Source organism: Oncorhynchus mykiss, chromosome 8 (assembly GCF_057628025.1).
Source record: "Oncorhynchus mykiss isolate SJ-2025 chromosome 8, ASM5762802v1, whole genome shotgun sequence".
Classification (NCBI taxonomy): Eukaryota; Metazoa; Chordata; class Actinopteri; order Salmoniformes; family Salmonidae; genus Oncorhynchus; species Oncorhynchus mykiss.
The window spans coordinates 87,172,870-87,233,817 of record NC_143029.1 but is presented as its reverse complement, the minus strand read 5'-3'; the positions used below and the strand labels follow the sequence as shown (position 1 = coordinate 87,233,817).

Genomic DNA, 60,948 nt, shown 5'->3' with positions numbered 1-60,948 from the left:
AGTGAAGAAAGTAGAGGAAGATGGATCAAGGGGCAGAGATCCTGAGAGGAGTGGTGTGAGTAGATGTGTACCAGTGCAGAGGGATAAACCAACAACTGATATATGTTTCAGAAAGATTGGATTTTTAGCATTTAGAGCAATGGTTATCAACTGTAGCTGCAGAGAGGTATTTGGGTGTGCGAGACTTGACGTCAGAAGAGTCACTGTTGCAGTGGTGAATATGTGTATGTGACTAATAAACATTTGATTTGAAGAGTTACAGGGTGTGTTAAGTGGTGGTGTCCCATCCTTTCAGGCTGTTTGACCTGAAGTATTATTATATATTTTTTGTATTTATTTAACTTTTATTTAACTAGACAAGTCAGTTAAGAACATATTCTTATTTACAAAATGCCTCCTGCGGGGACCGGGTCAGCGATTAAAAAATTAATAAAAATAAAATAGGACAAAACACACATCACAACAACAACAGAGACTCTACATAAAGAGAGACCTAAGACAACAACACAACATGGCAGCAACACATGACAACACAATATAGCAGCAGCACAACATGGTATAAACATTATTGGTCACAGACAACAGCACAAAGGGCAAGAAGGTAGAGACAACAATACATCACGCAAAGCACCCACAACTATCAGTAAATGTCCTGTAGGACTAAATATATTTAAATAGCGGGGTATGATATATTTTTTAGTTTTTAAAATTATTATTATTATTTTTGTGCGTGTAGTGTTAGATGGTAGGGTATTTGTTTTATTTCTTTCTAATTTTGTTCCAGTAAAGTGTAGGGGAGTTATACTCCGGTCTAGCAGGTGGCAGGATCGTTGCTCTACATACTGCGTGGTGCTCGGTGTCACCAGTGTGCGACTAGTCTGGTCTGATATAGGAGATCGCCAATGACAAGATGGCCACGGAGCATTAGAGGAATCTGTCAACTCTTTCAGCTACAGTGATATAACATTTGGTGCTTTCTATAATAATGGGTTTATCACAAAGCACCGGTGCGTCGGAAGGAGGAACAGATGGATACCACGTCCACGGGGTAATAATGAGTCTTTATTTTATTGCACTTTTTTTCTGACGCTGCGTGTAGTTGTTGACAAGGAGAATTGACGGTAATATACAGGAGGCATACAGTGGTGTAGGAGCCGGATAAGGCCTACCGAAAGCTGATGAGGTGGCACTTAACTAGCTACCCGTTTTGGCGCACCGATAACACAACGACCTCACATTGATTTACGAGCTGAAACAGTCGAGCATAATAACTGTGTGAATAGTCTGTATACGATATACACTTTGTCTTCTGTGTGAATGAGCACCCAATGTAACAAAACTTAAACCAAGTCGATGTTGCTACTGTAGATATACTTCGGCCTAGCAGTGACCAAATGACAACAACATTTTAACGTTGACACATTTTCATGCATGCATTTATATTATAAATGTGTATATAGCTACACGAGTTAACTATATAGTAACTTAGTAAAAGTCAACTCCATATGAAGTTGACTTTACTCAACTAACTAACGTTAACTAGATGGCTGTTTTTAGTTGTGCCATTACATTCACCTGAGAGGAACATTGTGATTAAACGGTCTAAATTCGGTTCCATAAATAACACGGTTGCCAACAGATAACGCATACAAAGTTGTATAGCGGCAGAATAAGATCCCTAGTAGGGAGCGGGCAATTTAGTTACCACGTTTATTCCCCCCCCAAAAAAATGTCTATCCTCACTCCGGTAACCTATGGACAAATATTAAGAATAAGCTATATGATGATTTGATACCTATTCGGCAGCTAATAAGCTAGGTGAATGAATCATTCTACTTTTTGTTCGTTGTTTGTTGGCATCCTTGTACTTTACGAGGTTTCTGGAACAGTATCCTGTTGGAAAGTTCCACCAATTATACCCACCCTTGCTGCTATCTGCAGAAGCCACATGTTGCACAACAGCATAGCTGAAATGCATACAATACTGCACAACACAGTTTACTTAAACCACTATATGATCTACTATTTGTTGGTTAACGGTACTTGTTGTGGAATTGTTAGATATTGCTGAACTGTCGGAACTAGAAGCACAAGCATTGGATTAAATGGTTGCCTTTGTCTTCCCATGTCCACGTGGTGATCTGATAGGTGCAGGAGAATTCCCCTGCAGAGAAAGCTGGGCTGGAGCCGTTCTTTGACTTCATCCTCTCTCTGGGAGACCACAGACTGGTGAGTTAGTCAGATTCATCCTCTCCTCTCTCTGGGAGTCCACAGACTGGTGAGTTAGTCAGATTCATCCTCTCTCTCTCTGGGAGACCACAGACTGGTGAGTTAGTCAGATTCATCCTCTCTCTCTCTGGGAGACCACAGACTGGTGAGTTAGTCAGATTCATCCTCTCCTCTCTCTGGGAGTCCACAGACTGGTGAGTTAGTCAGATTCATCCTCTCTCTCTCTCTGGGAGACCACAGACTGGTGAGTTAGTCAGATTCATCCTCTCTCTCTCTCTCTCTCTCTGGGAGACCACAGACTGGTGAGTTAGTCAGATTCATCCTCTCTCTCTCTGGGAGACCACAGACTGGTGAGTTAGTCAGATTCACCCTCTCTCTCTCTGGGAGACCACAGACTGGTGAGTTAGTCAGATTCATCCTCTCTCTCTCTGGGAGACCACAGACTGGTGAGTTAGTCAGATTCATCCTCTCTCTCTCTCTGGGAGACCACAGACTGGTGAGTTAGTCAGATTCATCCTCTCTCTCTCTCTCTCTGGGAGACCACAGACTGGTGAGTTAGTCAGATTCATCCTCTCTCTCTGGGAGACCACAGACTGGTGAGTTAGTCAGATTCATCCTCTCTCTCTCTGGGAGACCACAGACTGGTGAGTTAGTCAGATTCATCCTCTCTCTCTCTCTGGGAGACCACAGACTGGTGAGTTAGTCAGATTCATCCTCTCTCTCTCTCTCTGGGAGACCACAGACTGGTGAGTTAGTCAGATTCATCCTTTCTCTCTCTCTCTGGGAGACCACAGACTGGTGAGTTAGTCAGATTCATCCTTTCTCTCTCTCTCTGGGAGACCACAGACTGGTGAGTTAGTCAGATTCATCCTCTCTCTCTCTCTGGGAGACCACAGACTGGTGAGTTAGTCAGATTCATCCTCTCTCTCTCTCTGGGAGACCACAGACTGGTGAGTTAGTCAGATTCATCCTCTCTCTCTCTCTCTCTGGGAGACCACAGACTGGTGAGTTAGTCAGATTCATCCTCTCTCTCTGGGAGACCACAGACTGGTGAGTTAGTCAGATTCATCCTCTCTCTCTCTGGGAGACCACAGACTGGTGAGTTAGTCAGATTCATCCTCTCTCTCTCTCTCTGGGAGACCACAGACTGGTGAGTTAGTCAGATTCATCCTCTCTCTCTCTCTGGGAGACCACAGACTGGTGAGTTAGTCAGATTCATCCTCTCTCTCTCTCTGGGAGACCACAGACTGGTGAGTTAGTCAGAGCATTGTGATACCATCTTATTGATTTCTACTATAGACCTTCGATTAATATAAAATACATCTTAGATACTCTGTTCAGTTCCTCTATCTAATCTATCACACACAACAGCCACCCATGTATTGCACATTTCCAACTGACAAACTAACTTGTGTCCAGAACCAGGAGAATGACATGCTGAAGGACCTTCTGAAGGCTAACGTGGAGAAGGCAGTGATCATGGAGGTGTACAGCACTAAGACCATGAGGCTGAGGGAGGTGGAGGTGGTGCCCAGTAACATGTGGGGAGGACAGGGCCTGCTGGGGGCGTCTGTCAGGTTCTGTAGCTACCAAGGAGCCAACGAGAACGTCTGGCATGTACTGGTGAGGACTCACCTGGCTGTCGATGAGGCTATGATTAGGTAGTAGTAGATCAACGTACACACGGCTACAATTTCAAACAACTAGGTATTGTTTTATCTGTGGTGTGATCAGTTGTCTGTCTAGTCTGGGGTTTGGGTGGGGGGTCCTACATGTTGTTTCACATCATGCTATTCTGTGTGTTATTTTCTGTAGGATGTGGATGTGAACTCACCAGCTGCGTTGGCCAGCCTTCAGGCCCACAGTGACTTCATCGTTGGAGCAGACCAGGTGTTGCAGGATGTAAGCGTAATTATTATCATTCACATTCTTAACGTTTTTCAAAGTTGTTATCTCCGTTGACTAGGTCGTTGCCTTTTTAATTTAGTGGGAAAATAACCCATTGCAATAAACAATTGGCACTGTGATCTCGGTGTCTGTCCTCAGTCGGAGGACTTCTTCTCGCTGATCGAGGCCCACGAGGGGAAACCTCTGAAACTGCTGATCTACAACACAGAGACAAACGCCTGCAGAGAGGTGGTGGTCACACCCAACGGGGCCTGGGGAGGAGAGGGAAGGTGAGTGGGCTGAGCCTTACCCGGGGAGGTGAGTGAGCCACTAGGTCTTACCTGGGGTTTACCTTGACCTTACCCGGGGAGGTGAGTGAGCCACTAGGTCTTACCTGGGCTCTCTCTCTCTGAGGTTATTCTGTACTGCCTAAATGCCAAGGCTCTGAAACATCAGCAGTCTAACTGATATCTGTTTTTTTAGTTTGGGCTGCGGTATCGGATACGGCTACTTGCACAGGATCCCATCCATGGTTCCCTCTCTTCCTGAAGATGACTCCACGCCAGAGATACACGCCAATGGACACCAAGAGGTGTGGATGGGCTCCTTGTGTTTCACTACAACTACATGTATGGGAATAAGACCGGGGGAATGCCACTATGCCCGTCACTTGTACAGTAATGACACATGAATCTACAGGCCTGCTAGTGACGAGGCTGACCGTTACCCCCATTACAAGGCTATCACACATGCTTATGACATCATAATGCATTATACCGATCGGCAGTATTAAACTTGGAACTACAGATGACAACAGCAAACATGTTGTCCCTCCCCCCTCCATAGGGCACATTTCCAGAATGTTCATTGATGTGCATTGTCCCTGTGAAATAAATGAATCAACTGTTATGGGTTGTGGGCTGTGTGATCCACAGGCGTCTCTGATGGTGGGTCAGTCCGGCCCACGCCTGGGACAGGGAACAGAGATGACAGACCAAGATAACAGACTGGAACAGATCACTCTGCAGAAAGAGGACAGTCCTCCACCTCTACCCATACAGGGAATCATGGATCCAGGTGGGTTGGCTGATTGGTTGGTTACAGGGAAGTCATGGATCCAGGTGGGTTGACTGATTGGTTGGTTACAGGGAAGTCATGGATCCAGTTGGGTTGACTGACTGGTTGGTTACAGGGAATCATGGATCCAGGTGGGTTGACTGATTGGTTGGTTACAGGGCGTCATGGATCCAGGTGGGTTGACTGATTGGTTGGTTACAGGGAAGTCATGGATCCAGGTGGGTTGACTGACTGGTTGGTTACAGGGAAGTCATGGATCCAGGTGGGTTAACTGAATGCTCGGATCAACCCTCCTCCTCTGCCAGAGCATCCATTGTGTGCTCTGAAAGCTAAGAGGGCGAAACACTCTGAATTTACCAACAGACAATCTGACGAACGCCCAGGGCGCACTCCAGAGTGAATATACAAACGCACCCTAGATCATTATAAAACACATTCAGCCAACACGCATAAAGCCATTAATGAAATAGGAGTCGTCCTTTGGTCCACACAACGCAATTATACACCGAAACCAAGACTGATAACTATGTCTGTCTTTACTGTTCATCTTCCATGACCCTCTGTGTTGTTGTTTTGTTTGGCCGTTCAGTTAATACATCTGTCTTTCTGTGTTCCTCTGGGTGTCTGAGGTTAGGTTCTGAATCTGTGAAACTGTTATATTGATGCAGTCTCTGTCGTTGTCTGTTTTATTTTATCTTGAACTACCTCTGTGCTCTGCCTTGGCTTTGTCTTTTTTGTCTGATAAGGAAGTGGACCTTTTCTTTAGGTTCTGAATCTGTGACTCTGTGTTCCTCCAGGCTTCTCTGAGTCTGAGGTGGCTATGATGACCCCTGACCCATCAGAAGACATGGCTGATCGACTGGACCTGTCCGTCTCGTCCATCGACATGACCGGCACCTCTCTGGCCGTGCACGAGGAAAAGGACAGCAACAACATCTCCGGCAAGTTAACTATAACTTGGAGCTTATTGAAAGGGCAACGAGCTGTTGTTTTGGTAGTGTTTGTATTTTCAATTGGTTGCCGTGTCATAACAAGACAAGCAACCTGTTGTTGTTATTTATTATCACAATGTGAAACGGTATACCCTTATCTGTCAAACACTTTATTTTATACCACTGCAACCAATTTGTCCAACAATGAATCTCCGTAGTCCCGACGTTGACGGTGTCTCTCTTCTCTGTTTGTACAAAAGAGCTGGGTGAGCTTCCTGAGACGCCACCAGAGAACTGGATGGAGACTGAACATCGTGAGTCCCTTATCACCGAATCACAAGACCAAGCGTCCGAATCCGCTGGATCCCCTGACACAGTTGTGGAGGCTCCATTCGCCCCTCCTCCTGACGTTGAGTCCCTCGCCCCTCTTGTTGATGCTGAAGCTTCTCTCCCGGACCCAGACATCACCTCTTTCTCCCCCTCCCCTCCCCTGGACCTCCTGCCCCAGGACCAGCTCCTGCTTCAGCCCCAGGTAAGTGACATCTTGGTGGGGGACTCACTCACTGAGGACGACGTCACATTGGATGGAACACCACCAGAGCCAATGGTAGAGCCTGACGTCATCAGCTCCCTGGAGCAACTCTCTGTGGAGCAGTCTGAAACCGCCGCGGCGGAACACCACCATGACGACCACGAGTGTTGCCATGACCACCACCACGAGCATGAGGTCAGCAACCAGGAAGTGGAGGAAGAGTAGGTTTGTGTGTTTTCTTTCCGGGTCTGGTCACTGCCTGAAGAAACACTAGCAGAGATACTGAGCAGTCAAACAACATGGGAAATGTTCAGGACACTGGTGAAAAGACCTGGGGTGATGTATTGAGATGACACACTAATAGAACCAGATAGAAATGTAATGAATTTAACTGACACGCTTCCCCAATTTTATATGATGACAATGGATGTCTGTTCTATCTGAACGTGCTGAACAGGCCTCTGGTATATGAGTGATGGCGAGCGTACATTCTATGGTATGGTCCAAGAGAACGTTGTACAGTTTTTTTTTTTAACGACTGGTTGGATGGGTCACGAGAGAGATCATGGTAGAAATGCATAACAATAGCTCTCTTGTATTTTTGGGGTGTAGGATCCTATGTTACAAGTTCAGCTTCATGTTCTGATTAGCCGTAAGGGTTGCAATGTTATGAACATTTTGTAGTTTGTTTTCGTGTAAAAAAAAAAGAATATTTTTTTATTATGGTTTTGGATTTCTTAAAAAAACAAATCAATTAATGGAATGGCCGTGTGAAAGATCCAAAGATAATTACACACACACACACAAATACATTCGTTATATATTGTTGAACTACTTTATAGAATTCACTACGACAAACCAGTGATGTATAAACTTAAAGCATAGTTGCACCTTTTTAATATTTGATTTGTGACGACGACAACTTTTTTTTTTTAGTCCTGTAATTTGACTATTCCAGTTGAAATACACTACTTGACATACGAGTGGACCTCCATAGGCCTGGGTCTAATACAGTCAAATACTTGAGCCGCGCTTGATTTAGTTTGCCAGTAGGCTTGCCTGGCCCTCCTTCCAAATCCCGTCGACTCGAACGTGAGAAGCCTGGGCTTCCGAGGTTAGTTTGCCAGTAGGCTTGCCTGGCCCTCCTTCCAAATCCCGTCGACTCGAACGTGAGAAGCCTGGGCTTCCGAGGTTAGTTTGCCAGTAGGCTTGCATGGCCCTCCTTCCAAATCCCGTCTCGTTGACTCGAACGTGAGAAGCCTGGGCTTCCGAGGTTAGTTTGCCAGTAGGCTTGCCTGGCCCTCCTTCCAAATCCCGTCTCATTGACTCGAACGTGAGAAGCCTGTGCTTCCGAGGTTAGTTTGCCAGTAGGCTTGCATGGCCCTCCTTCCAAATCCCGTCTCGTTGACTCGAACGTGAGAAGCCTGGGCTTCCGAGGTTAGTTTGCCAGTAGGCTTGCATGGCCCTCCTTCCAAATCCCGTCTCGTTGACTCGAACGTGAGAAGCCTGGGCTTCCGAGGTTAGTTTGCCAGTAGGCTTGCATGGCCCTCCTTCCAAATCCCGTCTCGTTGACTCGAACGTGAGAAGCCTGGGCTTCCGAGGTTAGTTTGCCAGTAGGCTTGCCTGGCCCTCCTTCCAAATCCCGTCTCGTTGACTCGAACGTGAGAAGCCTGGGCTTCCGAGCTTACTTTGCCAGTAGGCTTGCATGGCCCTCCTTCCAAATCCCGTCTCGTTGACTCGAACGTGAGAAGCCTGGGCTTCCGAGCTTACTTTGCCAGTAGGCTTGCATGGCCCTCCTTCCAAATCCCGTCTCGTTGACTCGAACGTGAGAAGCCTGGGCTTCCGAGCTTACTTTGCCAGTAGACTTGCATGGCCCTCCTTCCAAATCCCGTCTCGTTGACTCGAACGTGAGAAGCCTGGGCTTCCGAGCTTACTTTGCCAGTAGGCTTGCATGGCCCTCCTTCCAAATCCCGTCTCGTTGACTCGAACGTGAGAAGCCTGGGCTTCAGAGCTTACTTTGCCAGTAGGCTTGCATGGCCCTCCTTCCAAATCCTGTCTCGTTGAATCGAACGTGAGAAGCCTGGGCTTCCGAGGTTAGTTTGCCAGGTACCATGGAATAGTCTCAAAAGTACAAACTTCAAGCTAAATTAAGCGCATCTCAAATGTATTTTTGGACATTTTTACATACATACTTGACCCAGGTTCAGTACCTGAACAGTACCATTTATATAATCAATCGGGCACAGCTTTTTTAAAATTTTTGCTCTTTTTTTAAAACGCCTATCATTTGGAAGGGTTCAAGGGTGAACCTTGAAAAGGTCGTCGTTGTAAAATAAGAATTTGTTCTTAACTGACTTGCCTCGTTTAAATAAAGTTTTAATAAATAACCTTCGCACTTCAGCAAACAAAATGATTAGAAACCATGTGTAGGACTTACCAAGACAGATGGACTAGGGAGAAAGGAGTTGGGAGCACTCCACACAAAAGGCTGAATTTTAAATGATTTTAATTTAGGTCACTTTAATCCATTGTACAGGATGAGAACAGGTGACTGTCTTCCTTGGTTACTGTTATAGAAATCCATGTTTAAATTAAGTTTTTTTTTTATATTTGAAACGGTCGTTGTTTTTAATGCATCAAATATAGCAATTGTTGTTAGTTCTGTGTTCACAAAACACACATTTTTAATGTGGGATCAGGTTGTAGTTTTAGTTCTTAAACTCAAGAAAGTTGAATCTGTACTTTCTGTAGAGGTAGACCTGTTTTCAATAAGTTACAGTGCATTTATTTGTTAGACAATAATATTTCCTGGATTTCTGTAGCGTAAGGGCCAGATTCAATCTCGATCACGTTTGGTCGGCTACGCACTTTGTTTATAAAGTCAATGTTCCTGTGTTCGCAGAGACCGCATTCACCAACGCGGCATATGTTGGCTCAATAGTAAATTTACCGTTGAATGTAAAGCGTGCTAAATCTCAAATCTACCGAATGATCGGATTGGTTTTGTTGCAGGGCATTTATTTTTAAAGTGTCATTTTATGGGTTTCTGTACACCTTAGGTGAAAGGTCATTATTTTGTAAACATACAGTAGGGAAAGTCTCATTCCTCCATGTTACCTCTTATCTGTGTCATATTTGATCTATGCAATTGTCAGCCATGTTTGTAGTTTTTGACTTTTTTTTTTTTTTAAGCTGTAGGCAACATACTGTAGCCATCATGGAAGTTATCTGTAAGCTGGAACCACAGACAATACAGTATCAGGGTTGTTAATTTAAATTCCATTTAAATTAGTCAGTTCAGGAAGTACACTCAAATTTCCAATTCTCTTAAATTCTTTCTGAATTGACTTGACCACAACCCTGTGCAGTAGCTTCTGATTTAAATAGTGACACTACTGTTAGTTTTAATATAAATGTTTGGAGCAAATGCTTTTCTGTAAGAGAAGGTTCCGTTGGTCTTCTTTTTTGATTTAGGCTAGGCACTTAGTTGTGAGAAATGAGGGAAGGGGAAATATTTTATCAATGGATGGAGAGTTTATTGTTAATGAGTGCAAATGAAATTCTGATTGTGAAAAATTGATTAATATTCTCTGTAAAGCTTCTGATGCAAAAATGGAGTCGCTTCTAGTCACTGGAACAAAAAAATAAAAATGGTCACAATTTTATTTTAGCCTTTTGTTTTTCTCAACCTTTAAGCATTGTGTCATGACGCTGGACGGGGGGTAGGTTTATGACAGTCATAAATACTTCCCCCCCCCCCCCCCCCCCCCCCCTCTTTTTTCCCCCTCTCTCTACCCTACTGATGTGACTATTGAAAATCCCTTGGTTAACATAGGGATTCTGGGAACATCAGAAGGTGGGGGGAAATGAAACATTTTGGTAATCCAACCAATTGAACATATGCAGTGGTACTTAATGAATATGATGTCAGTTCGGTTGTCATCTGAGACATTCTCAATGATAGGATGACAAACTGTACAGTGGAAAGTCTACACATTATAGTTGTGCAATTTAAATGTTTGAATATGAAATGTGATTATTTATTTTTTTTAGCTCCTAAAATGTGAGAATTGGGTTTTCATGAGTGAATTAGGCCTGACTCAGTGGCCCGCCCACGTGAAGAGACATTGGTTTTAACCAATGAAACTCTCCCTTCCAATAGAAAGCCTTGACAATAGAACGACAATCCGATATCAGAAGGGTTCAGATAACTACAGAACGAAGCCAACCTCAGCGTGAGCTTTGGTTGCGATTGGTATGAACTTTGAACTCTTATTCACTACAGAAGTGATACCTCCTAGCCGTTGAGTTAGCAGCGGCCGCTGTAAACGTGGGCTAGGAAAGGACGAACAGAGTATCCCGTCTACCACACGACGACACTACAACGTTTCCCGTTCACCACCAGAGACACTCTTCAAAAGACAACGGACTGTTGGGCAACACGGCCATCAATCTACCACCAACCTATTGAAGCGCAGCTCAGTAAATATTTATTGCATTTTCCTTTTCCAAATGGGCGGTAATTTAGAATGCATAAGATCCTGTATTTACGATAGAGACATCGCTTCTCCCTTTGTTCTTCAGTCTTCCCGCTCTATCACTCAAACCCAGCCCCCTTTGTGTAACAAGCTGTCATATCTGTTCCCTCCGCAAGGGACGTTTTCCTTTATGACATTTGTAATTGTGTGATTAGTTAGGTATTTAGTACTTTCAGATGAGACTGAAATAAGGTGACGATTAATATTGCCTGCTATTGATGTAAAATATTACTAGGTCTTTAAGAGTTTATTCGGAAGATAACAGCTCTATAAACACTCTTTCGTGGTGCCCCGCGACTTTCTAGTTAATTACATTTACATGATTAGCTCAATCAGTTAATATTAATTACAGAGAAATTATTTTATAGAATAGCATGTCATATCACTTAATCCGGCATAGCCAAAGACACAATAGCATAACTACGTTAAGCTGTTATAGCGTGATATTAATGCATTCTAAGATGATATAGCATAAACTGGCAAGTGTCTTCACTGACATTTTCAACCTCTCCCTGACCCCGAGTCTGTAATACCTACATGTTCCAAGCAGACCACCATAGTCCATGTGCCCAAGAAAGCAACCTGCTTAAACGAAAGGCTGGTCATGGCTCACATCAACACCATCATGCCGGGAAACCCTAGACGCACTCCAATTCACATACCGCGCCAACAGATCCACAGATGACACAATCACACTCCACACTACCCTTTACCACCTGAACAAAAGGAACACCTACGTGTGAATGCTGTTCATTGACTACAGCTCAGCCCACAAAGCTCAGTACCCTGGGACTAACCTCCCTCTGCAAATGGATCCTGGACTTTCTGATGAGCCGCCCCTAGGCGGTGAGGGTCGGCAACAACTGTACCGGTACCCCCTGTATATAGCCTCCACATTGACTCTGTACCGGTACCCCCTGCATATAGCCTCGTTATTATGTCATTTTTTTATTTAGTAAATATTTTAACTTTCTTGAACTGCATTAAGCATTTCACGGTATGGTATACACCTGTTGTATTCAGCATTTCACGGTATGGTATACACCTGTTGTGGCATGACAATGTTAAAATTATATTCATACATTATTGCATATTAATGTTGTAGCATGAGAAATATGGTAAAACGTTAAGATGTCATAGCATGACAGTAATACGTTCTAAAATTATATTCATACATTATTGCATGATATTAATAACGATATTGATACGTAGAGAATCTGAATGATCGGCTATGAAAAGCCAACTGACATTTACTCCTGAGGTGCTGACTTGTTGCACCCTCTACAACCACTGTGATTATTATTATTCGACCATGCTGGTCATTTATGAACATTTGAACATCTTGGCCATGTTCTGTTATAATCTCCACCCGGCACAGCCAGAAGAGGACTGGTCACCCCTCAGAGCCTGGTTCCTCTCTAGGTTTCGGCCTTTCTAAGGAGTTTTTCCTAGCCACCGTGCTTCTACACCTGCATTGCTTGCCGTTTGGGGTTTTAGGCTGGGTTTCTGTACAGCACTTTGAGATATCAGCTGATGTCAAAAGAAAGGCTTTATAAATACATTTGATTGATTGATGTTATTAATATGACATAAGCAGGAGAATGGTGAAATGTGAGAGAGACGGTTAACAAATACAATACATTTCAGTATATTAAAACCATTCAAATTTAATATGCTTTTGAAAGCCCAAAATACACTTCGTCATCCAACAATAAATATTGTAAGACTGAGGATACGGCGTCTTGCTGTCTACACCATAGAAAGTCATATTTCTATGACGTGGCCCCTATACTGGAGCTTCCTCTTAACTCATCACCATAGTAATGGGGTGGGGGGGGGGAGAAGACAAGTCAATAACAACCTAAAAATAAAGACAATTTACTCAAACTAGTTATTTCACTCGTCACAAGTAAGTGTGCATCCCATCCAATCTATATATTTTACATATTCAATTTGGATACGCAGTTAAGTTATATGTATAAACCCTGTAGTTTGAGATTTTTTAAAATTTGTTTTAAACTAACATCCTAGACCCAATTACTGTCTAGCTATATGAAACATTATACGGTACAATAGCCCTCTTGGAAGATGTGAATATTGGTTCATGATTATAAAACAAGTCTGTAGGAGGAGATTTCACTTGAAAACGTGTAAACGTTGTCCACCAGATGCCCAATGTTACAATGTGTGATTTAAGAAATACCTTTTTTTTTTTAAAATCCTGATTGCTTAAGACAACTACAAACATACTTGAAAATCTGTAGCCTGGTCCCAGATCATTGGCTCCGGCAATGACAGTTATGAGTTGGGCTAGACAGCACAAACAGAACTGGGACCAGGCTTGATATCGTGTGTGCTTTTCTCGGGATTCTGAAGAAGAAAAACAAAACATTGAATCAAAGTGAATGTCTCTGACTTGTTGAAACTGTACAAAATAATAATAATTAAACATAGCATCCTGAAAAATAAAGAGAACATGAATTCACATAAAGCATGTTATTTACAAAACAATTATTCAAATCTCTCAAGTCAGTCAGTCCTAATTCGGGTTGACAGAATTAAGCCACGAACAACAATATAGTACATTGATCGGCTTGAATAGTTGGTCAGGCTGTCCAGGTATACTGTAGGTGGAGTTAGGGCCAGGAGTTGCTCCTGGTCAAGTCACATGGTAAGGAAGAACTCCAGGTCCTTGGAGAATCGGGATGTACCATTCTCTTTCCCAAGAAATATACACTTGCATAGTCCCTATCCTGGATCTAAAAGCATAGGATTAGGGAAAGGCAATGGCTGGAAGAGGTTTCCTCCCATTGTAAAAACACATGCGAGAAAGTGTACAAGTCCAGAAGGGTTGAGAACTGGGACTAAGTCATAGTACTGGTGAAGGAAGGAGCAACGGGCTGTCTCTGGAATGTACAAGAACAAACAGCGCATATACATGAAGACACACTACCATTGCACCGGAACTATTCCTTTTAACTATGACATCACAAAGCAAAAGGACAACAACAAAATGTTTTTTTTTTAAATAAAAAAAACCTACATAGTGCGAGATAAAATATTTGATTCATTTTTCCCCCATTCCGTTATAGCACAGTCTGAAGAAAGAACCGCATTCATCATGAATCTCTTGACTAGCCTCCGGGCTTCACCGGTCTGTCCGGTTGAGTTTCCTATTAATACGAAGTCACCCACATCCCTCAAATTGGCCAGAGAAAACATCTCTTAACGTCTGGGTTGTGTTTTTATTCATACACAACGTAGCAAAACATTCTTCAACGGCAAATGGAAGAAAAATAAAGAAAATAAAAGTGATTCTTATTGAATAAATTCAGATTCAGTCCATGGTTTCTCCCATATGGTGTCTAATGACTACGACCCTGATAAACATAGTGGGCGGGGTGATAAGCCTACCCTCTCTCGGCCAGCCAATCATCGGAGCTGAAGATGGAGGATGGTAGTGTGTGAAGAAACTGTCTCTTTATGCCTTAAAATTAGGTGTCTGCCTCACGTAGATTTCTGCCTATAGTGAAGCGTCAAGTCCCCTCCACTTTTCCAGATAAAATGCTTGACAGTTCGCAGGTCCATGTTTGGGTCCAGGACCTGTGTGAGAACAGAGAAGACCGACCAAGGATGTGAATCAGGTGGATATGCATTTCAGTCATCGCTGTCATTATTACGCTGTAATATGACTTAACTAAACCAAAATCAGCATCGCGGCAATCTGTAATATGACATGGTATACTAAACCAAAATAACTTTTAAAAAAATCAACATCGAAGCAACAAACCTCATTGCCCAAACCACCATCAAAAGTGAAGCTGTCAAGTAGTGGACTTTTTTTCAAAAAAGACTTATGAATCACAACAGATACACACTCTCCTTCAACCATCAACAACTGAGGTCCATAATCTTTACTATAAAAAAAAAAAAGCAAAGATTGTTCCTCATTCCTCCCGAAACTACAGGAGAATGAGGAGTAGGGAGGGTTCCCACCTGGTCTTGACATATCAGTTCAATCTTCTCCTCGGCCATGAGGGCCATGTCCTCGTCCTTCTCCGTCTCTCCTGGCTTGTCATTGGCTGCCAAGGAGGAAGCAGTGGTCTGGGACTCAGTGTCCAGGTTAATGATCTTCTCATAGACGTGTTCCATCACCTTCCTCACCTGCAGCATGTCACTGGCAGACAGACGGTCCCTACAGAGAGAGAGAGAGAAACACACACACACACACACACACACACACACACACACACACAGTGGAATAAAAGGATGTGTCAAGGGAAGTGGGATCTTGATCTCCGACGGGAAATGTCGACGGTGCATTTATATGTAGAGGTCAAATCGTGTGTGTGTGTGTGTGTGTGTGTGTGTAGGATTTATTCAGGTAAGAACATCAAAGTCGAATATTAATAAAAGGGACTTGGAAGTGTGGAATGTAGTGATTTCTCATGAAGAAACCTGAAACGGAGAAAATCAAAAAATCTAAATGTTACTTCTTCAGTGTCTTGGCTCCAGAAGAAGAGTGGGGTTGGAGGTAGAACGGGATCTTGTTGAATTTCGGCATGTTCTTCTGGAGGACATAGAAAAAGAGGGCAAAAATGTTTTTAAAAAATGAAGTGAAGTCCGAGGCAAGAAGAGTAAAAGCAAAGGAAGACTGAAGAGGTCCTTACGTCCACGGTGATGTCTATGACCCACTGTGGGACTGTCTCATTCAGTAACATAGACTCCGTCTCCCCACCCGAGTCCCTACACAACAGTCTGAAACAGGAGACTCAGCATTAGAACAGCTAGAAGAACAGTGCAGGGAAGTAAACAAATGTTGCAAACAGGACTGGGTTTTTTTTTTTGTGTCCAACTGGTGATGCAAGGCAAGTAGTGATTCATTCTCAGATTCATGAATGATCGCATGCATGATATAGCCTCGACAAAAATGTTTTGCTCCCAAAATTCTCTATAATCCCTCAATCAAATGTATTTATATAACAGTAGTGTTATGATTGGGGAGGGGGGGGGGTAGTGTTAGGTCATAGACAAACACACTACCCAGGTTACACTTCACTCCCTTCCTCCAGGGGGCAGCAGCAACCTTGTCCAGATGCTGAGCCTGGTTGATAAGCACATCAGGTGATTGTCAGTCAGTGTCCCAGCTGGCAGAGCTGCGAGGCAGCTGGTCGGTTTGGTGGTCATGAGGCTTTCCATTTGGATTCTTTAGTTTAGACATGCCTGTCTGTAGTTTTCCTTTCTGTATAGATCTGTTTCTGTGACCACATGATAATCCACTTGGGCTCACTGACCCAAAGGGGTCAAGACAGAGCCCTGGACCTAAGGTAAGGTTGTCGTCTCCCTGGGCACACCTGCATCCAACGCAGTCCTCATACACTGATTTCTCACAAATTCACACATTCATTCAGCTTAAGGACCATGTAGCTAGGCTAGGATCCCAAGACATAATGAGTCAGGTTACAGACCATGTAGCTAATACCCCTAGACATAATGAGTCAGGTTACAGACCATGTAGCTAGGCTTAAGACCCCATAGAAATAATGAGTCGGGTTACAGACCATTGTCATGACTCTCCTGTGACGATCTGAAGGACCAGGTCACAGTGAGTCCTCTCTACAGCGTGCTCTCTCTCGTAGAGGGGGAATATCATGACCCTCCTGTGACGATCTGAAGGACCAGGTCACAGTGAGTCCTCTCTACAGCGTGCTCTCTCTCGTAGAGAGGGAATATCATGACTCGTGAAGATCTGAAGGACCGGGTTACAGTGGGTCTCTCTCATAGAGGGGGGAGAGCGGGAAGTCAACTGTTTTATGGTCGGTCATAAAATACGCTGCCTCTATGCTCTGGTAGTGTTTGAGCTTGGAATGTAAACTGTGGAACACAGAGACCCTTGGTCATCAAAAGTTTGAAAAATTCTAACAATATTTTTTATTGTTGAGAATGTGGGAGTGGTCTGTGGACACTTAAAGGGACAGTCATGACGAGTGGGTTTCACTTGGTGATCTCATGAGGGACAGGAAACACACAACTCTATCTCTTAAAGTGGACATTTCCCAGTGGTCAGCTTTACATCTAAATATCGTGAAACGTATGTGATTAAACATGAAACTATTTGTGAAAAGATGTAATGTGATGTTAACCTTCTAAATGAGAATATGGATTTTCATTTAAAAAGCTGAACTAGTCAGTGGCCACACCACAGAAAACTATAACCACAAAGTATATTGTGACTTCTGGGGAAGTTAACCAGAGACTCTCTGATGAACGGACTCTCCAGCAGACGGACTGGCGATTCCAACAGAGAAGACAACAAATACATACATTGCAATTATTCTCGAATGAACGGCGGTTCATGTGCAAAGGATTAGCATTTCAATTAATATAATTATCAACTGTGGTAGTGAATCCATTTAGTCTTTTCTGCTCTCAGTCCCCACCCCTTTCCTTTGTCTACCAAGCCTTCATATTGGCTTAGTCCGCTAGGGACTTTTACTTTGTATCATGTAGTAACCCAAATATCCACTGTTGGTTTGTTATGTAATTCTGTGTGACTATTTAGTTAGTAAATACATAATTAAGGAAATGTGTATATGGCTGATTCATGATTTAGGCTAGGGTTCGAGGACGTTCAGTAATGGAACTGATAATGTATCATTATTATTATTATTACCTTAATGAGAATGACTAATCGATAAGATATGAAAATATCTGAAGAGTTATATTCAGGAAATTACCACTCTATAAACAACATTTTTCCATGGTGCCCCGACTTCCTAGTTAATTAAAGTTACATGATTAGTTTAATTGCGTAATTAAATTACACAGAGAATTGATTTGATAAAAATAACAGTCTTCACATTTAATGATAGGTCACAGACACGACACCATGTAGCTGGGCCTAAGACCCCTGGACATAATGAGTCAGGTTACAGACCATGTAGCTAGGACCCCTAGACATAATGAGTCAGGTTACAGACCATGTAGCTAGGACCCCTAGACATAATGAGTCAGGTTACAGACCATGTAGCTAGGACCCCTAGACTTAGCGAGTCAGGTTACAGACCATGTAGCTTGGCCTTAGACCCCTAGACTTAGCGAGTCTAACAATATCAGCAGGCTAGCTATGGGTTTCGTAAAATGGAAATATGTACCGGAACAGAGTCCTCCCTCCTGCCTCTCCGAAGATGACTGGAGTGTGTGGAGGCACCTGGAAGTACCCATTCCCCTTCTGCACCCGCGTCTCCTGCTCCCCATTTACTGCTGCTGGGGTTTGGACAAGGTCAAAAGTCACTAGAATATTTTTTACTGCTCCTATACCATGATGAAATAGTGAGTCTATGGACATTTTTTTCTGGGCCCTAACCCTGCGACATGTGATGTCTAACACTATAGCCGTCTACAGCCAATATCTCAGGTGAACACTGTTTTTGACAACAACAACAACAACAAGGCCAATTTACCATGGTTGACCTCGTTCTCCTCCTCATCCATGGGGTTGATGTGCGTCCTGGGCCAGAACTCTAGCAGGGCCTGAAGTAGCAGTCCACCAAGGTTCACTATACACACACACACAAACATTGCAAAGCTAAAGGATAAAAAAAAAAAAAAATGCAGTATGAAGAAGTTATATTAAAAATGAAAACCTAAAAAAAAAAATTGTACACTTTGGGTCCGATCCATCGGAGCTTGAGAAGCCAGCATCCTTAGCAGACACCCAGGCAGCGAAGCAGTCACTCTCATCCAGCGTGATGGTCAGCATCTATCCAGCAACACACAGATGGGAGAGAGAGCAACAACATCAACCAATCTTATCTAGCTAGCTTCACCTTTTCAAAAAACACTGAATAAGTAGAGTATTACTAAGTTATAAAACGAGAAACTTACCCCTGTCTTGAGGTCGACAGAGAACCAGTTTGGGACGTAGACCTGCTTGAACCTCTTCTTGATCTCTTCATCAAACTCTACTTTCCCCAGGTCCTCTCCCTTACAGGCTTTCAGCACGTCCCAGAATGCAACATTGTTGTTGGTGTCTTTGGTGACGATGTGCCTCTTGTCGTTCAGAATGTGACACTGAATTATACTGGCCCCTCCTACAACAGCAAATATGTACAGTAGTTATCGTTTGACCACAGCAAGACTAGGTTTGGGCGGTATTAAGATTTTCATACCATTTCTGTACCATAACGGGATACACGATATTACCAAATGTGCACACAAGGGGCACTATTTTTTTAATTTTAAATTCAGTGCCATTGGAAAGCACTCAGAACCCTTGACATTATCCATGGTTTGTTAGGTTTTTATTTTTCAGAGTAAATAACTCACGGACACTAGAGAAGCTAAACCAAGTTTAATTCTTCCCAAAGGGTCGTTACAGTTGTATTCAGAGAACAAAACATTTCTCACCATCACAGGTATATATCTCCACTTTGGACACTCCTCCTCTCCAATCCTTACATCTTATGGTTCCACAGGGGATCTGACCTCACCACCTGACCTCCTCCCCTCCTTCGCCTAATCCACAGATGTCCATCTGCTTCCCCTGTAGCAATCCTTTGATCTCCTCCCGTCCACCCAGCACATTCCACAGCCACTCTTGTCTTTCTACAGATCTCACTCCTTTATATACTATGCATCTCATCTATCATGTCTTTTAATATCTCAATGTTCGAAATGTAGAATCCAACAGGTTACAGCCTTATTCTAAAACAGATTAAATATTTTTCCCCCACTCATACACACAATATCTCATAATGACAAAGCAAAAACAGGTTTGTAGAATTTTTTGCAAATTTAAAATATATATAAAAAAATAGATTTTACAATCACATTTACATAAGTATTCAGACCCTTTACTCAGTCCTTTGTTGAAGCACCTTTGGCAGCAATTTCAGCCTCGAGTCTTCTTGGGTATGACGCTACAAATGCAGGTGTGCTTGGCACACCTGCATTTGGTGTTTCTCCCATTGTTCTCTGCAGATCCTCTCAAGTTCTGTCAGGTTGGATGGGGAGCTTCACTGCAAAGCTATTTTCAGGTTTCTCCAGAGACGTTCAGTCGGGTTCAAGTCCAGGCTCTGGCTGGGCCACTCAAGGACATTCAGAGACTTGTCCCGAAGCCACTCCTGTGTTGTCTTGGCTGTGTGCTTAGAGTCGTTGTCCATTGGAAGGTGAACCTTCACCCCAGTCTGAGGACCTGAGTGCTCTGGAGCAGGTTTTCATCAAGGATATCTCTGTACTCTGACGAGTCTTCCAGTCCCTGCCACTGAGTGTCTTTAGGTGCCTTTTGGCAAACTCCAAGTGGGCCGTCATGTGATTTTTACTGAGGAGTGGCTTCAGTCTGGCCACTCTACCATAAAGGCCCAATTGGACTAGTGCTGCAGAGATGGGAGAACCTTCCAGAAGGACAATTACCTCCACAGAGGAACTCTGGAGGTCTGTCAGATGACCAAGAACCCAATGGTCTGACCAAGGCCATTCTCCCCTGATTGCTCAGTTTGGCCGTGCGGGCCAGCTCTAGATAGAAGATTGGAGCCACCAAGACTCATTTAAGAATGATGGAGGCCACTGTGTTCTTGGGGAGCTTCAATGCTGCAGAAATGTTTGGGTACCTTTCCCCAGATAGGATTGTGTCGAGGCACAGATCTGTCTCTGAGCTCTACGGATAATTATTTTGATGATCATGACTTGTTTTTTGCTCTGACATTCTCTGTCAACTGTGATACCTTATAGACAGGTGTGTGCCTTTCCAAATCATGTCCAATCAGTTGAATTTACCACAGGTGGACTCCAATTAAGTTGTAGAAACAAGGATAATCAATGGAAACAGGATGCACCAGAGCTCAATTTTTAGTCTCATATCAAAGGGTCTGAATACTTATGTAAATATAGTATTTGTTTTTAATATATTTGCCAAATTTTTTTTTGCAAATAATAATAATTTTTGCTTTGTCATTATGGCGTGTAGATTAATGAGGGAAAAATTATAATTTAATCCATTTTAGAATAAGGCTTGGACGTAAATTATTTTTTGTAAAGGGTCAAGTGATATTTAAGCAATAAAGCCCGAGGTGTGATATATGGCCAATATACCACGGCTAAGAGCATTTTTTATGTACGACGCAACGCGGTGTGCCTGGACACAGCCCTTAGCCGTGGTATATTGTCCATACATCAAATCCCCAAGGCGCCTTTATTGCCATTATAAACTGGTTACCAAAGTAATTACAGCAGTACAAATAAATGTTTCGTCATACAACTGAACAAGAGGACAAGTACATTAAGAGTGTCTAGTTTGATAAACAGACGCTTCACAAGTTCTCAACTGGCAGCTTCTGAGACTGGTGTTTTGCAGGTACTATTTAATGAAGCTGCCAGTTGAGGACTTGTGAGGCGTCTGTTTCTCAAACTAGACACTCTTAATGTACTTGTCCTCTTGCTCAGTTGTGCACCGGGGCCTCACACTCCTCTTTCCATTCTGGTTAGAGCCAGTTTGCGATGTTCTGTGAAGGGAGTAATAAACAATTTAAATGCAATGCTACTAAATGCTAATTGAGTGTATGTAAACTTCTGACCCACTGGGAATGTGATGAAAGAAATAAAAGCTGAAATAAATCATTCTCTCTACTATTATTCTGACATTTAACATTCTTAAAATAAAGTGGTGATCTTAACTGACCTAAAACAGGATTTTTTTTAACTAGCATTAAAATGTCAGGAATTGTGAAAAACTGAGTTTAAATGTATTTGGCTAAGGTGTATGTAGTAAACTTATATAGATTTGGGGGTATAGAAAATCATACCGTCGGTATTTCGAAATACCCTGGTATACACTATAAACGATATATCGCCCAAGCCTAGTTCATGGTTAGAAACTAGGGTCACGTCTGCCTCTCCTCACAACCACTGCATTCAGGAAGAGACAGTTTAAAAAAACAAACCAATGAGGATCTATTTGAGTGAGGTCAACAAACAGGTTGCACTAAGATTCATGTGAAAACTACACCCAGTTAGGTGGATCACTCCACACCCACTAACATAGCCGTACCTTTGATGACCTGTTCAGGCGCTGTACACAGCGGGGTCAGGGGGGCGATGATGTCATTGTCATAATCCCCAGACGCCCGGAAGTTGTGGATTCCCTTTAGACACTGCAACACAAACAGAAAAAAAAAATTAAGAAATCTTCTTTTTTTAAGATGAAACCTGAATTGACCCCAACCCTGACACATAGAAAGCCCTAGAATGATCTCTGAGGGCATCCGAAGACATGGCATGCTTATTTGTTTACCCATTTGTTAACAGATGACTTGGTGGTAGAGACCCAGATAACAGGAGGAGGGTCAGCTGTCCTGTCCAGTTCCATCTGAGGAGGAGAGGGATAGCCCATGTCAGACCCAGGTTAATACACACACACACACCCACCCACATCCCACTCCCTCACCCTCAGTAGCTCAGCACCCCCCTCCCCCTCAGTAGCTCAGCACCCCCCTCACCCTCAGTAGCTCAGCACCCCCCTCCCTCCCTCAGTAGCTCAGCACCTCCCTCCCCCACCCTCAGTAGCTCAGCACCCCCCTCCCCCATCCCTCCCTCACCCTCAGTAGCTCAGCACCCCCCTCCCCCCTCCCTCCCTCAGCACCCCCCTCCCCCCCTCAGCACCCCCCTCCCCCCTCCCCACCCTCAGTAGCTCAGCTGGTAGAGTGTGGTGCTTGCAACACCAGGATACTGGGTTCAATTCCCGGGAACCACCCGTATGTAGAAATGTACGCATTTAGCATCTGCTAAATGGCAGATATAATGAACCACAACCAGTCCCATGCCCTTACCTTCAGTACAGGGGCCTTCTCCTCACCGATGAGTACTCTGATGTCAGGGTTCCTCAGGTCGGTGCAGAAGATCTTCTTGTCTCTGCCTCCAGAGTAGATGTGTGTGAAGGCTTCGTTCACCTGCAGGGCCCACACTCCCTCGTCGTGGACCCGATACGTAGCGATACACCTCTGCTGACCCAGAGACCACAACCTGATGGTTCCATCTGAGCTGCCTGACAGACACTGGGAACCACAGAGAGAGGAGAGTTAGACTGATGGACAACCAAACAGAAAAGGTTGTATGTAATAGAGCACATATGTCAGAGTCAAGGCCCGCGGGCCACATCCGGCCCGCAAGAAGGTTTTTTACGGCCCCTGGGATGATCTTGATTTATTATTAGAACCGGCCCGCAGCAAGCCGGCAGCCCGCAGATCTTTTACACGCACCAATACTACATTTCCCACAATGCAAAGGTGACGCACCGAGCAGTAGGCTGCTTCATTTCAATATTTATTGGCACAGCAGTCGTCAGCATCACAGTAAAATTAACTTTCAGATACCCATCAAAAATGGCAAAACGGAAGGTGGATACTGAGAACCGGGGGTTTCAAACAAGGTGGGAGTCGGAGTATATGTTCACGAAGGTAGCTGGAAAACCTGTGTGTCTTCTGTGTGGAGAAAGTGTGGCGGTACTGAAAGAGTATAATCTGAGACGACATAATGAAACGAAACACGCGGACAAAAACAAGAATATGGACATGGAACAAAGGCTACAAAAGGCAGAGGAATTAAAACGAGGCCTCAAATCTCGACAGGCTCTGTTCAAAAAAGACAAATCACAAGGCCAGGCTGCTGTCAAGGCCAGTTTTATTTTGGCAGAAGAGATCGCTAAATCAGCCCGGCCATTTACGGAGGGGGATTTCATCAAAAACTGCATGATTAAAGTTTGTGACGAAGTTTGCCCAGAAAAAAGGCAACTCTTTTTAAATGTGAGTCTGAGCAGAAACACCATTGCCGAGAGAGTAGACCAGTTGTCCATCAATCTAAAAGAGCAGCTTGTGAAAAAGGGAAAAGATTTTATTGCATATTCCTTGGCTGTGGATGAGAGCACCGACATTTCTGACATTGCCCAGTTGTCAATTTTCATCCGCGGAGTGGACTCCAACCTAAGCGTGACAGAGGAGTTTTTGGCTTTACGTCCTATGCATGGCACAACTACGGGGCATGATTTGTATGAAGAGGTGTCAAGATGTGTAAATGAGATGGAGCTGCCTTGGGAAAAACTCGTGGGTTTGACAACCGACGGAGCACCTGCGATGTGTGGACACAGGAGCGGACTGGTGGCGAAGATACGGGAAAAGATGCAAGAGGAAAACGCGACAGGTGAGCTGACAGCTTATCATTGTATCATACACCAGGAAGCGTTGTGCGGTAAAGCCTTGAAAATGGAGCATGTAATGAGCATCATCACGCGCACAGTTAACTTTATCAGAGCCAAAGGTTTGAATCACCGCCAGTTCAAGGCATTTCTGACGGAGTTAGAAACGGAGCATGGTGATTTGCCTTATCACACAGAGGTGCGATGGCTAAGCCAGGGAAAGGTGCTTCAAAGATGTTTCGAGCTTCGTGAGGAGATTTGTCTGTTCTTGGACAGCAAAGGGAAAGACACAACACAACTCCGAGACGAAATGTTTCTGTGTGAAATGGCTTTTCTGTGTGACATTACGAGTCATCTGAATGCAATAAACTTGCAGCTGCAGGGTCGGGATCGTGTCATCTCTGATATGTACAGTACAGTGAAGGCATTTAAAACCAAACTGACTCTGTGGGAGACGCAGATGCGGAAAGAAAATTTGAGCCACTTTCCCAGCTGCCAGACCATGAAAGAGAAGCTCTCTACCAGTGCGTTCCCGAGCACACAGTTGGCTGATAAAATAGGTATGCTTGCCGCTGACTTTCGACGCCGATTTGCTGACTTTGAAGCACAAAAAAGCAGGTTGGAACTGCTCGGTAACCCATTTGCTGTTGACGTGGAAAGCTCACCACCAAACCTCCAAATGGAGTTGATTGACCTCCAATGCAATGATGCACTGAGGGCAAAATATGCGGCAGTGGGTGCTGCGGAGTTCGCCCGTTTCCTCCCCGGCACAATGCCCCAGCTGCGCATCCAGGCTGCTCAAACGTTGTCTATGTTTGGCAGCACATACCTGTGTGAACAACTGTTTTCTTTGATGAACCTGAACAAAACATCACACAGAAGTCGACTTACTGCTGAACACCTCCACTCAATTCTGAGGATTTCTTCAGCTCAGAGCCTTACCCCGAACATTGATGAACTTGTGGAAAAGATGGGACACCACCAAGTATCACCCTCAACCTCAAACAAGTGAACATTACTGTGCAATCACATATTTAGAGTTTTTACTCAGTTCAAGTTTAAAAGTTAAAATTTAATATTTGTTTTCACTGCATGTTACTTCTCCTTAAACAAAGTGTTGTTTTTGATTAATAGATTTTTGCACTTTATTTTTTTGTATTTCAATCCAATTATATTTTAAAAATATTTCAGTTGAGTGGATGATAGAAAATTGCTATTATTGTTTTTTCTTTGAAGTAAATTTAGCCCACTTTTGCTAAAATAGAAAATATAGTCTACTGATGGTGCCTTGAATACCGGTTTCTTTCATTTAATGTTCATGTTATGGGGATATTTATATAAAGGAAATTTGTCTTTTGTGTCTGTTGAAAATTAAAGATTACTGACAGAGCCATAAGAAAATATTGCTTTACTTATCTGATCATATTGTAATATATTTGTTAGGTTTTCAGTAGGTTCAATTAGGTTCACTAGACTATATGCGTCATTTAAAAATGTTTCAATGAACATTCGAACAGTCCGGCCCTCGTCTTGTAGCTGATTTTTTTATTTGGCCCTCCGTCCATTTGACTTTGACACCCCTGTAATAGAGGGTCAGATGCAATGTAGGAAAAATGCTGAGACGGAAAAGAAAAATACTCATTATTTTAGGACCAAGTTCTGGTAGAACCTCTCACTTCATTTTCTTTATAACCATTTTCTGAAAATGTATTATCTAGTATTATCTATTATTTAGCCGAATCAAGATATGCCTTACCTGTGTGCCGTCCCGGTTCAGCAACAGTGACTTGACGTTGTCGGAGTGGCCTTTCAGCTTCATCAGCTTAGCACACGTCCTAGGGTCCCATACTCTCAGGACCTGATGAAACGTCAACAGATTGAAGAGACAACAACCTTTAAAACCCAACAGCGGTCTACAAATATGCAGTAGAACTTGTGCTTGGTAAATAAAGGTGACCTTTCAAAAGGGCAGCCAAACAACTGCCGTCAAAAAATGTAGACATAAAATTAAAATTGTATTAATTACTATTAATTAATAAAAACATGAACGTTGACCTGGCAAAAAAAAAAAAAAAAAAAAAAAAAAAGTGACTAAAATTGTTGCCCTCTAACCTTTTCAGTGGAGCCAGATACGATGACTGTCCCCATCTGGTTCATAGCCAAGCTGTAGATGGAGTCTTTGTTCCCACTGAGGGACGACGCTGTCACACACACACGCACAACGGTTAAGATTCCAACGGTCGGCACACAGGTTTGTGTTAGGTAAAAACATTATTTTTAAGGGCACGTACTGCAATGGAAAACAATAGGCTTTGCGGTATTAAAGATTGATTTCTGCCTCAACAAATACCTGTTCTCCAGACACAAATTAAGTCTAGTCCTGGACCGAAAACGTCTTTCAATGGCGAATCTTCATTGAGAATGCTATTTAGACCTGGACTAGGCTTCATCTGTGTCTACGAAACCGGCCTGTGGAGATGTTTTTAAACTCAATGGGACTCAACTTGTAAATATTGTAGAAATCAATAAAATGACATTTACTGGTGACAGTGTTGTTGGAGGCAGTCAGTGCTGTTAGTGTGTTGACGTCCCACAGGAAGATCTGTCTGTCTAACCCTGCTGACGCCACCAGCTCCTTGTCTTTAGCATATGCCAATGCCTTCACATAGTCCTGCCAGGGGGAAATACAACATCACTTTGTGGTCTTCACATAGTCCTGCCAGGGGGAATACAATATCACTTTGTGGTCTTCACATAGTCCTGCCAGGGGGGAAATACAAACTCAACATCACTTTGTGGTCTTCACATAGTCCTGCCAGGGGGGAATACAAAATCACTTTGTGGTCTTCACATAGTCCTGCCAGGGGGGAATACAATATCACTTTGTGGTCTTCACATAGTCCTGCCAGGGGGGAAATACAAACTCAACATCACTTTGTGGTCTTCACATAGTCCTGCCAGGGGGGAATACAAAATCACTTTGTGGTCTTCACATAGTCCTGCCAGGGGGGAAATACAATATCACTTTGTGGTCTTCACATAGTCCTGCCAGGGGGAAATACAACATCACTTTTTCCTTCTTCTTTCAAATAGGAAATCTCTATTATACTGTTTAAAAATATGCACAATTCCACAGCAGAACAGTATTCTGGAAATGGACATCATATTTCTGAACCACAAAGGCCAAATATCGAGTGTAAAAAAAAAAAAGAAGAAGCACCTTGTGAGTCCGTAACGTTGACATGCAGAATCCTTTCTGTGCGTTCCACACTTTCACTGTCGTGTCTGATGAAGCAGAGATCACTGGAAAGAAAGATTTTTTTTAAAAACAGTGAATTATAAAAACCGAATGTTTCTAATACATTGGGCTACTGATGATGCGGTGTTCAATACTAATATTAATACTAATAATAGGCTTTGGGGGGGGTTTTCTATTTATATTTTAAGGTTGGATGTCAGCACGTGGGGCGCACCGATTGGTTCCACCTCGTTAGTCCGTTTGTGTTACACCTGTGCTGGCACAGGGGATATTTAAGAGTGGTTGGCCTATGCTCCGGTGCTCTTGAGCGATGTGAAGGGTTAGCACCTTTAGTTGATGCTTCATATTTTTTTTTATTTTTTTTTTAAGTAAAACGATCTTTTATCTGATCTTAACTGGTTTTATTTTTCTTCCTGTCTTTACGTTTGGGGTAGGTTTTTATTTTATTTGCCTCTTGGGTAAATTTAGTGGGCTCATGATGAGTGTCTTAGATCCCAGTTGTTGTTGCTAGACAACTTTCAGTGGACACCATGAGTGTATTTTAGAACCCTGATCAAGTCAGTGGCCTTGTGGTTAGTGTCCGCCCTGAAATCGGAAGGTTGTGAGTTCAATCCCTGGCTGAGGCATACCAAAGACCGTAAAAATGGGACCACGTCTAGGACCAAAAGGCTCCTCAACAGCTTTTACCCCCAAGCCATAAGACTGCTGAACAATTAATCAAATCGCCACAGGATAATTTACATTGACCCCCTCCGTCCCTTTTGTACACTACTGCTACTCGCTATTCATTATCTACGCATAGTCACTTTACCCCTACCTACATGTACATACAGTGGGGAGAACAACACTGCAAAATCGGCAGTGTTTCCTACTTACAAAGCATGTAGAGGTCTGTCATTTTTTATCATAGGTACACTTCAACTGTGAGATACGGAATCTAAAACAAAAATCGAGAAAATCACATTGTATGATTTTTAAGTAATTAATTTGCATTTTATTGCATGACATAAGTATTTGATCACCTACCAACCAGTAACAATTATGGCTCTCACAGACCTGTTAGTTTTTCTTTAAGAATCCCTCCTGTCCTCCACTCATTACCTGTATTAACTGCACCTGTTTGAACTCGTTACCTGTATAAAAGACACATGTCCACACACTCAATCAAACAGACTCCAACCTCTCCACAATGGCCAAGACCAGAAAGATGTGTATGGACATCAGGGATAAAATTGTAGACCTGCACAAGGCTGGGATGGGCTACAGGACAATGGGCAAGCAGCTTGGCGCAATCACCCTCGGTCAATCACCCTCGGTCTGGGGCTCCATGCAAGATCTCACCTCGTGGGGCATCAATGATCATAAGGAAGGTGAGGGATCAGCCCAGAACTACACGGAAGGACCTGGTCAATGACCTGAAGAGAGCTGGGTCCACAGTCTCAAAGAAAACCATTAGTAACACACTACGCCGTCATGGATTAAAATCCTGCAGCGCATGCAAGGTCCCCCTGCTCAAGCCAGCGCATGTCCAGGCCCGTCTGAAGTTCGCCAATGACCATCTGGATGATCCAGAGGAATGGGAGACGGTCATGTGGTCTGATGAGACAAAAATAGAGCTTTTTGGTCTAAATTCCACTCGCCGTGTTTGGAGGAAGAAGAAGGATGAGTACAACGCCAAGAACACCATCCCAACTGTGAAGCATGGAGGTGGAAACATCATTCTTTGGGGATGCTTTTCTGCAAAGGGGACAGGACGACTGCACCGTATTGAGGGGAGGGTGGATGGGGCCATGTATCGCGAGATCTTGGCCAACAACCTCCTTCCCTCAGTAAGAGCATAGGAAGATGGCTGGGTCTTCCAGCACGACAACGACCTGAAATACACAGCTAGGGCAACTAAGGAGTGGCTCCGTAAGAAGCATCTCAATGTCCTGGAGTGGCCTAGCCAGTGTCCAGACCTGAACCCAACAGAAAATCTTTGGAGGGAGCTGAAAGTCCGTATTGCCCAGCGACAGCCCCGAAACCTGAAGGATCTGGAGAAGGTCTGTATGGAGGAGTGGGACAAAATCCCTGCTGCAGTGTGTGCAAACCTGGTCAAGAACTACAGGAAACGTATGATCTCTGTAATCGCAAACAAAGGTTTCTCTACCAAATATTAAGTTATACTTTTGTGATGTATCAAATACTTATGTCATGCAATAAAACGCAAATTAATTACTTAAAAATAATACATTGTGATTTTCTGGATTTTTGTTTTACATTCCGTCTCTCACAGTTGAAGTGTACCTATGAAATTAGACCTCTACATGCTTTGTAAGTAGGAAAACCTGCAAAATTACCTCAACTAACCTTTGCACCTGCACACTGACTTGGTACCGGTGCCCCCTGTATATAGTCTCCACACAGACTCTGTACCGGTACCCCCTGTATATAGCCTCCACATTGACTCTGTACCGGTAACCCCTGTATATAGCCTCCACATTGACTCTGTACCGGTAACCCCTGTATATAGCCTCCACATTGACTCTGTACCGGTGCCCCCTGTATATAGCCTCCACATTGACTCTGTACCGGTGCCCCCTGTATATAGCCTCCACATTGACTCTGTACCGGTACCCCCTGTATATAGCCTCCACATTGACTCTGTACCGGTAACCCCTGTATATAGCCTCCACATTGACTCTGTACCGGTGCCCCCTGTATATAGTCTCCACATTGACTCTGTACTGGTACCCCCTGTATATAGCCTCCACATTGACTCTGTACCGGTGCCCCTGTATATAGCCTCCACATTGACTCTGTACCGGTGCCCCCTGTATATAGTCTCCACATTGACTCTGTACCGGTGCCCCCTGTATATAGACTCCACATTGACTCTGTACCGTAATACCCTGTATATAGCCTCCACATTGACTCTGTACCGGTGCCCCCTGTATATAGTCTCCACATTGACTCTGTACCGGTGCCCCCTGTATATAGCCTCCACATTGACTCTGTACCCTAACACCCTGTATATAGCCTCCACATTGACTCTGTACCCCCTGTATACAGCCTCATTATTCTTACTTTTTTACTTTAGTATACCGTACTTGCTAAATATTTTCTTAACTCTTCTTGAACTGCACTGTTGGTTAAGGGCCTGTAAGTAAGCATTTCACGGTAAAGTCTACACCTGTTGTATTCGGTGGATGTGACATAAAGTTTGATTTGACGCGTCTCTGTTTGGCACTCAGCTTTAAGGAGATAGGGGGTAAGGCCCTGCGAACAACTAGCGTCCTGTTCAGGGGGTGTACTGTTACATTAAGCTACTTCACGCTACAGAAACAGGAGATGGGCTCCTGCTCCTATGAGCTGTTCTGGTTCAAACGACAGAAACAGGAGATGGGCTCCTGCTCCTATGAGCCTTTCTGGTTCACTCTACAGAAACAGGAGATGGGCTCCTGCTCCTATGAGCCTTTCTGGTTCACTCTACAGAAACAGGAGATGTGCTCCTGCTCCTATGAGCTGTTCCGGCTCGCTCACGCAAGGCTACCTACTTACTTAGAACCCCACCTGTTTTGGTTGTTAGTCTGTTAGTTCCCCCTTCTGTTTGAGTGACAATTTTTTGGTTTATTGCCGGGGAACATAACAATACTCACATGTCTTTCCATTGCAACAGAGGACGATGTCATTGACCCAGTCTGTATGGTGCTCCATGGAAGCGATGTAAGGGTCCTGCTATGGTAAAATAACATTCACTTAACATAAGTGGTGACGGGGACGGGGGTTCCCAAACACAGATTAAGCCTAATCGTGGTCTTAAAACACATTCAATGGAGATGATACAGGAAACCATCTCACAAAGGGTTAGGGCAGGGCTATGCTAATATTAAGATGTATCAAAGGGTGACTGGGACGCAATACCTTGTGCTGGTTGACACTCCATATCCTGATGATAGAGTCTCTTCCAGCTGTGAAGAGCCGGTTCAGTACAGGGTCCAGCTGAAGAGCATTCACCCCATTGCGATTGTGCTTCTCCACCTCGTCTCTTATCACATAAGATACCTGCAAATAAAGATAGAGGGGGATGGTCAATAATAGCCTGAACACACCCCTTCTATAGCATTGACGCATGCGTGACTAAAGCTTTGGCCAAACGTTTTTTTATTTCACCTTTATTTAACCAGGTAGGCCAGTTGAGAACAAAGTTTCTCATTTACAACTGCGACCTGACCAAGATAAAGCAAGGCAGTGCGACACAAACAACAGCACAGAGATACACATGGAATTAACAAACAGTCTATAACACAATATAAATATATATATATATACAGTATGTGTTTAAGTTGGCTGAGGCTCCATGACTACATTACATTCACTTATGCATTACATGAACGTATATATCTAGTTCACCGCATCATTTGCTAGCTAGCAAACTACAGGTTAAGGTTTCAAGATCCTAGCTAACGTTAGCTAGCTGACACAGCTTCTTTTAAAAAAACACTTTATTTAACCAGGCAAGTCAGTTAAGAACACATTTGTATTTACAAGTGGCCTTAGACCACTGCGCCACTTGGGAGTCAGCTAACGTGTTAGAATAGCAATTATCAATTCAATGACAATTTACACATACCCTAAGAAATGCAACAATGGTTAAATAAAATTGTCGCACAACTCAGGTTCATTTTAAGTTACTTTGTTCGAGCAAATCATGCTTCAAATCGTGTGTTTAGCATGCTAGCTAACTAGCATGTACGTTAGCTAGCTTGAGATGAGCATTCTTGGATTGCAATTTGCATCGTCTTTCCAAGATTAGTGGTGCACATTGTCACACTATTTGGAATAGTGTGCATTTTCATGTATACAGAGTTGTATTACAGAAATATCAATTGACCTGTACTTTCCTTCGCCCAGCGGCATTCTGTCTGTGGTGGGCCGCCATCTTACATGTTGACAGTCAAACCCTCATACGTCACATCCGAGAAGAAACACAGATAGACTAATGACGCTGATATTTCACCGGATGTATACATGTGAAGCCTCCGCTCTGCGTTTCCAATCACAAGCAAATATGGCTGGCAGTGGGAGAAGATTGAACGAGATGGATTGTGACCGACATTATGCAAACTTTTCTCATCGATTAATAATTTGATCTCAATACAGTTTTATGTATTTAAAACTAGAATATTTTATGAACAGAGTGGACTAAGATTTGTAGACTTTGCCAAAGTCTTAAAACATCGCGTTGTTTAGGAAGTGCAAATGTGAATTTAGGTAGTGCACACATGCACTTCACAGAGTAGGCGTTGACTAACCGAAACATGCAAATATTTTCTAGAACGTGCCAATAGGATCTTGGTAGCTTGTGCTAGACTCTGCCCACCTCCTTGCTAGTTCTGCCCACTATGACTCATTTGTTTCTATCGGAAACGACAAGCAGTGATCCATCTTGGATGAGTTATAAAAACTTTGCTACACGTTCTTCTTCGTCGATGAGGACTAACGGCATTTGGCATCCAAAAGAATGATGCATTCGCCATCTACTAGACTGGAGTATAACACCCTTATACATTGCTTGAACAAAATAATAAAAATGCCCTACACTCACTAAAAACCCACCACCCTACTCCACTATTTAAATCTATTTAGTCCTACCTCAGGCCTGAAAGGATGGTACACCACCACATAACACATCCTGTAACTCTTCTGACATCAAGTCTTGCACACCCAAATACCTCTCTGCAGCTGCCACCACATCCTCAATTTTTCTGTGACTTTACGTTCCATCTCTGCAGTACAGTTGATAACCATTGATATAAATGCTAAAAATCCAATCTTTCTGAAACATATATCACTTGTTGGTTTATCCCTCTATACTGGTACAAATCTACTACTCACACCACTCCTCTCAGGATATCTGAAGTCGAGGATCGGTAGGATGGTCAGTTTTATGAGGGTATGTTTGGCAGCATGAGTGAAGGGTGCTTTGATGCGAAATAGGAAGCCGATTCTAGATGTAATTTTGTTTTGGAAATGCTTAATGTGAGTGTGGAAGGAGAGTTTACAGTCTAACCAGACACCTAGGTATTTCTAGTTGTCCACATATTCTAAGTCAGAACCATCCAGAGTAGTGATGCTGGACGGGCGGGCAGGTGCGGGCAGCGATCGGTTGAAGAGCATGCATTTAGATTTACTTGCATTTAAGAGCAGTTGGAGGCCACGGAAGGAGAGTTGTATGGCATTGAAGCTCGTCTGGAGGTTAGTTAACACAGTGTCCAAAGAAGGGCCAGAGGTATACAGAATGGTGTCGTCTGTGTAGAGGTGGATCAGAGAATCACCAGCAGCAAGAGCGACATCATTGATGTATACAGAGAAGAGTCCCTCCGATTTGACACACTGAACTTTATCAGAGAAGTAGTTGGTGAACCAGTCGAGGCAATCATTTGAGAAACCAAGGCTGTTGAGTCTGCCGATAAGAATGTGGTGATTGACAGAGTCAAAAGCCTTGGCCAGGTCGATGAATACGGCTGCACAGTAATGTCTCTTATCGATTGCGGTTATGATATTGTTTAGGACCTTGAGCGTGGCTGAGGTGCACCCGTGACCAGCTCGGAAACCAGATTGCATAGCAGAGAAGGTACGATGTGATTCGAAATGGTCGGTAATCTGTTTGTTAACCTGGCTTTCGAAGACCTTAGAAAGGCAGGGTAGGATAGATATAGTTCTGTAGCAGTTTAGGTCTAGTGTGTCTCAACCTTTGAAGAGGAGTATGACCGCAGCAGCTTTCCAATCTTTGGGAATCTCAGACGACACGAAAGAGAGGTTGAACAGGCTAGTGATAGAGGTTGCAACAATTTCAGCAGATCATTTTAGAAATAGAGGGTCCAGATTGTCTAGCCCGGCTGATTTGTAGGGGTCCAGATTTTGCAGCTCTTTCAGAACATCAGCTATCTGGATTTGGGTGAAGGAGAAATAGGGGAGGCTTGGGCGAGTTGCTGTGGGGAGTGGAGGGCTGTTGATCAGGTAGGGGTAGCCAGGTGGAAAGCATGGCCAGCCGTAGAAAAATGCTTATTGAAATGCTCAATTATAGTTAGGTTAGGTTTAGAGAACTTACCCAGCAGGTTAGGATAATTAGCATTGCAGGTTAGGATAATTAGGCTGTGGTTAGGAAAATGGTTAGGATTAGCGTTAATTTGACAAAAGCTGGATCCATTCTAGTCATGATTGTGGTTCATGGGCATAGAAATTCAATTACTAGAGGGGATATGTCATAAACCCTCAAAGTTCCAAAATGGAGTGAAAATCTTGTTCGGGGAGAATTCCAAAACCTAGTATTCTACTTCCTAATTCTATGTTTATAGTTAACTGAGTTCTCTCATATCCCCTAGTACATTATCAGCTGTTTACTTTGAACTGTCATCTATTGCCATTAATAAATAAATAAGGTATACAGTCAAATGTATTTATCCACATTCTGTGCAGGCCTTTTCCCCTCGCCACAACACTGCCTGCTACCACTTGATCTTGCAGTGTGTCTTTCCCCACGTGATGTTCACGAAGAGGGCGAAGAGGAGTTGGACTCAGTTTGACTCATGAGCCGGATCACCCTCCTCTTCTTCTCTCTCGTCCGTGGCCTCCTGATACTCCGACACCTTTTCTCCAGGCGATCGAGGTGACCGTGAATGCTCTGCAGCAGCGCCAGCATCCCTTCCAGGTCAGACTGGGAGACGACCAGTTGTTCGGGTGGAGGTGGAGTCTCATTGGCCTGATGTTCTGCTTCTGGGTCTGTTTCTGTTCTCCTCCACCTCTGGTAGATCTTATAAGAAGACACAAGAGAATGGCCTGGTAATGAATAAGCTTTGAAGGACTTTAACACCAAGGATCTCATCAATTCAAATGAAAAGTTAAAGTAGAAGTTAAAGCAAATTATACCAATTGTATCATGCCCAATTTTACCATCCAAATGCAGGCTGGAATGATGATGACCAACAAGACGAAGAGTCCACGTGATCCCATAGGAGACAGAAAAAAGCCTCTGGACTGGTTGGTGTTTGTCCAGGAGGTTGTTCTGTATCGGACATCTGGATGGTCTGGGATGGCAGGACTTCTAGACAACAAGGCCACCTTGATACACTTCATAATGTAATAGACTATACTTTCTTCTTCTGTCCTCAGTGCTTCAACTTTGTGTATTCTGAGAATGTTTGAGATGGACTCCATCCATTTGTCATGAATCAAGTCTTCCCTTATGTCTGTTCTGAGTTCTATCTTCAGTGAACTGACATTACAGAACATGCTAAGAAACTCCAAGGCAACTTTTTCATTATTCCTGTCCGTGAGGATATTGCTTTGAAATGCCAAGAAGAAGATGAACAAGGAGAGAAGCAGGCACTTGTAAACCATTTCCATATCTCACTTCTAATGTTGATTCCCGTCCAGACTCACTCCCTCACCATAATGCACCACTCTATAGAAGGTTGGAGCATGGACTAAAAGTCAAACGATGGAGCTAGTTTCACATTCAGTATTTCAACGTTGGATATCAGGACATGGTCTGCAGTGTACCTCTGTAAATTTCTCAGAGCAAACCACACCTGAGAGGTTCACCTAGTGGCCACAAAAAGGAGGTTTGCAGTGGCCGTAGTGTCTATTCACTCAGAGTTTGCAGCGTCATCACAAAGTGATGTCACAAACCCCCCCCCCCAAATAAGTTTTGTGTCACAATAGGTTTTTGGAAGGCTGAAAAGTTCTAGCACCATACTGACAAACATCTGAATGAAACAGGAACTAATAAATACAGATTTTCAGCATTTATCTATTACATAAAATACATAAAATAATTGCTTTGCATAAATGTAAACCCAGCTCAACCCTCAGATAACTGTCTTTAGGATCACTCCCGAGTGGCACAGCGGTCTAAGACACTGCATCGCAGTGCAAGAGTCATCACTACAGTCCCTGGTTGGAATCCAGGCCGTATCACATCAGGCTGTGATTGGGAGTCCCATAGGGTGGTGCACAATTGGCCCAGTGTCGTCAGGGTTTTGGCCATCGTTGTAAATAATAATTTTTTCTTAACTGATTTGCCTGGTTAAATAAAATAAATAAATAATCTGCCCCAAGTCATTTCAGCCTATTGACCACAAGTACGTATTATTGCCTGTATTAAAACTCTGTGTCCAGATGGTGACAGTACTCTTCCAGAAGACAGCAACAGTGTCTGACTTGCTGACACAGCTGGGGAAACCATGCTACAAGTAATTAGATAGTGCCTCGCCAGACCATCTGGGCACTGTTTGCCCACTATGACTAAGTAAATCCCTCCATCTCCATCTCTCTCGCTCTCTCCCTCATCTCTCTCTCTCTCTCTCTCTCTACATCTCTCCCGTCACTCCCCCATCTCTCTCTCTCTCCATCTCTCCCCATCTCTCTATCTCTCACTCTTAGGTTTTTAGCTCTGGACTGTATAAAAGCACCATTTTCTCTCCTCTGTTTCTTTAATCAAGCTCAGCCATTTTATCTAACCTTGGTGTTTTAGTTTTTTATTTCTGGATGAGAAGTGTTGAGAGAGTTACAGATATTGGGCTCAGTGACAAAAATAATTGCATTTATATCAGCTTCTGCGACTGCAATGAAAGAAAGTGTATTTTAAATTGATCACTTCTGAAAGCTAGCAACAGCCAACACCGACACCAACAGAACAGCCAACACCGACACCAACAGAACAGCCAACACCAACATCAACAGAACAGCCAACACCGACATCAACAGAACAGCCAACACCGACATCAACAGAACAGCCAACACCGACACCAACAGAACAGCCAAAACCGACACCAACAGAACAGCCAACACTGACAGAACAGCCAACACCGACACCATCAGAACAGCCAACACCCACACCAACAGAACAGCCAACACCGACACCAACAGAACAGCCAACACCCACACCAACAGAACAGCCAACACCGACACCATCAGAACAGCCAACACCCACACCAACAGAACAGCCAACACTGACACCAACAGAACAGCCAACACCAACATCAACAGAACAGCCAACACCCACACCAACAGAACAGCCAACACCGACACCAACAGAACAGCCAACACCGACACCAACAGATGGACCACAGCGAAAACAATCTTAATAGATTAAGTGTTTTCAGATTTCACAGAATTCTTTATTATTATTACAATAAAATATACTGTGTTTTCCATTAATCAGATATACTTCCCTCTCTTTTACTAAACTTAGCTGTAATTTCTTTGTTTTATTGTCAGCTGTGACACTCAGATTGTTAGCTTTAAAAAAAAAAAAATGTTATAGAAGTACCACAACACCATTTGACTAGGTTTGTATCAGCAACAGATCAGAGAGGAAGTCGAGTGTTAGCATGGCTGTCTGTGTGCGTGCTGTAGCCGTGACTAAAATGAAGTTTTATCTACACGATTTCGTCTCTCTCTGAAATGGGCCTAATAGCTCCAGAGTGAGTGGCTTAGCCCAGCTTCTCTCTACTTACCCATCCTGTTATGTGCCAAGAGACTGAGCTCTCTCTCTGTCTCTCTCTCTCTCTCTCTCTGTCTCTGTCTCTGTCTCTCTCTCTCTGTCTCTCTCTCTCTCTCTCTCTCTCTCTCTCTCTCTCTCTCTCTCTCTGTCTGTCTCTCTCTCTCTCTCTCTCTCTCTCTCTCTCTCTCTGTCTCTCTCTCTCTCTCTCTCTCTCTCTCTCTGTCTCTGTCTCTGTCTCTCTCTCTCTCTCTCTCTCTCTGTCTCTGTCTCTGTCTCTCTCTCTCTCTCTCTCTCTCTCTCTCTCTCTCTCTCTCTCTCTCTCTCTCTCTGTCTCTGTCTCTCTCTCTCTCTCTCTCTCTGTTCACAAAAGGGCAAGGAGGAACCCATATAACATGTTTTAAAAAAAAGAAGCAGAATGTTAAATCGTATGCTGACAAGTTTTTGTCGTAAGTGGAATTCCAATGCTCTATTATTATCACAGACCATTATTTCTTCTGCATCCAGACTGCATGACCTACCGTCGTCATCTTCTTGGTCAAATGACTTGTTTTTAGGGGTTTGTACTCTCCTATTCCCCAACGTTTTTGTGATGAACAAGTGAGTCACAGTACTTCACTGTGTCTGTCTCTACTCCCTGTATGAAAAGGAACTAGGAGGGTTTCACCAATCCCAGCGTCCCAATCAGGAGACCACTCTTCCTCCCACAGAGGGTTGGACGTTTATTTTCATCCGTTGCCGAGAGACCGCATCAGGACCACGTTGTCGCAGCAACCAGGAGAAAACAACCACCTCCCCCAGCCCCCTTGAGGTTCCAATATTCCCAGTTGTAACTGGTTTGAGCTCAGGGGGAATGAATAAGAAGCTTTTGGTAAGACTGGTAACACTAGTAACACTGGTAACACTGGTAATACTGGTAACACTGGTAATACTGGTAACACTGTTTACACTGGTAATACTGGTAACGCTGGTAATACTGGTAATACTGGTAACACTGGTAATACTGGTAACGCTGGTAATACTGGTAACACTGGTAACACTGGTAATACTGGTAATACTGGTAACACTGGTAACACTGGTAATACTGGTAACACTGCTAATACTGGTAATACTGGTAACACTGGTAATACTGGTAACACTGGTAACACTGGTAATACTGTAACACTGGTAACACTGGTAATACTGTAACACTGGTAATACTGGTAACACTGGTAATACTGGTAACACTGGTAACACTGTAACACTAGTGACGATGTCGTCCCCACAGGGACTGTACGTACATATCCCAGCCAAAAGCCATGGATTACAGGCAACATCCGCAACAAACTAAAGGTTGAAGCTGCCGCTTTCAAGGAGCAGGACACTAATCCGGACGCTTATAAGAAATCCCGCTATGCCCTCAGACGAACCATCAAACAGGCAAAGTGTCAATACGGGACAAAGATTGAATCCTACTACACCGGCTCTGATGCTTGTCGGATGTGGCAGGGCTTACAAATTATTACAGACTACAAAGGGAAAACCAGCCGTGAGCTGCCCGGTGACAAGAGCCTACCAGACGAGCTGAATGCCTTTTATGCTCGCTTTGAGGCAAGCAACACTGAAGCATGCACGAGAGCACCAGCTGTTCCCAGATCATGCTCTCCATAGCCGATGTGAGCAAGACCTTTAAATAGGTCAACATTCACAAAGCCGCAGGGTCAGACGGATTACCAGGACATGTACTCAAAGCGTGCGTGGACCAACTGGCAAGTGTCTTCACTGACATTTTCAAACTCTCCCTGACCTAGTTTGTAATACCGACATGTTTTAAGCAGACCATCTAATGAGTAAATAGTTCAACATTACTTTATTGAATGATCACTTGTCATTGACCTCTATGAACAGGACAATAGGTGGGTTTATGTCCCCCCACCCCCCCACCCCCCACCACCCCCATCATAAATCCATGGGGAACATACACAAACCTGTTGAGCACCTAGGCCTTGTTAACCATCTCCACTGCTGTGGCAGTCGGCTACATGAGATAGTGATATCAAATATCCTTACATAAGAAAGGTGAATGCGTGTACTGATAGGATGCATGGGGAGTGAGTAGCTCTTTTTTGTATCAACAAAACTGTGGTTATATGTAAAAGCCAGACAACAGAGTTCAAACTAAGCCTCTAAGATCAATAGATCGATATCTCCCCTAGCAACTGGGAGAGAGTGAGCGGTCGGTTATGTACAACATCAAACCAATCCGTTGATAAAGCGGCACATTGACACAAAACCAACAAGCCATGGCTTCCCGCAGAGGAAAAGACCAGGACTAACTTGGAGATGCAAATGAGAGTTATGAATAGCTAAAGGATATCCAGGGAAAAAAATAGCTAAAATGCTCTCAATTCTCACCAAAACAAACTAACTTCTACAATCTGTCAAAAAGTAGATTTCCTCTAAAAGACAGTCTATCGTGTCAGACGTGCACATACAAGGAGTGTGCATAAACAAGAAAACAAAATTAGCCATCTGGAAACAAAAATATCTGTGGAAGTTGACGTTTGGATATTTCACCAAAAGATCTGGAACGATGCCACAGGATTGCCAGTGAAACAGAATAACACTAAATATCCTCCTCGCATGTTAATCTTCAAGCTGCGGAACTATCAGACCAAAGTCAACATTCTGAAAGGCACAGGGGGGAATGGAGATCAAAATCCACGGCCAGTCCATTCGATTCGTCCAGGACCTGTCTGCTAGGCTGAGACCCCCTCAGTTGTGTTGTGACAAGGTAGGGGTGGTATACAGAAGATAGCCCTATTTGGTAAAATACCAAGTCTGTATTATAGCAAGAACAGCTCAAATAAGCGAAGAAAAAGGACAGTCCATCATTACTTTCAGAATGAAGGTCAGTTAATCCAGAACATTTCAAGAAAGTTTCTTTAATGAGGACCGCCACAGGGAAAGAAGACCCGGAGTTACCTCTGCTGCAGAGGATAAATTCATTACAGTTACCAGCCTCAGAAATTGCAGCCCAAATAAATGCTTCACAGAGTTCAAGTAACAGACACATCTCAACATCAAATATTCAGAAGAGACTGCATGAATCAGGCCTTCATGGTCAACTTGCTGCAAAGAAACCACTACTAAAGGGCACCAAGCATTCCAGGTGAAGCTGGTTGAGAGAAAGCCAAGACTGTGCAAAGCTGTCATAAAGGGTGGCTACTTTGAATAATATAAAATATATTTTAATTTGTTTAACACTTTTTTTGGTTACTACATGATTCCATATGGGTTATTTCATAGTTTTGAATGTCTTCACTATTATTCTACAATGTAGAAAATAGTAAAAAAAAATGAGAAAAAACCCTTGAGTGAGTAGGTGTGTCCAAACTTTTGACTGGTATGTCAATAACTGTTCTATGAATGTGCGTATGTGTGGGAGTGTGTGTGGGAGTGTGTGTGTGTAGAGGGAGGATGAGGGATGGTGAATGTGAATACGTGTAGGAGGGAATGGATGAGTAAGTCAATGGATAGATGGATGTAAGCGTGTCTGAGAAGTAGGGGAGGAAAAGATGGGAGACTGGGACAAGTTACACAAGGATGGGAGGTAGGGACAAGCTTAGCTTGGGTGTGTAAGGGTGGGCAAGGATAGGAGGTAGGGACAAGCTTGGCTTAGGTGTGTAAGGGTGGGCAAGGATAGGAGGTTGGGACAAGCTTAGCTTGGGTGTGTAAGGGTGGGCAAGGATAGGAGGTAGGGACAAGCTTAGCTTGGGTGTGTAAGGGTGGGCAAGGATAGGAGGTTGGGACAAGCTTAGCTTGGGTGTGTAAGGTTGGGCAAGGATAGGAGGTTGGGACAAGCTTGGCTTGGGTGTGGTAAAGGCGGGAAAATGCAGGGAAGGGAATGTGGAGAGGGATGGGTTTGGCTTGGGAGAGAGAAGGAAGGATGTACCCATACTACAATGTAATTGTATGTATTTTTAGACTTGCTGTAAAAGGAATAAGAGTTCTGGACAGATTAGGGGAGGATGTCGAGTCATTATTGTTCCTTGTTTGTCATCATAGATTCAATGGTGGTTGTTGGTGAGAGTGTAGAAAGAAGGGCTTTGTCCGAGGGACGGGGTGATTGGGAGGGCGTCAGACACTTCTCTGAGGTGTGTCTGGAGCGTCCTTTCATCTCACTTCAGTCTCTCGGTGGACCTACTCTCCCCCACTGTCCCCCCACTCTCCCCCAAGTAGACCCCTTCCAGCTACTATACTTTAATTTAATATACGAGGTAATACAAACTGACCACAGTACTTAAGTGGCAGCTTTTCTCTAATGTAATAAAAAAGTGTGGTTGAATTTATCCTGCCCACTGTGACATCTCAATGTCTCGGCCTTTAGGCCTATATACTGTATCACGGTGTCAAGGCATACGAACTAACAGGTCATAGAGCAAAAACTGCAATTATCACAACACATTGGTTGTAATATGGATCCCCCCCCCCCCCCCCCAGGCTTGGCTTCTCCGGTGATTTTACCCGCGCACCACTAGTGGAAGGCTGTAGGATCTTTCCTGTAAATCTTACAGGCAGAATACACCTCTTCAGAATGGCATGGCTACCTACGTTTGGATATTTATTCTCAATAATACCACTGAAGACATTCTTTAAAAAATAAAAAAAAAAGTATACTCAGTCATAACAGAACTTTATATGGGCAAACGGATAGAATAAAAAGTCAGAAGATGGGTTTAACCTCCCAGACTTGTATCAGCTCTCCACCCAGGGCTTTTACTTGCTACATACAGTATAGTTAAATGCACTAACGTGGACCAATGGGTACATATTGAAGATGCTCATTCTCACCCCCCAGAATCTTTTCACGTGTCTGTTTTCAAAGGATAAAGCTAAGAACATTAACAACTTCATAGTTAAGAAAACTATAACAATATGGAAGAAAATGAAACGTATTTTACATGAACCAATATCACTTCCTAAAAACACAACCTTATGGAACAGTCCTTCGATAGCTTTTCAGAATTCACCAATAAATTGGTCCACATGGAAAACTAAAGGAACAGAAACCGTAATTGACTTGGTAACAGGAAACACATTTTGGACTGACCAATGTAGATATTTTCAAATTCATGCAACTTTTAAAAAAAGTTTCATATTAAGACATTTCGATTTGACATTTTTTTTTGGACATCAGAGCAACCTTGAGGGAATCTTATTTGAGTCAGAAAATGATGTTCAGATGATAGGTCATATATACAAAACCTTGCAGAGAGTCTTCAACACCTGCTTGCTGTTTGGGGTTTTAGGCTGGGTTTCTGTACAGCACTTTGAGATATCAGCTGATGTACGAAGGGCTTTATAAATACATTTGATTTGATTTCTAACTGACAATCTGTTAGAAACCTTAAAAATAACTGATATTTGGCACAAAATGGAGGGAATGTTAGACCTTATTAACTAACAGAATTACGAAAATGTTAATCCAATACAAACTAATGTATATCATTTATTACACTAGACAAAATGTAAAAATTGTACAGCACAATGGTAGAGACATGTCTAAAGTGTAAAACTAACAATGACTCAATAATCCGTGCCGTTTGGGAATGCTATAATGTCCAAAAGTCTGTCTGTATAGTCTGTCTGTCTGCATATTTCAGGACATGGCATGAGATGGTGCAATGAGATGCCCGATGGTTTGGATGAAAATTTTTGCTTCAATCATCTTGAAAAAGGCGTATACTTAAAAACTAGAAATCGACCAAACCTCCATCATTAACACAATGAAAAGGTCAAGTGCTTTATTATGTACATGTTGAAAGTGTGTGGGGGGCGACGGAGAGAAACAAAATGGTGCAGTTTGAGGCCATGTGGCGGAGAGGGATGTGGGCGCTGGGGATGAGGGGTGTGGGCGCTGGAGATGAGGGGTGTGAGCAGGTGGAGATGAGGGGTGTGAGCAGGTGGAGATGAGGGGTGTGGGCGCTGGGGATGGGGGTGTGGGCGCTGGGGATGAAGGATGTGGGCACTGGGGAAGAGGGATGTGGGCGCTGGGGAAGAGGGATGTGGGCGCTGGGGAAGAGGGATGTGGGCGCTGGGGATGAGGGGTGTGGGCGCTGGGGATGAGGGGTGTGGGCGCTGGGGATGAGGGGTGTGGGCGCTGGGGATGAAGCATGTGGGCGCTGGGGAAGTGGGATGTGGGCGCTGGGGAAGAGGGATGTGGGCGCTGGGGAAGAGGGATGTGGGCGCTGGGGATGAGGGGTGTGGGCGCTGGGCGCTGGGGATGAGGGATGTGAGCCGGTGGAGATGAGGGGTGTGGGCCGCTGGAGATGAGGGGTGTGGGCGCTGGGGATGAGGGATGTGAGCCGGTGGAGATGAGGGGTGTGGGCCGCTGGAGATGAGGGGTGTGGGCGCTGGGGATGAGGGATGTGAGCCGGTGGAGATGAGGGCTGTGGGCCGCTGGAGATGAGGGGTGTGAGCCGGTGGAGATGAGGGGTGTGGGCCGGTGGAGATGAGGGGTGTGGGCCGCTGGAGATGAGGGGTGTGGGCGCTGGGGATGAGGGATGTGGGTGCTGGGGATGAGGGATGTGGGCGCGGGGGAAGAGGGATGTGGGCGCTGGGGAAGAGGGATGTGGGCGCTGGGGATGAGGGGTGTGGGCGCTGGGGATGAGGGATGTGGGCGCTGGGGATGAGGGATGTGGGCGCTGGAGATGAGGGATGTGGGCGCTGGGGATGAGCAAAATCTACAATGGAATGGTTCAAAAATAAACATATCCAGGTGTTAGAATGGCCAAGTCAAAGTCCAGACCTGAATCCAATCGAGAATCTGTGGAAAGAACTGCTGTTCACAAATGCTCTCCATCCAACCTCACTGAGCTCGAGCTGTTTTGCAAGGAGGAATGGGAAACAATTTCAGTCTCTCGATGTGCAAAACTGATAGAGACATACCCCAAGCAACTTACAGCTGTAATCGCAGCAAAAGGTGGCGCTACAAAGTATTAACTTAAAGGGGCTGAATAATTTTGCACGCCCAATTTTTCAGTTTTTGATTTGTTAAAAAAGTTTGAAATATCCAATAAATGTCGTTCCACTTCATGATTGTGTCCCACTTGTTGTTGATTCTTCACAAAAAAATACAGTTTTATATCTTTATGTTTGAAGCCTGAAATGTGGCAAAAGGTCGCAAAGTTCAAGGGGGCCGAATACTTTCGCAAGGCACTGTATATCTTCTGCATGTGGTTGTTTTGCTCATGTTTTAATAGTTTATGTGCTTATTCTGTTTTTACACATTCTGTGTTTGGTAGCATTGCCTTTAAATTGTTTAACCTGGGTCAAACATTTTGGAAAGTCTTCCACAAGCTTCCCACAATAAGTTGGGTGAATTTTGGCCCATTCCCACTGAAAGAGCTGGTGTAACTGAGTCAGGTTTGTAGGCCTCCTTGCTCGCACACGCTTTTTCAGTTCTGCCCACACATTTTCTATAGGATTGAGGTCAGGGCTTTGTGATGGCCACTCCAATAGCTTGACTTTGTTGTCCTTAAGCCATTTTGCCACAACTTTGGAAGTATGCTTGGAGTCATTGTTCATTTGGAAGGCCCATTTGCGACCAAGCTTTAACTTCCTGACTGATGTTTTGAGATGTTGCTTCAATATATCCACATAATTTTCCTACCTCATAATGCCATATATTTTGTGAAGTGCACCAGTCCCTCCTGCATCAAAGCCCCCCCACAGCATGATGCTGCCTCCCCTGTGCTTCATGGTTGGGATGGTGTTCTTCGGCTTGCAAGCCTCCCCCTTTTCACTCCAAACATAACGGTGGTCATTGTGACCAAACGGTTCTATTTTTGTTTCATCAGACCAGAGGACATTTCTCCAATCCGATCTTTGTCCCCATGTGCAGTTGCAAACCGTAGTCTGGCTTTTTTATGGCGGTTTTGGAGCAGTGGCCTCTTCCTTGCTGAGAGGCCTTTCAGGTTATGTCGATATAGGACTTGTTTTACTGTGGATATAGATACTTTTGTACCTATTTCTTCCCGGTATGACGGCTGCGTGGTCCCATGGTGTTTATACTTGCGTACTATTGTTTGTACAGATGAACGTGGTACCTTCAGGTGTTTGGAAATTGCTCCCAAGGATGAACCAGACTTGTGGAGGTCTACAATGTTTTTTCTGAATTCTTGGCTGATTTCTTTTGATTTCCCCATGATGTCAAGCAAAGAGACACTGAGTTTGGAGGTAGGTCTTGAAATACATCCATAGGTTCACCTCCAATTGACTCAAATGATGTAAATCAGCCTATCAGAAGCTTCCAAAGCCATGACATAATTTTCTGGAATTTTCCAAGCTGTTTAAAGGCACAGTCAACTTAGTGTATGTAAAATTCTGACCCACTGGGATTGTGATACAGTGAATAATAAGTGAAATAATCTGTCTGCAAACAATTGTTGGAAAAATGACTTGTGTCATGCACAAAGTAGATGTCCTAACCGACTTGCCAAAACTATAGTTTGTTAACAAGAAATTTGTGGAGTGATTGAAAAACGACTTTTAATAACTCCAGCCCAAGTGTATGTAAATTTCCGACTTCAACTGTAAATCAGGAAATTGTTTAAATCGTGAAACTTTTAGGGGAAAACAAAGACATTACCTTCATCGACCAAATTAAGTTTGACATTTCTATCTTAAAAAATAAGGAAACTAATAATGAACTTTTTTGACTATGTATCGCCAATGCTTAAAAAAAAAGAAAGCCAAATTCACTCCAAATTTGGTCATTGGTCTCATCACAATAGTGCCTAAAGATTCACTAACACCCACACACTCACGCTAACACCCACACACTCACGCTAACACCCACACACTCACGCTAACACCCACACACTCACGCTAACACCCACACACTCATGCTAACACCCACACACTCACGCTAACACCCACACACTCACGCTAACACCCACACACTCACGCTAACACCCACACACTCACGCTAACACCCACACACTCACGCTAACACCCACACACTCACGCTAACACCCACACACTCACGCTAACACCCACACACTCACGCTAACACCCACACATTCACGCTGACACCCACACACTCACGCTAACATCCACACCCTCATGCTAACACCCACACACTCACACTAACATCCACACCCTCACGCTAACACCCACACACTCACGCTGACACCCACACACTCACGCTGACACCCACACACTCACGCTAACACCCACACCCACACACTCATGCTAACACCCACACACTCACGCTAACACCCACACACTTACGCTAACACCCACACACTCACGCTAACACCCACACACTCATACTAACCCCCACACACTCATGCTGACATCCACACACTCACGCTGACACCCACACACTCACACTAACCCCCACACACTCACACTAACCCCCACACACTCACACTAACCCCCACACACTCATGCTGACATCCACACACTCACACCCACACACTCATGCTAACACACATACACTCACACTAACCCCCACACACTCATGCTGACACTCACACCCACACACTCACGCTAACACCCACTCACTCACGCTAACACCCACACACTCATGCTGACATCCACACACTCATGCTGACACCCACACCCACACACTCACACTGACACACACACCCACACACTCACGCTGACACCCACACCCACACACTCACACTGACACACACACCCACACACTCACGCTGACACCCACACCCACACACTCACGCTAACACCCACACACTCACGCTGACACCCACACCCACACACTCACGCTGACACCCACACACTCATGCTGACATCCACACACTCATGCTGACATCCACACACTCACGCTGACACTCACACACTCACGCTGACACCCACACCCACACACTGACACCCACACACTCATGCTGACATCCACACACTCATGCTGACACCCACACACTCACGCTGACACCCACACCCACACACTCACACTAACCCTCACACCCACACAATCACGCTGACACCCACACCCTCATGCTGACACCCACACACCCACGCTGACACCCACACACCCACGCTGACACCCACAGGTTTAGTTGCTGCATTCAAAGTCAGCCACGCTACACTGCTAGGTGGCACCATTTCAAACCAGGGCTATAAGAAGTGAAGCGATGGACATGGGGCCATGAAATTTGCTATGTAAACCTTATGTATATGTCCTTAGAGCCTGTGTGGATATAAAGCCACTGCACCAGACCAGTTGGTGGCACTATAGATGTACCAGTGGACACCATAAGATACTAGAGCAATAAATAGTGATCAAGTGGACTTTGCCCCATGCAAATGAATGTTAGATTTAAATCATGAACCATGTGAAATATTGTGAAATTAATGCAGAAAATATTTCACATATTATAACATAAACCATCCGTCAAATTAACCCCATAATTGGTATATAAAATGCAATACATTGTGTAAAGATTATTTTTTTTTTTTTAATGATTACCCGTTGTGTTCAAAGATAACAAACCTACATCACTAGACTAAACGTAACTTGCATCAATCTTGTGGTTTTGAGAGATAAACACGATAATATTATTAGTGATTGGCCCATAAAGGACGATAGTTATACCCTGAACGTGTCCTTTTAAGTCATTCTTTGCTGCTGTATTTGTTATGGATATATTTTCCTTGAGTGAAATATTTCATAATGCATCACATTGACATTGTAACTGAGTGTTTTACCATGTGCCCAAGCTGGTGCATTTGAGTAATTAGAAAAAGTGGATTTTTTAAATCTTTTTTTTATTTTTTTTTAATGTTTTCTCTCTGATTGAAATGCTTAATACCTGCCACATGTCCAAATGCTTAAATATCAGATCAATGACCAAGTCACATCCATTCAAGGCACAGCATTTTTTGGGTATTTCATGCACAACAAAAAAAACAAATTAAATTTAAAGCATCTGTCAGTAATGAGGCTTGATGAAAATGTATGGTATGTGTGTCAGTGCATGTGTGTCAGTGTGTGTGTGTCAGTGTGTGTGTGTCAGTGTGTGTGTGCATGTTTGTGTGTTTATGCATGTGTGTATTGCTAAAAGTGTCTGTGTATGTTAATGTGTGTGTGTGTGTGAGTACACGCACATACGTCTATGTGTGTGTGTGTGTGTGTGTGTGTGTGTGTGTGTAATTAAAACAAGTGATTTTTTTTTTACACACAGATTATCCCTCTTTCCCAGCTGGTCCTACTGGATTTAACCACTCCAACTCGACCACAGAGGAAATCTCTTTGGGGATAAATCCAAATTGGCTCCCCTTGTGAATATTTTTTCCAAACCCAAAAAATGTTGGAGGGTTCATATAGTAACTCGATTCCAACCTCCATATCTAAATACTGTATGTTTTACATAACACTATCCCGAGTGGCGCAGCAGTCTAAAGGCACTGCTAGAGGCGTCACTACAGACCCTGGTTCAATTCCAGGCTGTATCACAACTGGCTGTGATTGGGAGTCCCATAGGGCGGCGCACAATTGGCCCCAGCATCGTTAGGGTTTGGGCAGGGTAGGCCGTCATTGTAAATAAGAATTTGTTCTTAACTGACTTGCCTTATTAAATAAAAGACAAAAAAAAATACATCTCTGCTTTTATTAAAAGTAAGTACTAGAAGGATCATGAAAACAGTCCAAACCTTACCTAAGAGTTAATAAAACATAGCCCAATGTCAAGTGATTCAATAGGAGTGATGGAGAAAGACCAAATAAAATGTTTTTTTCAGATATTTTTTTCGGAATTAAAACATCATAGCTCATTTAATTCCCTTACAGTAAGTGTTTTTGGACTCTGTTCGACGTTTACTTACTCTACAGTAGTCACGCTTAACCTACATGCATTTTCCAGCAGTATCCACAAAGCATCACAGACCAAATGAACTTGTAAAAGCAGTAAGTCTCTCAGCCACAGTATAATAATGGAGGGTTGCAAATGTGCACAGCTGTTGTTGTTTTTTCTCCTTCTTTGAAACACACGGACGGGGAGCGGATTTACATGTGACACCTGGAAACCCCTGTCCACTATTGAGGTCATTGTAGCTAACTAGTTTTCACTGTGATAAAAACAGACCGAGACGGTCATCGGTCTTGATTTGGGACCCGAAGAAACCGTGTAATATGGGGATTGTTCAGGTTATTCAGGTTGCTCAAAATATCGTACTGTATTTTGAGTTTGATCGTGAATGTTAGTATGCATTGACATGCCACAATGTGTAGATGTGTCTAATAGAAAAAGGCAAGAGGGATAAAACCAGTGAATTTGAAATAAATCAATTCTGATATATGCAGAAATGTTGTAATAATTAAGGGCTATAACATGTAAAAAAAAAAAAATTTTTTTTAAAAAGTCAAATTAAAATAAAATAGGATAGAAAACAATAGTGTACCATTTGTTAACTAGCTGTAACAAAATGAAAACTCCCAACTATGGAAAAATCTTTTAATATTGTTTGATATAGTGATTACCTACTTAAATGTAATATGGGGGGGGGGGAAGGTTTTCAAGGAAGTATCTTATCATCTTTCATGTAAAAATAATGAATGCAGTTGTACACACATCATTTGATCGCTCTGGCTATGATCCCTATATATACGTATGGACTGTCATTGAGATAACCTTAAAATATAAATACATTATAAAAGATAGATATAAATGTTTGACATGAATGCCCCCAAAACTCTTTACGTAGGTCAATATAACATATGTTTGTAATGTATATTTCTACTCCCCCCCCATCTACTTCCACAGGTCCAATGAAATGGTTAAAAGGGGACTAAAGTATGCAGATGACAGACAACCATTATCAGGCACATTATGTTGCAGTTAGTACTATACACAACCCTTCACCATGGGGTTTTTAATATACCGATCATGCAATAAACTAAATTTAGTGCATAATATATATATATATATATATATATATATATAAACTATACACTTCTGATCAAATAATGTGGTCTTTACCATATTAACTCATTAGTTAGAAAAGAACAACAACATTTGTCCTGAAATATCCATTAATAAGAAAATATACTTAAATATACTTTTTTTCATAAATATATATATTTTTAGCAAATCAAAGCTGCCATTTTCTTTTTTGAAAATAAAGAGAAGAGTTCATCATCTGTAATCAAAACGAGAACACTCCATATTTATCCATATTTCTAAACACTCCATATTTATCCATATTTCTAAACACTCCATATTTATCTCTATTCATTTTGTAAAACAAAAACAATCCAACTTCTAAAATGTTATTCAGAGCTGATTGATTGTCATTTACACTTACTGGTTAATGAACCGTTATGACAGAATATATGAAATCACACATTTGTTTATAAGTTTCTTTTTTTTTTGACTCAACCTTTCTTTTACTTTGGGTACAGCTTATTATACATTTTTATAGTGGAATCGCCATCTTCAAAATGGCGCCTGGGTTTTCTAAACATTATTAATACACAATATCATATGATTGTTTGATTGACAAAGGGTCTTATATAAATAATAGAAAAGCAATATTTGCATTTTTACCAATGAAATTCCTGGGTATTTTCTGCTATAAAAATGTTCATCTGGTACCGAGAGAGTTGTTCCGAGTTATGATACTGTACATGTTGTAAACAAAACAACAACAACAAAAAACATGTTTCCTGAAAACAATATCTCAAAGAAATGTCTCTTCAAATGTTTGTGAGGTGCTAAGTTCCCTATTTGTTTGTGTGGTGCTAAGTTCCCTATTTGTTTGTGTGGTGCTAAGTTCCCTATTTGTTTGTGAGGTGCTAAGTTCCCTATTTGTTTCTGAGGTGCTAGGTTCCCTATATGTTTGTGAGGTGCTAGGTTCCCTATATGTTTGTGAGGTGCTAGGTTCCCTATATGTTTGTGAGGTGCTAGGTTCCCTATATGTTTGTGAGGTGCTAGGTTCCCTATATGTTTGTGAGGTGCTAGGTTCCCTATATGTTTGTGAGGTGCTAGGTTCCCTATATGTTTGTGAGGTGCTAGGTTCCCTATATCTTTGTGAGGTGCTCGGTTCCCTATTTGTTTGTGAGGGGCTAGGTTCCCTGAGTTCTAACACTAAGTCTCCCGGCCTTTCTAGCCGTTCTATCTGACCAACGTCACTAGCCGCCCCCGGCCGGGTCACACTGTCGTAAGATGGCGGTGAGGAGGACAGAGTCCCTTCCATGACCCCTACCAGCTCCTCCTCCTCGTCGGGCCCCTCGGGGCCGTAGTGTTCCTTTATCATGGCGGCGATGAGGCCCTCCGTCTCCGGGGCCCTCTCTATGTCCACCACTATGTGCTCCTGCAAGTTCAGGTTGGTCTGAAGGTTCCTCTGTCTGTAAAGGAATGAGGCCTGTTTCATCTGCCGTTTCAACAGGTGGCGTCTGTAACAGCGCTGGATGATGATGGCAGACACGTCTTCCTGCTTGCGGCGTAGGGTCGTAGTGATTGGTTCGTGGGAGATCTTGGACGGGTTGGCCATCATGAACTTCTCCTCCATCTGCTGCTTGAGGGCGTCCATCTCGCCCGACTCGCCCAGCACACGTTTGGTGAAGGCGAACAGGATGTCCAGGCAGTGGATCTTGTCCCCGCTCACCATCGGCAGGTCCATAGAGATCAGCTTGATTTTGTTAGGCTTGGCGATGCGCAGGGGTTCCGACAGGTTGTCTGCGAAATTCGACAGCTTGGAGAACTCTATGAACTGGGTGGCCTCTGCATCGAACTTCTCCCACACCTCGTAAAACATCTCGAAGTCGTCCTCACTCAGCGGCTCGGTGCTCTCCTCGGTGGCCACGCTGAAGTTCTCCAGGATGATGGCGATGTACATGTTGACCACGATGAGGAACGATATGATGATGTAGCTGACACAGAAGGCGATTGCCACAGACGGGTTGCCGCAGTTTCCTCGGACATTGGTGCCGGTGTTGACGACGTAGGCTTCACACTCCTCTGGGGAGTTAGACATGATGGGCTCCAGGACGTTGTCCCACCCGGCGGAAGTGCTGATCTGGAACAGGCAGATCATACTATTCCCAAAGGTCTCAAAGTTGAACATGTCATCTATCCCTTCCTTTTTTTTCACGTAAGCGAAGTTGGCCATTCCGAAGATAGCGTATATGAACATTACGAGGAAGAGCAGGAGGCCGATGTTGAACAACGCTGGCATGGACATCATTAAGGCAAACAGTAAAGTCCTTATTCCTTTGGCCCCACGTATTAGTCGAAGTACGCGTCCTATCCTTGCCAGTCTGATGACACGGAACAGAGTCGGAGATACAAAGTACTTCTCAATGATGTCAGCCAGAACGATACCTGCAAGTGTTGAAATCAGAAATGAAGAAACAAAAGACAAAACATCTGATCACCTTTACATGAAATGTACATTTAGGAAAATGTTAGCATAGATCACTTGTCAGAAATATATATATATAGGTTGTTTTGAAGGTTGTTTTCACGGTTATATTTTATTTCGCCCACCAACGATGGAGAGGATGATAACCACAAAGTCAAAGATGTTCCATCCCACGGTGAAGAAATAGCAACGAAGTGCCACGATCTTCATGAGGCATTCGGTGGTGAAGATGACAATGAAAATCTGTATGGATGAGGAGACAGGACACCATTGCATTATCTTCAGGAACATACAGTGCATTTGGAAAATAGTCACACCTCTTGAATTTTTTCACATTTTGTTACGTTACAGCCTCATTCTAAGATAAAATTCCTCTTCAGTCTACACACCATAATGAAAATGCAAAAACAGGTTTTTAGAAATTTGTGCAAATTATTATTATTTTTTAAATCTGACAATTTCCGCAGTACTTTATTGAAGCATCTTAGGCAGCGATTACAGCCTTGAGTCTTCTTGGGTATGATGCCTCAAGCTTGGCACACCTGTATTTGGGGAGTTACTCGCCATTCTTCTCTGCAGATCCTCTCAAGCTCTGTCAGGTTGGATGGGGGGAGCGTTGCTGCACAGTTATTTTCAAGTCTCTCCAGAGATGTTAGATCGGGTTCAAGTCCGGGCTCTGGCTGGGTCACTCAAGGACATTCAGAGACTTGAGTGACCCAAAGCCACTCCTGCTTTGTCTTGGCTGTGTGCTTAGGGTCGTTGTTCTGTTGGAAGGTGAACCTTCACCCGAGTCTGAGGTCCTGAGCGCTGTAGAGCAGGTTTTCCTCAAGGACCTCTCTGTACTTCATTCAGCTTTCCCTCAATCTTGACTAGTCTCCCAGTTCCTGCTGCTGAAAAACATCCCCACAGCATGATGCTGCCAGCACCATGCTTCACCGTAGGGATGGTGGCAGGTTTCCTCCAGACGAGACGCTTGGAATTCAGGCCAAAGAGTTCAAATCTTGGTTTCATCAGACCATATAATCTTGTCTTCCATGGTCTGAGAGTCTTTAGGTGCCTTTTGGCAAACTCCAAGCGGGCTGTCTTGTGCCTTTTACTGAGGAGAGGCTTCCGTCTGGCCACTCTACCATAAAGGCCTGATTGGTGAAGTGCTGCAGAGATGGTTGTCCTTCTGGAAAGGTTCTCCCATCTTCACAGAGGAACTCTAGAGTTCTGTCAGAGTGACCATCGGGTTCTTGGTCACCTCCCTGACCAAGGCCCTTCTATCCCAATTGCTCAGTTTGGCCGGGTGGCCAGCTCTAGGAAGAGTCTTGGTGGTTCCAAACTTCTTCCATTTAAGAATAATGCATGCCACTGTGTTCTTGGGGACCTTCAATGCCGCATAATTGTTTTGGTACCCTTCCCCAGATCTCTGCCTTGACACAATCCTGTCTCAGAGATCTACGGACAAATCCTTCGACCTCATGGCTTGGTTTTTACTCTGACATGCACTGTCAACTGTGGGACCTTATTCTGTATATACAGGTGTGTGCCTTTCCAAATCTTGTCCAATCAATTGAATTTACCACAGGTGGACTCCAATCAAGTTGTAGAAAATTCTCAAGGATGTTCAATGGAAACAGGATGCACATGAGCTCAACTTCCAGTCTCATAGCAAAGGGTCTGAATACTTATGTAAATAAGGTATTTCTGTTTTTTATTTGTAATACATTTGCAAACATTTCTAAAAACCTGTTTTTGCTTTGTCATTATGGGGTATTGTGTGTAGATTGATGAGGAAAAAATATAATTTAATACATTTTAGAATGAGGCTGTAACGTAACAAACAATATGTGGAAAAAGTCAAGGGGTCTGAATACTTTCCGAATGCACTATATGTACTAGGATAAAAAAGGATAAGTTGTACAGAGCATTCTAGGTATTGTAATACTTTCAGTAGTACATCATGCTACAGGATATGTTGTACAGGGCATTATGGGTACTGTAGTACTAGTGCATCATGCTATAGAACAAAGATGGTGGATAAATTAAGATAGTTCACTCAAGACATTTACCATTGGAGAAAATGGTCAGTTCCTTTCTACTTAACAGGGTGGCACTCCCATAAGACACCAATGCAATAGCAGCTGGGTCTGGTCTACATAAACCATTGACTCCATTGAAACAGAAAAAATGAGGGAGTGGGATGTTTCACTTCCTCTTCCGTCTCTGCTACAGACCATTTTGTTGAGGATGGACTATGTGAGTATTATGGGTACAGTAGTACATCACACACAGAGCATTATGGGTACTGTAGTACATCACACACAGAGCATTATGGGTACTGTAGTACCAGTACATCATGCTACAGACCAGGTTGATCTTGTTGAGAATGGACTCCATGCGTGCGGACTGATCGTCTGTCTCCACCATCATGGTCACCATGTTGACGATGATCAGCATCATAATGATGATGTCAAAGGCTTGCTTGGATACCAGGTCAAATAAGAAGCCTTGGAGGATATTCTGGAGAGATAGATGAAAAGATGGCATGGATCCATTAACGTTAGCCATGTTGGCTATCCATAAAGTTTTCATCGTTCGAATATCGTTCAGGTTCATTATAAAACAATGTTTGAGTACATATTAGATCCACTGTCATTTTCTTCATTTACCTTTATTTAACTATTAACAAATTCTTATTTTCAATGACGGCCTAGGAACAGTGCCTGTTCAGGGGCATAGTTCATCAAAGTTTGTATTTTACCGTAGGTCTTGGTATATATAGGCTTATCATAGTTGTTATTTTACCGTAGGTCTTGGTATAGGCTTATCATAGTTGGTATTTTACCGTAGGTCTTGGTATAGGCTTATCATAGTTGGTATTTTACCGTAGGTCTTGGTATAGGCTTATCATAGTTGGTATTTTACCGTAGGTCTTGGTATAGGCTTATCATAGTTGTTATTTTATCGTCGGTCTTGGTATAGGCTTATCATAGTTGGTATTTTACCGTAGGTCTTGGTATAGGCTTATCATAGTTGGTATTTTACCGTAGGTCTTGGTATAGGCTTATCATAGTTGTTATTTTACCGTAGGTCTTGGTATAGGCTTATCATAGTTGGTATTTTACCGTAGGTCTTGGTATAGGCTTATCATAGTTGGTATTTTACCTTAAGTCTTGGTATAGGCGTATCATAGTTGGTATTTTACCGTAGGTCTTGGTATAGGCTTATCATAGTTGGTATTTTACCGTAAGTCTTGGTATAGGCGTATCATAGTTGGTGTTTTACCGTAGGTCTTGGTATAGGCTTATCATAGTTGGTATTTTACCGTAAGTCTTGGTATAGGCGTATCATAGTTGGTATTTTACCGTAGGTCTTGGTATAGGCTTATCATAGTTGGTATTTTACCGTAGGTCTTGGTATAGGCGTATCATAGTTGGTATTTTACCGTAGGTCTTGGTATAGGCGTATCATAGTTGGTATTTTACCGTAGGTCTTGGTATAGGCGTATCATAGTTGGTATTTTACCGTAGGTCTTGGTATAGGCTTTTCGGGCTTTTTAGAGCCTATTTTCTTCATAGCGTTGTAGTACTTCCGCTGCTCGTCAGTCATGAAAATGTCTTGTCCACCTAAGTATAACAAATGCATTCACCATTATTCTTCACTGTTAATGTTGCACATATACATCACAGGTGGTTGATGGCACACTAATTGGGGAGGACTGGCTCGTGGTAATGGCTGGAGCGGAATAGGTGGACTGGCATCAAACAACATGGTTTACATTCCATTTGCTCTGTTCCAGACATTATTATGAGCTGACCTCCCCTCAGCAGCCTCCACTGATATTTATACACACAGCTGTTAATGTTGTATATCCATACAGACAGCTGTTAATGTTGTATATCCATACAGACGGCTGTTAATGTTGTAGATATCCATACAGACAGCTGTTAATCTTGTATATATCCATACACACAGCTGTTAATGTTGTATATCCATACAGACAGCTGTTAATGTTGTATATTCATACAGACGGCTGTTAATGTTGTAGATATCCATACAGACAGCTGTTCATGTTGTATATATCCATACAGACAGCTGTTAATGTTGTATATATCCATACAGACAGCTGTTAATGTTGTATATATCCATACAGACAGCTGTTAATGTTGTATATATCCATACAGACAGCTGTTAATGTTGTAGATATCCATACAGACAGCTGTTAATGTTGTATATATCCATACAGACAGCTGTTAATGTTGTAGATATCCATACAGACAGCTGTTAATGTTGTAGATATCCATACTGACAGCTGTTAATGTTGTATATATCCATACAGACAGCTGTTAATGTTGTATATATCCATACAGACAGCTGTTAATGTTGTATATATCCATACAGACGGCTGTTAATGTTGTATATATCCATACAGACAGCTGTTAATGTTGTATATATCCATACAGACGGCTGTTAATGTTGTATATATCCATACAGACAGCTGTTAATGTTGTATATATCCATACAGACAGCTGTTAATGTTAAAAATATCCATACAGACAGCTGTTAATGTTGTATATCCATACAGACAGCTGTTAATGTTGTATATATCCATACAGACAGCTGTTAATGTTGTATATCCATACAGACAGCTGGTAATGTTGTATATCCATACAGACAGCTGTTAATGTTGTATATATCCATACAGACAGCTGTTAATGTTGTATATCCATACAGATGGCTGTTAATGTTGTATATCCATACAGACAGCTGTTAATGTTAAAAATATCCATACAGACAGCTGGTAATGTTGTATATATCCATACAGACGGCTGTTAATGTTGTAGATATCCATACAGACAGCTGTTAATCTTGTATATATCCATACAGACAGCTGTTAATGTTGTATATATCCATACAGACAGCTGTTAATGTTGTATATATCCATACAGACAGCTGTTAATGTTGTATATATCCATACAGACAGCTGTTAATGTTGTAGATATCCATACAGACAGCTGTTAATGTTGTAGATATCCATACTGACAGCTGTTAATGTTGTATATATCCATACAGACAGCTGTTAATGTTGTATATATCCATACAGACAGCTGTTAATGTTGTATATATCCATACAGACGGCTGTTAATGTTGTATATATCCATACAGACAGCTGTTAATGTTGTATATATCCATACAGACGGCTGTTAATGTTGTATATATCCATACAGACAGCTGTTAATGTTGTATATATCCATACAGACAGCTGTTAATGTTAAAAATATCCATACAGACAGCTGTTAATGTTGTATATCCATACAGACAGCTGTTAATGTTGTATATATCCATACAGACAGCTGTTAATGTTGTATATCCATACAGACAGCTGGTAATGTTGTATATCCATACAGACAGCTGTTAATGTTGTATATATCCATACAGACAGCTGTTAATGTTGTATATCCATACAGATGGCTGTTAATGTTGTATATCCATACAGACAGCTGTTAATGTTAAAAATATCCATACAGACAGCTGGTAATGTTGTATATATCCATACAGACGGCTGTTAATGTTGTAGATATCCATACAGACAGCTGTTAATCTTGTATATATCCATACAGACAGCTGTTAATGTTGTATATATCCATACAGACAGCTGTTAATGTTGTATATATCCATACAGACAGCTGTTAATGTTGTATATATCCATACAGACAGCTGTTAATGTTGTAGATATCCATACAGACAGCTGTTAATGTTGTAGATATCCATACAGACAGCTGTTAATGTTGTATATCCATACAGACAGCTGTTAATGTTGTATATCCATACAGACAGCTGTTAATGTTGTATATCCATACAGACAGCTGTTAATGTTGTAGATATCCATACAGACAGCTGTTAATGTTGTATATCCATACAGACAGCTGTTAATGTTGTATATCCATACAGACAGCTGTTAATGTTGTATATATCCATACAGACGGCTGTTAATGTTGTATATCCATACAGACAGCTGTTAATGTTGTATATATCCATACAGACAGCTGTTAATGTTGTATATATCCATACAGACAGCTGTTAATGTTGTAGATATCCATACAGACAGCTGTTAATGTTGTATATATCCATACAGACAGCTGTTAATGTTGTAGATATCCATACAGACAGCTGTCAATACAACAGTGTGAAATGAGTAGGTCGAGACATAAAACAACATGTTATGCCAAATATACTTATCTTTCTTTTTTGCTGGTTGAAATTATCAATGATGACGCCGATGAAGAGGTTGAGAGTGAAGAAGGATCCGAAGATGATGAAGATGACAAAGTAAAGGTACATGTAGAGGTTGATCTCCCTGATTGGCTGCTCCTCTACCTGGAAACACACACATTTTTAGTTGAACCCATCTTTATAAATAAAAAGGCAGTCTACTCATTCTATTTACGAGATGAGGAATTTGTCTAGATTTGTGGAAAGAGATTGATACATACGCCACGTGAATCAACAGCTGCGTGCATAACTTCCATCCATCCTTTAAACGTGGCCTTAGAGGCAATTATAGGGTAGATAATAAAAACGTTACGTAATTTATCAACAAACAATAAGAACTACAGCATCCTTTCAACACATAAGTCTTAATAAACAAATAAACTGTAAAAAAAAAGGTATTTTATTTTTAAAAGACGGACCACTTGCAGCAGTGAGAGGTATCCTAATCCCACGTTGTCGAAGTTGACCTTGACTTTAGTCCAATAAAACTGAGTGTCGTTCATGGCCAGGCACTCTGACTTGTTGTTGACGATGGAAGCATTGTGGATGAACCCTGTCCGGTTCACACATTTACCAAACTTCCCTGCGAACAGGTTGACTCCCATGATGCTGAAGATGAGCCAGAAGATGAGGCAGACCAGCAGGACGTTCATGATGGATGGGATGGCTCCAATCAGTGCGTTCACCACCACCTGGGGATCGAGACAAACACGGGTAGAAGTTGTCTATTACGGAGCACAGACACAGCATATCAATTATGTTTAATGATTAAGGGCTGGAGTTTTTCCTGACTAAGTGACCAACGTAATACTCCACTGTTAGAGGCTGTCTGTCACTTCAGACAGTTATGATATAGGACCGCCAGTTTTTCCTGACCACGTGACCAGCTTAGGAAAAACTCTGGTCCTTCGCTGATGATAATAACTTGTGGAATCTCCTGGAATAACTTGACATAGGCCAACTAGGAGAGAGCAGGGAAAGTAGAACATCTCTAAGACAAGGTTAAAGAACGTCTCACCCGCATTCCCTCGAATCTGGACAGGGCCCTTAGGGGCCTCAGCGCTCGGAGAGTCCTCAGTGATTTGATGGCAGCAAAGTCAGAGTAGCCCAGAGAGTTAGCTACCAGGCTCACCAACGACACCTGGAGAGGACACACAGAGACATTCAATCAGCTCAGACTTAGATGGCAGTACAAACT

At 43.0% G+C, this 60,948-nt stretch overlaps 3 protein-coding genes across 6 annotated transcripts in view; 1 reads left to right on the top strand and 2 right to left on the bottom strand.

Annotated features, from left to right (window-relative positions):
• The first annotated feature begins 606 nt into the window (after nt 1-606).
• gorasp1a (golgi reassembly stacking protein 1a) lies at nt 607-7,352 on the top strand. The gene is made up of 9 exons (XM_021614126.3): nt 607-1,048; nt 2,149-2,229; nt 3,649-3,852; nt 4,045-4,131; nt 4,276-4,406; nt 4,600-4,708; nt 5,052-5,193; nt 5,991-6,134; nt 6,386-7,352. The coding sequence occupies exons 1-9, from the start codon at nt 986-988 to the stop codon at nt 6,880-6,882; spliced, it is 1,458 nt and encodes a 485-aa protein (XP_021469801.2). The 5' UTR covers nt 607-985; the 3' UTR covers nt 6,883-7,352.
• A 5,490-nt stretch (nt 7,353-12,842) lies between these two features.
• LOC110530843 (WD repeat-containing protein 48) lies at nt 12,843-32,932 on the bottom strand. 4 transcript variants are annotated; one of them, XM_036986590.2, is made up of 18 exons: nt 32,514-32,932; nt 31,544-31,684; nt 31,279-31,357; nt 27,602-27,684; nt 26,923-27,052; nt 26,494-26,582; nt 26,138-26,239; nt 23,021-23,245; nt 22,486-22,560; nt 22,243-22,345; nt 19,083-19,288; nt 18,861-18,957; nt 18,659-18,754; nt 18,350-18,461; nt 15,866-15,953; nt 15,689-15,765; nt 15,192-15,390; nt 12,843-14,798 (listed from the first exon to the last, which is right to left on the bottom strand). In XM_036986590.2, the coding sequence occupies exons 1-18, from the start codon at nt 32,559-32,561 to the stop codon at nt 14,703-14,705; spliced, it is 2,046 nt and encodes a 681-aa protein (XP_036842485.1). In that variant the 5' UTR covers nt 32,562-32,932; the 3' UTR covers nt 12,843-14,702. The 4 variants fall into 4 exon arrangements, with proteins under 4 accessions (XP_036842485.1, XP_036842487.1, XP_036842486.1 ...); XM_036986592.2 differs by having other exon boundaries at nt 18,350-18,458; nt 32,514-32,931; XM_036986591.2 differs by having other exon boundaries at nt 31,279-31,354; nt 32,514-32,618.
• A 17,638-nt stretch (nt 32,933-50,570) lies between these two features.
• Nucleotides 50,571-60,948, bottom strand: part of LOC110531035 (sodium channel protein type 3 subunit alpha) — a 133,209-nt gene continuing 122,831 nt past the window's right edge. The window contains exons 21-28 of the mRNA XM_036986589.2: nt 60,769-60,891; nt 60,170-60,442; nt 59,972-60,025; nt 59,714-59,855; nt 57,003-57,103; nt 55,845-55,997; nt 53,618-53,735; nt 50,571-53,452 (exon numbers count right to left, since the gene is read on the bottom strand). Of these exons, the coding sequence (XP_036842484.1) occupies nt 51,810-53,452; nt 53,618-53,735; nt 55,845-55,997; nt 57,003-57,103; nt 59,714-59,855; nt 59,972-60,025; nt 60,170-60,442; nt 60,769-60,891 (2,607 nt within the window). The 3' untranslated portion in view covers nt 50,571-51,809. The remainder of the gene's footprint in view (nt 53,453-53,617; nt 53,736-55,844; nt 55,998-57,002; nt 57,104-59,713; nt 59,856-59,971; nt 60,026-60,169; nt 60,443-60,768; nt 60,892-60,948) is intronic.

Bases quoted from the DNA above. Each gene is read 5' to 3' on its own strand.
- gorasp1a (XM_021614126.3), top strand. From the start codon at position 986: ATGGGTTTATCACAAAGCACCGGTGCGTCGGAAGGAGGAACAGATGGA. The intron at 1,049-2,148 runs GTAATAATGAGT...GTGATCTGATAG, and splicing joins ATGGATACCACGTCCACGGG to GTGCAGGAGAATTCCCCTGC. The intron at 2,230-3,648 runs GTGAGTTAGTCA...ACTTGTGTCCAG, and splicing joins CTCTGGGAGACCACAGACTG to AACCAGGAGAATGACATGCT.
- LOC110530843 (XM_036986590.2), bottom strand. From the start codon at position 32,561: ATGGCGGCCCACCACAGACAGAATGCCGCTGGGCGAAGGAAAGTACAG. The intron at 18,958-19,082 runs GTAAGTTTCTCG...GTTGCTGGATAG, and splicing joins CTGTCGACCTCAAGACAGGG to ATGCTGACCATCACGCTGGA. The intron at 15,766-15,865 runs GTAAGGACCTCT...TATGTCCTCCAG, and splicing joins TCATAGACATCACCGTGGAC to AAGAACATGCCGAAATTCAA.